Source organism: Macaca mulatta, chromosome 6 (genome assembly GCF_049350105.2).
Source record: "Macaca mulatta isolate MMU2019108-1 chromosome 6, T2T-MMU8v2.0, whole genome shotgun sequence".
NCBI classification, from domain to species: Eukaryota; Metazoa; Chordata; class Mammalia; order Primates; family Cercopithecidae; genus Macaca; species Macaca mulatta.
Genome location: NC_133411.1, coordinates 174,030,416 through 174,102,504, shown reverse-complemented (window position 1 = coordinate 174,102,504; position 72,089 = coordinate 174,030,416). Strand labels below are relative to the sequence as shown.

The window sequence follows — 72,089 nt, the reverse complement described above, 5'->3', positions numbered from 1 at the left end:
GTATAGTCTAACATAGAGTAAATGTGTACTTTATATTTATGATGATTGTTATCATGTATAGAATGAATGCATTCTTCCCATAGATCTCTCCAACTATTCAAATGTATTTCATGATGCAGGTCCTCTTATCCAACAAATATTTAATATAAACACACTCTGTACCTATCACAGTACAAAGCACAGTGGGAAATAAGACATTTCCCAGGGAGCTCAGAGATAAATTAGATTATAATAACTACTTTGGTAAAAATAGGCATAGTGTGATATAGAACATAAATAAGAGGCACCTAATTAGGCCTTTTGAGAAAAAAAATTCCTGGATAAAGTCCTGCAGTATGACCAGAAGATGGTCTAGTTAAGGGTGGAGAGGAAGGAGAAGAAGAAAAGGCTTGCAGCAGGCAGGGAAACAGCAATGAAAAAAAAAAAAAAAAAAAAAAAAACACTAGTGAAAACACATTATGTACTGAGAAACTGAATATATAATTTAGTGACCCAATAAACATGTAAATTGACAAGCTGTGATAAAAAATGCAAATCCTTTTGTGATATGTAGTATGTAGTATGTAATGGTGACCACCATCAATTTCTTCCATCTCTGAATGTGTATGGAACTCTACCATTAAAAGCGAAATTGATTTCCCCCTTCTTGAATCTCTGCATACCCTCAGACTTTCCTTGAGGAATAGAGTATGGTAAAAGTGGCATCGTGCCGATTAAGCATAAGCACATCTGGCAGCTTCCACTTTCACTCTGGGGAAGTCAACTGACCTATAAACTGAACTCTCGAGACCACTATACTGTGACAAAAGCCTGTGGAAAGGCCTTGTGGAATATTACACACAGTGGGGTCTTCTCATACTTTGTAGCCCAGTCGGGCTGCTGACAAATGAGTGACCACCAAAGATACCACATGGAACAGGAGAACCATCCCACTGAGCCCTGCCCAACTTCCTGAACAACAGAATCATGTGAAGAAATAAATCATCATGAAATTTTAGGAAAGCTTTCGGGTGGTTTGTTCCACAGCTGTATGTAAGTAAAACAGAAATTGCTATCCACAAGTGAAGTGCTGTTGGGACAACAGGCAAAACCTATGAAACTAACTTTGAGGATTAGGTGTGAGGAGATTGTTAGTGAAGGCTAGAAGTGCAGTGTGCTATTGGAGGATTCAGGGTAAAAAACACCTGTGTTATGTACAGTGAAGACTTTGATGACACTATTGCTTGAAATAATGTGTAATATAGAAAATTATGGATATAGATAATTGAATGAATCATTTGGCTGCTTTTAGCTGACAATAATAAGATTTTGAAAGAGAAAGATGAACTAAGAGGGTAAATGTTCAGTTTTCAAGCAAATTTAGACAAATTATTTCCAACTCAGAACTTGCTAGGTTAGAAAATAAAACTCTTTTATTCTGAGGCTTTCCAAAGAGCAGAAGTTTCTAAAAGGTAGAGCCAGTCATCTGGTAAAGATCAAATAAAGGTTGTGGTTGTAAGATGCTTTGTTAGGACCTCGGAAAAATTTAAACTGGGTGTCATAGACTCCCTCAATTAGACAAATAAACAAAAGATGTCAAGAATCTTAAAGGAATTATGTCACAGCACCCTGACTTACAGCCCAAAGGAGAGAAGTACTTGTCACAAAGATGTATGTATATATGGTTTTTGCCTAATGGTTTGAACCACAGGAAGATTCATAGGAGATCCATATTTTCAAGAGAAATGTATTGTTAAAAGCACCAACAGCTTAGATTAAAAGAGAAAGAGGCAATTCAAAATAAAGAGAACACTAGGACCTCAGGATCCCATCCATTCAAAAGTAGGAATCAGGCTAAAAAAAAAATATTCAGCTGCCAACACAATTCATTATTTATTTTAATAAAAGACGGAAGGCTCAGAAGGCAAACAAATAGCCTATTGCTATAGAGCTATTCCCAGGGAGAAAACAGCTGCGCCCTAATCAAGGAAATTTCCCAAGCCTCAGAGCAAAGTGAACAGAAATGTGTGCAGCTGATTTCTTGACTGCTATGGATCAGCAACTGCTGTGTGCTCACATTATCTGTTTGAACAGCAGTTTCTATCATGGTTATCTTTTCCCTCTACCACCATTATATGTTGGGTACATAAGAGGGCAGACAACTTATGTGTCAATGCATAAGCCTCTGTGCCCAAGGTTCTGCACCAGAGGAGCTACACCTCAGGAACTGCTACAAGAAGGCTCATGCACGTGTGGACTTTAGACAGCTTTAAGATTATGCCTTAATAGGGTGAGAATTTTGAAAGTGGCAGTGAAGTTATTTTGTATGTAGGAAGGATATAAATTATTGTGGCCAGATACATTTAAATATGTACACTATCAATATTGTTCTTGTTTATATGTGATATGCTCTGACCATCAAGAGATGGAGACTATATTTTTATTTCTTGAATGCAGTAGAAGCAACCCTATTTAAGTCCCAGTCTTAGACTTTAAGAAGCCCAGCAGCTTGCACTATTTTTTTTTTTTTTTTCTGAGATGGAGTCTCTGTCACCAGGCTGGAGTGCAGTGGTGTGATCTAGGCTCACCGCTACCTCCGCCTCCTGGGTTCAAGCGATTCTCCTGCCTCAGCCTCCGAAGTAGCTAGGACTACAGGTGCTTGCCACTATGCCCGGCTATTTTTTATTTTTTTTTATTTTTATTTTTTATTTTTAGTAGAGACAGGGTTTCACTGTGTCAGCCAGCATGGTCTCGATCTCCTGACCTCATGATCTGTCCACCTCAGCCTTCCAAAGTGCTGGGATTACAGGCATGAGCCACTGTGCATGGCCAGCTTCCACTTTTGTTCTGCAGATGTAATAACCCTGAACTTAAAACTCTGAAAAATTCCAAGTTAGCCATGTGAGGAAGTCACTAAAGAGAGAAGAGAGAAATCTTGACATGCAGTTGAGACCTTTGTGGCTCCCCCAGCCTAGCTCAGCTGCTAGCTAAAAACAGTTGAGTGAGTGACCCCACCAACAGCTTGTGAAGCAGAACTGCCCGTCACAGCCATGATGGACTTCTGACCTAGAAAATTGTTATGGATAATAAAATTGCACTGTTTTCAAGTACTATGTTTTAAGGAATTGTTATTTACCCACAGATAACTAAAATTAATTTTAAAGATGTGAAGATTATTCAGAGTAGCTTTGCGTTTTTATGGATTTTCTCTCCTTAAGGATATAACCAAAATTACAAAAAGCTTTCATTTTAAAAAAGGCACCCTTTACACTGGTCTAAAATTGGAAATGGCCCAAATCTTAACAGAAGAATGGATAAAGAAATTGTGGTATATCTGTACAATATGATACTACATAGCAATGTAACAACTGGTGCTACACTCAGGAACATGAATGAATCTCACAGACACAGCCATGAGTGAAGGAAGCTGTATAGAGAGCACTATATTTTGATCATTTTATTCAATCATGTTAGAAAGTAGAATAATGACTTCCCCTAGAATGGAGAGTATTTACTGGGAAGAGTCATTAGGGAAACTTTTAGGATGTGGAAATATTGTATTTCTTCCTATGAATTGTATGATTAATGTTTGTGAACTATCCCAGTATATTAAAACTGATTTAGAAAAAATTGTTTTAAACATCAAAACACTAACAAACAAAAACACAAAAAAGCATTCCTACACTTGCAAATTACTATGAGGCAACTTGAGATCACAGAGTTTAGGTGATTTGCCCAAACTCTATACTGCTAGAAGGTAATGAAAGTGGTTCTAGTGCCTTTTCTCTCATTCTCAAATATTTTTAAAAAGTCTAGTAGGGCCTATAATATGCAAATTTTCTTTTATTTTACTGTACTCTCTTGAAAGAGAGACCTTAGATCAGATTGTGAAGTCCCTAAAATTTAAGAGTCTCCAATAAATACTGAGGAAACATGTGGACATTAGTAAGTCACAGAAGCTTTAGAGAAGGCAGCTCCAGAATGTCATAAGAATCCATGAGCGAGCTCAGAGAGTGGATTTTGTCAGAACTAGTTCTCGTATGGACCACACCTTTTAGAGAAGCTTTGCTTCTGTTGCATAGGACAATGCCAATGGCAAAAGTCAGAAAATCACCTTGAATATTACCATGTTAGCAGACCTTTTTTATGACCTGACATTTTAGCAGGACCATCTAAATGTTGTGCATATTAGAGAAAGCATATCCATGATCTGAACTGATTTTAGTTCACAAGAGGTTCCATTTGTTTTTATTGAGGTTAATGGATCTGTGAATACAGATCCATTAACCCCAGAATTTTTAAATGTTAAATCAGCAGCTTTAAATAAATGTTAACATGAGACACCAATTACTGATACTGTAATACCAAATAGAGGGCAAGATTTGGAGCATTGCCTAGGAAGAATATGTTAAAAATTCTGAACTTCTTTATTAGCAAGATAAAAAATGATGTAAAGATATTAATATTTTGTTGGGTCAAAGCCAATAAAAATAAATTATTTTCCATTTAAAAAATACATTTAGCAAATAGCTGCATAGTCTCTATAAGATTTTATGTTTCTAAACTTTCAAAGGATTATGGTTATTGTTATTAATGTTACCATTACTACCCTTGCAATGCCATTGCTACATTAAGGAATTGATTTACTCAGGTCTTATGGCTGTAATTACCACATGCACTCTTGAAACAGTGCATTGTAAGGATATATGTAACGCCTTGCTAGGATAGTGATTCTGCACAGTGCTGCATGGAGGCTGGCATTGAGATTTATTTTGCTCTATTTTAAATTATTTTGTATAAATATTAGTGGAACTAATAGTTAACCTTTGCTTTTTGTGATGAAAATTTCATTATAGTTAAGGGAACTTAATTCAATTCAATATGCACTTGCTGGATACTTCTTAAGAACCTAGCCCTATTCTCAAGTAACACGCCTGGTCTCTGGGGGAATTCCCAGCATTTGGAATCAAGCCATCTTGGTTCACATTCCAGCTTTGTGTAATTGCTGAAAGGTTGTTTAATTTTTTGATGCCCCAATTTCTCCATTCATTAAATTGGCATAATACTACTTATTGCATGGAGTTTTATTGAGATAGTGAAAATATAACTGTTAAGACTATATGTACCACATAAGTAATGCTTTGTAAGTGATAGGTATTATTTAAGCAACATGCCTGCTTTAGAAAATACCATAAAATTTGAGTACCAGACAAGAATGAAAAACGATAGGAAGCAACTTTATAATATTTATTTCTAGGGTATTAGGATAGTCAATGTCCTGTCTTCTACAACAATACTTTATTTGTCAAGACATTTGAATTTTCCCAATATCATTGTATACTAAGACAATTACATTGTGTAAAAGAGAATGTGCCATATAGTTTTAAAATGATGGTGAATCAATGGTTCTAGGACTGCATAAATCCTAGTTATCAGGTAATCTTTATGGTCTAATAAATGGTCTATTTTGTAAATGGTGCATGTGTGTTCAAAAAGAACATATTCTTTGAATTGTGATTATAGATGTCTTTCAGTCTCTGCACACACACATATACTTATCATATTTCAAATCTTAAATATCTACTTATGTATCTACTCTTACACTAATACATAATAAAATATTTAAATTGTATTATTCAGATACCTAATATATCTATTTTATCTATTAGTTTTGTGAGTAACATGTTAAAATCTTGAACTACAATTATAGGTTTATGTATATTTCTCTTCAGTTCTGACATTTGAAGATTTACATATTTTGAGGCAATATTGCTGGGTGCATACAAGTTCATACTGATGATAGCTTATAATTCTTTCAGCCTTTTAATCAGAATATATCCTTCATTGGCCATTTGAATTACTTTTCTTAAATCATATTGTGTCATGTTAGAGTGTTACTGTTTTCCATGGCTATGTACTTGGCCTATCTTTGTCCACTTTTTCTGTATCCTTCTGTTTTAAATGTCTCTGCAGATATGTGGTTAGGAAATATATATATATATATTTTATATGTGTGTGTGTATGTCTGTGTGTGTGTGTATATATATATATATATATAATCTGAGAAACCAAATCTTTTATTTGTGGAGATTAATCTATTTGTATGTACAGTATTTCTGCTGATTTCAAACTAATCTCTTTACCCTTAACTATTGCTTTCTGGAGAAATTCCTCAATTTGATCCTTTGACATACCAATTCATTTCTTAGCTGTATCCCTACAGCTAGATAGGTCAAGAATTGTATTTTTCATTATAATTATTATATTTCTCAGATTCTTTGTATGGTGCATTTTTCTTGTTTCATATTATCTATCTTTATCCTTTTTATATATTCATCATGTTCTTTTAAATTCTCAGTCATCCATTTTAATAATTATGCCTTTTATATTGTTCGCTTTGATATCTTCTCTCACCTCTTTGTACTTTTTAGGTGCCTGGTTATTTTGGTCTGGAAAGTCATGTTTCCCTGTGCCCATGGGCTATTCTCTCTGTGTCATATCTGGAAAGGGTAAGGCTCCAAACTGTATTTATTTTGGTAAACTTTTAAAACTGGGAGGAGATGTGCTCCAGAGTGGAGAGACCTAGGCCCCTCACAGCACATCTTGAAGCCTTCATTTGCGGCCTCTCTACCTGGCAACCCTTCTTCTTAGAGTTTTGTTTTCATGCACTAATGAAGAAGTGCTTTGAGAGAAGACAGTCTCATTAGTTTTAATTTTGATGGGTCCTATTTACTTTATACCAGCACATCTGAAAAGGGAGGAATAGACTAAAAAGAAAATAAGTTATATAGTAATTGTGATTCCTAAACCTTAGTCAAATCTTTATTCCATGAATCTCCTAAAGAAAATCTGCTACAATATGTCTTCTAAAAAAAGATCTTAGAGTTCATCTACCATCCATCAACAGCATTTGTGACCACACACAGCTAGATTTACTTGATTACATTATGGTTTGCATAAACATATTGAATCATGCAAATTCAATTTTGATTTTACCACGAAAAATATTTGTTACTTTTTATGTGGAAACCGAGTTACAAAACAGTTAGATGATATTAAAAAGTATCATGAACTATGCCGGAGGTTCCTTCGTGATTTTACACACTTGACTGGTGAACCCCAGATACACAAAAACATCAAGTCACTATATGTATGAGATGTGGGAAGGAATGTTTATATACTCATTCATTCATTCATTCATTCATTCAATCATTCCCAAAACATGTATTATTTTCTTGCTCTGTGCCAGTCTCTGTTCTAGAAATTGAAGACACTATGAAGAGCATAATAAGATCCCTGCTCTCAGAACACACCTGTTCTTGTAAAGGAGAAAAAGAGAAACAAGAGTAAAACAATGTGGCAAGCACTTTAATAAGAAAGCACACACAGTAACACACACAGACACAGTTTCTATGACTCACTGAGGAGTCACAGAAATGACAAACAGCAGCTTACAAAAAGGATAAAATGTGAAGGGCATAACTCAAAAAATAAACATAAGGATGTTTTCTCAGCAATGTTATTAATAAACATAACTACTAGAACCTGGAAATTAGTGACAATGGGAAAGGGTGTTGAATTGATAGGGGATGGAAGATGGTATTGTAAAGTCAAGTCCCAAACTGGACAAATACTAATCCCCCAAGTTGTGCTTGAATCAGAGTATAGTTACACTAGATTCTGGACAGCATTGGAAAGTTGTAAAAGGCACCTATAAACATGCAACTCAAATAGATTTTAATTTTTCCACATTATCCTGACAGTCTATGGAAGTGAAGCTACATATTCAAATATGAATAGGCAAATTTAGCTGAAGAAGTTAAATTATACAAAATATGAGAGAAGGTCAGGCGTGGTGGCTCACGTCTGTAATCCTAGCACTTTGGGAAGCCAAGGCAGGTGGATCACCTGAGGTCAGGAGTTCGAGACCAACCTGACCCACATGGTGAAACCCTGTCTCTACTAAAAATACAAAAATTAGCCGGTGTGGTGGTACAAGCCTGTAATCCCAGCTACTTGGGAGGCTGAGGCAGGAGAATCGCTTGAACCCAGGAGACAGAGGTTGCAGTGAGCAGAGATTGCACAACTGCACTCCAGCCTGGGAAACAGAGTGAGACTGCATCTCAAGAAAAAAAAAAAAAAAAAGTGAAAGAAAAAAAATGATCAATACTTTCTCCTTATTCAAGAAAATGGCCAATACTTTTTCTTTATTTGGGAGAAATAAGGAGACCTTTTCTGTTTTAAGAAGCAAATTGTCCTACACTGAAACTACAAATAAACTAGTTACCTAATTAACTACCATGCAGCAAGGAAAAGAAACGACTCACCACAGAAGTCACACCTTTCCTTATGCATGTAAAAGCTGTAAGGGGAAAGAGGATTGGGCAGAGGAAACCATGCAGAAATGTAGAATTTCAAGGACAAATGATAAGTATCAGGAAAAATACTGTATAACAAACTTGCTTTCTGTAGCTGCAAACTTTGATATTGAACTAGAGAGCCAACAGTTTTTATGAGGAACTTCTTTCATAGTTCTAGTCTGATTTCTCTGTGAGATAAGTCCTTGGAAAAATGTGTCCAGAGCAAAAAGATGGGGAAATACAATTGTGCAGTAAGTTACAGAAATCTTGGTTATCAGTGGTTTCAGCATTTATTGTCTGCTTAACTAGAAGCCTGATGGTGGGCTTAACTAGAAGCCTGATTTCTGCAGTAAGTTACAGAAATCTTGGTTATCAGTGGTTTCAGCATTTATTGTCTCCTTAACTAGAAGTCATGGGTTGGTTGAGCAGCTTTACAATGTCAGAGTACAGGATTAGCAGCTCTGAAATTCTGTTTTTGCTTTTGTTGTTTCCTATGGTAGAAAGATGGCTGTCCCAACTCCAGATGAATATTCTCAGAGCCATGTTCAAAGGTAGGAAGCACAAGAGTAGCCAGGACAATGCAAGTATACGTATTTCATCAAGAAGGACACTAGTTTTTGCCTGATTTCTGGCTGACTTAATCTGAACAGGTACTCCTGACCATGCTCAAACTGAAGGAAAGGCTGGTAAAATGAGTATCTTGCATATACAAGTTCATAGATGAAAAGTGGGTAAGAGGAAAAGACAGACAGAGAGAGATTGGGGATTGTATTTGGGAACCAGTTAAAAGCATGTATCACAGAAGAGGGTGAGAAGTATGATAACTCTTGTCATTCATTGATCAATACGGATATGATTTAGTGATTTTTTTTTTTTTTTAAGACAAGGTCTTGCTCTGTCACCCAGACTGAAGTGCAGTAGCGAGATCATGGCTTCCTGCAGCCTCAACCTCCCAGGCTCAGGTGATTCTCTTACCTCAGCCTCCTGAGTAGCTGGGACTACAGACGCATGCTGCTATATCCAGCTAATTTTTATTTATTTATTTATTTTGTAGAGACAGGGTTTCACTATGTTGCCCAGGCTGGTCTTGAAACCCTGGACTCAAGGGATCCATCTGCCTCGGTCTCACAAAGCGCTGGGGTTACAGGCATGAGCCACCACGCCTGGCCTATAAAAAAAACCTTGTTTTCCTTTGATGTATTTATTAAACACTTACCATGGGCTAGGCATTCTGTTAGAAGCAAAGAGTATAATCATGAGGAAAAACAGCCATAATGCTTTTGGACCTGAGGCAAACATGGTTCACTGAAGGAACTGAAAGCAGGGCAAGGAAATGGAATTATAGGAGGCAATTCCATCTCAATATATTGGAAACATATGACATCATCTGCCCTTAACTGACTTATAGTATGCCTCTATCCTCTTTCCTACCATTCTCCAATCAATCCCTTGAAACTGCCAAGCCTGTTCCTTCCTTGGAGAATAATGAATTAACTGCTCTCCCTGTCTGGAACTTGACTCCTTTGCAAGGCTAGCTTCCTTTGGTTGTCAGTTCTCATCTCAAGGAGTAGCTACTGGAAGCCGTGTTTGCTGGCCCCAAATCTAAGCTGATCCTTCCTGCTTTAGTCATCCTCTCTATTAAGTAACCAGTGCTATTTCCTTTATGACATCTATCACTATGGGAAATTATCTTATTTTTTTTTTTTTAGTATTTTGTTCATGTATTGTTTGCCTTCCTTTTTATGCTGTAAGTTTTGTCTTTAAGAGCAAGGATTTTGTCTTACTTATTGCAGTAACTATAAAGCTCACAGTGTGGGCTAAAAAGATGAGATGGATCAAGAACCTAGGCCATATTTAAGAATTTGGGTCTTCATTCTAAGATAAATAGGAAGTGTTTGAATTGTTTTATAGTGATATGATTGGATTTATACAATTACCCTGTTTTGCAGTAATTATTAATTTAAACATCTTATTCCTACACAGACACCACATATCTCAGTACAGGTGTGTGCATATTATTAACTAGGTTTCTAGTAACCTTGACTAAAATAATAATAATAATAATGATGCCTGAGCTGAGCTTGAAGTCCTACTGGTTATATTATATTGCGATATTATTTCAACACCTAAAATGGCAGCACAACAGAATCATTTTTCAGTTTTTCTGAGAATTCAGAGTGAAATTTTAATAAAAGAAATCTGTGTAGCAACCAATAACCTATTCAAATTATAGTCTTATTTTACATCAAAATATTTATAGAATGACAAAAGTTACCATCAGTATGTCATCTTCAAATATACAAGATAAATATAATTTTTAAACGACTTAGAATTAAGCTCTGCATAAATTCAAGATCTTGGTATGACAAAATAGCTCCAATTCGGAGTGACAGAGGGTCATTTATTTAAATAGATAGTAATTAATTTAGAGGGAGACCCTGAGTAACTTATCATGTTTGCTTCTAGGTAGCCCGAGACCATTTTAACCTTTAATTTTATCTTAAAATTTCAGAAAATTAAGTCACTGAGCTAATAACATGTTCTGCCCACTTTTATTCCCCACACCTTTCATTTAGAGTCCACTGTTAAAACTCAGTGAAATTCATATCTATCTATATTGAGAAGCACTACACAACCATAATCAAAAACATGAAGTCATAAAGTTAAAACCATTTAATCCTATTAAAGCCTCATTAAATCAAGGCAGTATTTATAGGATGGGACTTCATTCCCTTGTACACTAGCAAATCCGCAACCCGAGTCAATGTTCACAAATTAATTAGCAACCGCACTAAGGGCAGGTGTTTGACTGACATTTCCCTTGATCTCTTCCCTCAAGGTTACACGCTGTACAGTCATGCAATTCCTTGCTATTAATCCTTAACCCCACCAGAATGTTTGTTTACTTTGCTGAATAAGAACAAGAGCATGAGCTACAAAACAAATATGTAGAATGCAGAGGGGTGCTTTTTTGAGATAATATTTCTTGTATTAAAAGATAATACGAAGAAGGGAAGCTTTGCATGGCCATGTCTGCTATCTGTGTTTAGAAAAAAAAAAAAAAATCCTCATTTTGGAGGACAGAGATAACTTTTCGAATAGTTTTCACACACATCAGCTAAAGCTTCAAGTAAAAAAATGATAGAATTTTAAGGCTTGAGAGACTTGAAATATTATTTGGCCCAAAGCCTTCATTTTTCAGTTGGAGAAACTGAGCCATAGGAAATTTTTTATATCGCCTGAGGTACCTAGCCCATAAAGTCAGGCCAAGTCTAAAACTCCTAATTCAACTAGACTAGATTGTGTTTATATTCTTTTTTTTTTTTTTTTTTTTTCTAGCTATTGCTATTCTTCTAAAATAAACCAAGAACTTGACACATGACATTTGTTATTTATGACTTTCTTGGCAGTGATGATAAAAACATATTTAGGTCTTGAATGGCATGTGAATAATATCCTCTTCAAAATACTGACAGTGGTCAAGACATAACTTCAAGTTCAGGTTGATGGGCTTTTAACTATCATGTCATCCAAAGCAGCTGAATGAGTCAGATACTTTTATAAGCTTCTATAGGTCATGCATAAGCATTTAGTTTTAATTTTTCTTGGCTGAGTTAGCTTTCATTTCTCTGTTCAAACAATGGTTCCTTAATATAGCCGAATAGTTTTGTTGACAATTGAGGTCAGAGACCAAAGTTATATTATCCTATCAAGTACAGTACTCAAAATGGCCATGAAACATGCTGCAGTCGAACTAGGACTTCTAGAACCGCAAATGATATATTGGTTAACTGGATATTCCCTTTATTCTGCAGACACTTTGCACAAACATGGACATGAAGCAAGGATTCAAATTTTAGTTAGTTTTTTTTTTTTTTTTCTGTGTGTTTAAAGTGTATCCTACTCGATCTGCTTCAAGTATTTAACTTACATAAATTTACATGCATATAAAAATAACGAATTAATCTTAAAAATCATTTACTCTTCTAGGTACATTTGGAGATTAAACACAAATAATAAGAAAGGTATATACATGAAAAAAATTACAAAATTATTTAAGGAGGCAAGCAAAAAGACTATCTTTAGCAAATTTTTCATTCTATTCATGTTATTTTCAATGTTAAAGCAAAGCAGAAAACAGCAAAAATTGAGGGTCTGTTAACTACGAACTCTAACATCAGAAGAAATTGGCAGTAAAGTATTTTAAACTTTTTTTACATTTAAAAATTTATTTTTAAAAACAATGATAAAAATGTACAGTTTATTTGAAAATTAGTTATTTTGGACATTTAGTACTGATCAATGTGCCACTGTAATGACATGACAAGCCTAAGTATTATTTTTTCTATAATCAAACTCCCTAATCCTAGAAATCAAGCATGTTATTCAAAAACTTAAAAAAAAAAATTCAGATAAAAGAGAACGGACATGGGACCTTCAAAAAATATATTGATTGATCCATTTTTCTACCTAGAACAAAGATCAAACTTACTAAATTGTAATAATGTGCCAGGAAACAAGAACGGAACTCTGAACAAATTTTAAAGGAACTCAACAAGTCAATCAAAACCTATACTTTAATTAGACTTAGAGTTCCCTCGGATTAAGAGACAGAGAGTCAAGGTTCATATTACAGAGCAAGTTAAATCAGTCACAAATTCAATGGCGTGGGTAACAAATCCAACAGGAACTTTAGAAATACAGAACAAAGATGAACTACACGGGATTTGGAACAGGATTAGACTGGCATCTAGGTTCCACTATTTACTAACTCTGTGTTCTTTCAGGGTTTTAAATCTCAATTCTTAGTTTTCTTCCCTGTAAAACGCAAACAACCAAAATGCTTGCCCTCAAAGGTCAACAGGAGAGTTGAACAAGCAAAGCATAACAAGAGCCCATGCTTAAGTAGGCACTTAATTAAGGTTAGATTTGATGTCAGTGAAGAGGACTGTGATGATCACATGAACAATCTACGTGCAAGAGCGCAGAGAAGCAATCCTTGAACAAAACTAGAATTTGAAGAAGTAGCAAAGCTAGAGAGATTTGGAATAGGAGTTAATATATGAGAATATTAAAAGACATTTATGTAATAATTCCACATTTGCAGAAATTTGTCAATCCAACAAGGATACCTATATTCTAAGTTTCCTCTGAAAACTCAGAGAAAGAAAAGAGAAAACAGTACTGAAAATCAATTATGACAACAGAGCAATTTATTTTCTAATGCAATTTATTTGATGTTAAAAATAAATAAGAACATTCAGAATAAAATATTAGCAGAAATTAAAATTAGCAGAAGGATTGTCTATGTCCATTTGTTCTTTTGCTTATTGTCCTTTCTTATGGTGATTACATTTATTTTAGATTTTTTAATTCCCTTTAGACATTATGTAATTTCAGGAAAGTGATATCTGAAATTCAAACAAAGGTGAAATTGCTAAAGTTAGTTGGATGAGATGTTTTCCATAAAGCAACACTTTTCCAGGTTCAAAAGCCAATCCATTCATAATGGGAAATATGGATCTTATATTAACAAATTATAATAAGCATGTAGACGATTTTACAAGTCAATATTATCAAAAACAAACAAGATAGCTCCAGTAAAGAATGCATCTCGGGCACTGAAACTTATTAGTTTGATAATGATAGGGAAAGTGTATCATTAGATTAATTGAGCAATTAGAAAAACTCACAGCTGCACTTTTTGACAACAGGAGAAAATATTCACTTCCTTATTAGGAAGATATTTGAAAGAATATTTAAATGCCTGAAAATAATATCTACCCTCTTAGAAACTAATCTTGTATGGCCTAATAAACAACAACAAAAAAAGAAATAACTACTTCCTTTGAAAGTAGCAAGATTTTTGATTTGTGTTTTGCCTGATGGAGACACATGGTTACAATTCTAGCACCTCATTAGTGGTTCAATTACAAAAGCCAGTAATAAATATCTTACAACTGAACTATAGATATGGATATAAAAGTAGAAATATACAATACATTTTTGTGCATGCTTTTGAATAAAAAAATACAAAATCAAAACTACAAAAACAGACCCTTGATTACCATCTACAACAGCTTAGTTTCTTAGAATATAAGGCTGTTTTTAATCAGCTTTAACAATAAATATCAGATAAATAAATGTTTCTGTAAATTTCATTTTTTGGAAGTTTATGATTGCCTCATTAACAGAGAATTGTTGAATGTGTTGTCAAAGGGTGCAGCTGTGAATTTTGCTAATTATCTAATTAATCTAATAATATATTTCCCCTATCATTTTCAATCTGAAACATTGCTGTACTAGACAGTCTCCAAAAGAAAAATCAGAGTTGTCTTTATGAATGAATAATGGAATTTCAGAATAAGCCCCATTTCTGGTATAATAAAGTCCACATCCATACTGGGGATCTGAAAATTTTAACATTTTTACCTCCAGAATGAACTGGAGGAAACTTTAATTTGCCAAAAATCTTATTCCTGGGCTATTGTATACATTTCTGTGTTTGTTATAGCTGCAAATCTTGTTTCCTCAGAAGAGATTAAAAAGTCTGATGAAATTGATGTAGTTCTTGGTAAGAAATGCAATGTCGTACCTGAAAGAAATGCATGCTTGAGAGTAAACACTACAGTTACTAGTAAATATTCCTTCAAATAACTTAAAAGTTATTGAGGTCTACCCACCAAAAACTCCCTGATGTATTTCTCCTTATCAAAACACCTTAATAATTGTTATATTAATATATTTTATTTGAGAACATCTTGGAGGAAGGAACAGCTTTCTTCCCTCCCTGAGGGCATGGTTTGGTTTCTTGATCTCTGCTTTACAAGAATGCAATATTAGAAGAGGCGTTTCATAAAGAGGGAAGTAAATAGAAAACAATGATTCTCTTTGTAAGGTTATACAGAAAGATGTTCCCCATGAGATTTCATGTTCTGTTTCTCAGACTCAGCCACATTAAATTTATAAACTTTTCATTCTTATTTATGAAAATAAAGTTTGTTAAGAAAATTTCTCATGAATATATATTGTGGGTAAAATGACTTTCTAGAGCAAACATGGTGTGTATTTGGTGATATTCAAGCTATGCCAAAGCCAGGTGGAATAAAAGGTCACCTGGTTTGTTTATATTCCCAGCTCTAGTCACCTTGTTTTCTCTTTCTCAGTTTTTCTTTCCACTAACTTCCCAAAACAGTGGTGCCCAAGTGTTACTGTGTATTGGGATCACCAGAGAATTCCTTGAAACAGCATGTTTATGAGCCCCACACTACAGGATTCAAATTCTCTGTAGATGGGGGGAAGAGAGTGGTGGCCAGGCTGCTAACATTTTAAAATAAGCATTTTAAGTGATACAAATGTAGATGTTCCTGTGAGTACACTCTGAAATCTCATTTCCAGAATCGCTGTCCAAAGCATATTTTCAAAAGTATTGGGAGAAACAGAAGAATTAAACAATAACAACAAGAACAACAACAACAACAAAAAACCAAGAGTGAAGAGAGGACACTGTAAATAAAGATCATGGAGCAATACTTAAGGTAAATGTGCAAAATAGAAACTGGCCTTTAAACCACACTGTCCAAATTAGAGATAAAACATCTCCTTTACATTTCTATGTTTCAAGGGAAAACAAAGAGCATGCAAACCACCTGTTTGACTTGCAGTGATAGAAGGAAAAAGTGATATACCCAGACAACACTCTGAACCTGTAATTCCCTCTTGCTAAGAGAATATGCAGAGGGCATTCTGACTTAGGCCTTGCCTTGCCAAGTTCCCCCATTCTCCTTCTTGGTTTACATAATCTCCTTACTCCTGGCTATACATGCCTCCTCCGGCAAATTGTGAAGGCAGCTTTCAGATCTTGTACAAAGCCTCCCAGATTTATTACCAGTTTTTCTGCAAGGAGTGATCCTCCTCTCCCAGCCAAATCCCTGCTGAGTTTTGTGGATATTCATGAAGGATAAATACAGCATGTGCAGGACAAAGAAAATTTGCTCTTCCAATCACCAGGCTGGATTGCTCAGTTACTGTTGACAGAAGGAGGCAGAATTGATACGCTCGTTTCATTACGCCAAACTCTCTCATGCCTCTATATGGACTTCACAGGCCTATTGCCATATATTAGCACTTTAATCAGAAAGCAGCTCTACTGGGGGAGTTGAACAAGAGAGCGCTTCCTTTTCCTTTGCATGTTTACATCCTTTTATCTATTTATTATCGAATTCTCCTTCCAAATTGACATGTAGAGAATATGCAGGAATCCAGATGGCTCTGGAAAAGTCACGGAGACAAAGATTCTGTTGCAAATGCTTACTGTCCCTCCCACACCCAAATGTGCAAAAAACGCTCTAATAGGCATTAAGCATGCATGTGAGGCCATATACCACCAAAAGGACAGACATTCAAAAAAGACAAGACTATTCCAATTCAGGTACATTTCAAACTTGATTTAGCAATAGAAATGAGGTATTGAAGAGCTCCATAAACAACCTAGCCCAATTCGTATTTTCCCCCAAACTTTACCAGCTTTCCTCTATTGGACTAATAAGTTTAATATGAACTTTTAAAAAACGTTCCTTCCATACATCCATCACATATCCATAGATATAACCTATAGAACACATAAATAGATTAAAAGTGTCAACATATTAAAATTTAATCCTATTTAAAGAAAGCATATTCGGCCGGGTGCGGGGGCTCATGTCTGCAATCCCAGCACTTTGGGAGGCCAAGGCAGGTGGATCGCAAGGTCAGGAGTTCAAGACCAGCCTGGTCAACATGGTGAAACCCCGTCTCTACTGAAAATACAAAATTTAGCCAGGCATGGTGGCAGGTGCCTGTAATCCCAGCTACTTGGGAGGCTGAGACAGGAGAATCACTTGAACCTGGGAAGCGGAGGTTGCAGTGAGCCGAACCATTGCACTCCAGCCTGGGCAACAAGACCGATACTCTGTCTCAAAAAGGAAGGAAGGAAGGAAGCGAGGGAGGGAGGGAGGGTGGGAGGGAGGAAGGGAGGAAGGAAGGAATATATATTCATTTTAGTGGGAATGCAAGGAACAGAATGATTTTAAGTTGTAATCAAATTTCCTTTTTAATCTCTTTCTGACAAATGATATTCCGCTTCTCCACCCTCTACTTTCTTGCCCACAGGTGGTTCCAAGCACCTAAATTCATAAGCTTTCCAATTACTGATGTTCTCATTTCCACATTATTAGTCCCTATAAAATTTGTATCTTAGTAATCTCAATTATTTTCATTTGAGTAAGAGTTAGCAGATCGTTTAGAAAGAATAGCTATTGTTTCTTACTATTTTCCTTCAGAGTTTTCTAAAAAGTTACAGAAAGAATAACTTTTACTAATTTAAGCCCTGAGAACAGTTTGCTTCATGTCAGGATGTTTTCTAAAGCAAGTAATGCAATGCATTTTGTACCTTATGTTTTCCTAGTCACAAAGTTATCAAAATCATTTTGAGATTAAATTTTTTTTTTCCAAATTGTGTTAATAGATACGCATTTTGCTTTGACTTGAATGTGGGTACTCAGAGGTATTCCCAAGTCATGTTCAACATTTTATGAGCTGAAGATGAAAAATAGTTATCTGGGCCCTGCTCCTGGTGTATACCGTTTTGGCCCCGGGCGAATAGAAATTATAGCTCCCATGTAGCAATTCAAATATCTTCAGATGAAACTAAAAGAATGCTTAACTGAAAGCATCCTACGATGTAGGGATATTTTCATATATAACAGACACACAAGGATGGGACATCCTGGGATTAATTCGGGGCCTCAATAATGTCAGATACCGGCTTGGTTTCACTGAAATTCTTTTGGCTTTTCTCTCACAGTTGAAAACTACTGCAGCAATTCCAAACATGAAATTCTCATATAATCCCCAAATCAGAAAAAAGAAAGTAGGGAGAAATGTTTTCCTGTGCAACTTTCTCTTTTTATCATGGAGGGAAAGTTTTCTAAGAAACTGTTAAGTAGGCTTCTTTTGTATCTATTAGCCCAACACAGAGTTGGATGCTCTTGTCTAATCCTAATCACTGGCAGAATGGAGTGGGAGTAACTGTGATTAGATGAAAAGAAAAGAAAAAAACAAAAAAACATCCTCAGCAGCTTGGGAGGGGTCAGTATTCCTGAGCTCACTGACATCTAACTGCTACCGGACTAAAATTTTAAAAAATGTTAGCAATGAAGAAACAAAACTTCCTTGTTTCTGTTAACTAGGTAATCAACAAGATCTACCACAAGCTAACACCTCTGGTTTTTGTAGTCGTTTTCTAATGTTTTAAACGAGCACGGAATTGTGGGAGACTTCTAGTGTCATGGGTAAGACAATCCTTCATTGGCTGCGGCTGTCCCTCTTATTGAAGGATTTTTAGCACCCATGCCTTCACACAAAACCTCCTGCCAGTGTCATCACCTCTCTCAGCCACTGCTACAGCCCAAAGCACCACACCCTTCCAAATGCTCCCCGGTGGCTGCACTGCCCTCAGTTAAAAATGGTTACCATTCTCTCCACAAAAACACAAAACGCTGATGAGCTGATGAATGTGTTGATTCATAGCTCATTCAAGCTCGACTGAATCTTTCTACAATGTATAGCATATATCCAAACATCCTAAATATGGACAGTTATTATTTATCAACTAAACATAAATACATAAACAATTTTTAAAGAAACACTGGTATTTGATCTTTTCTTACTTGAATTCCGGGTATGTTTTGAAGAAAGGAGAACTGAGATGGCAATAAATAAATCCTTAAGATAGAATATCACAGAGTGTTTGAAATCAAGGTGCAGCAATTCCCCCATTATGTTGTATTTTATATCATGCTTCCCTATATTCTCACTGTTATGAGTGGTTTATTTATTTATTTATTTTTTTGAGATGGAGTCTCAATCTGTCGCCCAGGCTGGAGTGCAGTGGCACCATCTCAGCTCACTGCAACCTCCACCTCCCGGGTTCACGCCATTCTCCTGCCTCAGCCTCCTGAGTAGCTGGGACTAGAGGCACCTGCCACCACGCCCAGCTAATTTTTTGTATTTTTAGTAGACGTGGGGTTTCACCGTGTTAGCCAGGATGGTCTCCATCTCCTGACCTCGTGATCCACCTGCCTAGGCCTCCCAAAGTACCGGGATTACAGGCATGAGCCACCGCGCCCTGCCTGTTACGAGTTCTTTGAGGTGTACTCTTTTCATTACACAGAGATTTTATACATATACACATGCACAAATATTTGGGAATGTCAAAGATTTTAAATTCCAAGATTGACTCTTTAAAGCTATACATATTCATCCGAAATTTTTTTTAACACTGCTTCATCTTCTATAAAATAGGGATAATTATACCAAATTTAAGGTGTTGCCCTCAGGATTAGAAAAGATTGTATACATGAAACACAAAACACAGTACCTAAAACATACTAAATATTTATAAATAATTCCATCCCATATTTAAATATTGAAAATTAGCATAATAAATGAGCCCATACTTTGAATATTGCACCAGAAAATATTATTCATACTCCTGCTGCTCATGGAAAAAACTCACCTTGGGGTAAATGTGTATAATACATCACTTTCTAGAAAAAGGATTGGAAAACTGCAAACTTCAGATGAAATCTCATTTGCTGCCTGTTGTAAATAAAGTTTTACTGGAACACAGTCGTGCACATTCATTTACTGTTGTCTATGGCTGCTTTCAGAATACAGTGGCAGAGCTGAATAGTTGCAATGGTGATTATAAAAGTCTGCAAAGCTGAAAATATTTACTATCTGGGCCTTTATAGCAAAAGTTTATGAATTCCCTTCTAGAAAATAAAACATTTTATCAGAATGTATATGTCTGAAATAATAAAGATAAGGGAGGGAGGGAGGGAGGAAGGAAAGAAGGAAGGAGGAAGGAGGGAAGGAGGGAGGGAGGGAGGGAGGGAGGGAAGGAGGGAGGGAGGAATGAAAGAAGGAAGGGGAAAGAAACAAAAAAAGGAAGAAAAGAATGAAAGAAGGAAGGAAGAAAGGAAAAAGGAACGCAAGGAGAGAGAAAGGAAAAGAAGGGAGAGAGAGGAAAAAAATAAATTATTTGTTAACCTCTGCAGAACCTAGAAATTTATCTGGCAACTAAATAGACTCCACTGTTTTATTTAATGCTGTTCCTCCTCAATCTGCTTCCTTATCTAAGTAGTGTTCTTCTTTCATTTTTTTCTTAATTCACCTCAACTATACCTGTTCTACTCAAACTTCTTGGTAATAATTTGTTTCTTTAAATAGTCTTTGGATTTTATAGCATGGAATAGCTCAGCAGTAGCAGCTGTTTTCATTTCAGCCCTTTTCTTTCCAATATTAAAAGGTAAACATCCTATAGATATTTCCAGTGTTATAAGAGCCACCAGCAAGCACTGTCAAATACCATCTCTGAGAAATTAATTTGGATTAATACATTCACAAAATACATTTAATTCTGTGCTATTGAAAGCCAAGGTTTTTAAATTTGCACACACACACCCATGCACACACATATGGCAAAAATATTATTCACGACTAAAATATTTTTATTATTTAGTTGGAAATACAGTGGCTTGAAGAGGAGACAACTGCTCCAGCTTATTTTCCAAATTGCATTCAGTGATAGATAACTCCCCCCCCCTTTTTTTTTTGACCTGCCAATATTTAGATATAATGAGTGGTAGCCAATTAGGCAGTTTTTCCTTATTAATTTCAAACTCTGTCTGTGGCTTCATATTTTGTGATCAGGAAATATGACCTACTTTAGCAGGATATAAGTACATCCTATATGTATAAACTCTGCAGGGACACCTATAGAGGCCAAAAGCTCTGTGGTCTGGTCTCAGATATGACCATGCAGCTTTATTTGCAAATAATTGACTATATACCAGCAACAGAAATAAAGAGAAAACCACTTGTTTTGTATAAATCCTACCTACCGATGAGCTAACATTAGTTTTCCAAGCATTTTCTACCTCAGAACACAGAAGGATAAGAGCCAAGTAGAGTTCATTTAAAAGATTGTCATAAGCAGCAGTGTTTGAGATTTAGCATCCAGCTACCTCTACTTCGAATTCCTCTGGGTTCTCATTTCCATTAAATCTAACTTTTCTGAAGATTAGTTTAGATTAAATCCTAGAAATGACATTTGAGACACCTGTCCAAGACTGTACTTAATAAATGATCCAATCCCTCCCTTTGGCACTACTAGAATTCATCTTGTCTTATGCAGTAAACAACAAACACACCAAATGAATTCATCATGTGGTTGCTTAGTTCTGAAAACAGAGTCACACAGATTCAATGCACCAAAGTTACTATTTGAATAGAGTACTTTAAGCTAATGATTGAGTTACCTCTTGCCATCAAGTACCCCTTTACTGGCAGGTATTAGAATCCACAATAATGACAGGGTTTGAGCTAGAGACCCCATAGAGCAGAAACTCTTCATCACACATGCCCATGTGAAACTTGGCCTGGCTTCCAGACCTGCCTTGCCTGTGCCCATGTGGAATTCAGTAGGATAGGAAACACCTGCAGTTCTGCCCACTCACCCCTTGCTGGGGAAAGTGCAAAGGGCTGCTGTGTCTTGCATGGCGGGAGTTAGAAGCAATGAACTTGAAGAACCAGTGGTAAAAGAAAACAGCAATGACAAACAACAACAACAAAAAAGATATTGCTGGTTTGCTGCTGATTCATTCTAATGAGGCACTCAATAATATTATTTCTCTTTTCTGCATTTCTCTTTCACTTATTAATCTCATGGTAAGTGTCTAAAATGAACATGACTCTCTTTAGCGTGGATTGAGAATCAAACATATTTGGGATACATATTTGGGTAGAAGATCTGTCTTTTTTCTGTTCCTATCAAGGTGACCTGGGGTAAGTCCTTTAAACCCCTTGGGTCTCATTTTCCTCATCTATAAAAAGAAAGGCCCAGATTAGATCTCTAGAGTCTGCTTTTAGAGTTAATTCTCTACCAGCCTCTTTTTCTTGTTTCATATAGAACAGTGTGCTATTCTTTTTGCTTTCCAAACTACTACCCACAACCTAAAAAGACCTTTCCTACCTAATCCCTCCTATCCCTCAAGCAAGCTCATTTCCTGCTTACTCCTCCTCAATCGACTCTAGCCAGCCACAGTGGACTTAGTGCTAGTGCCTTTCTCTTTTCCTCTACCTAGAATGCACTTCCCCCAATTTCTCTGAAGATGTATTTCCTGACCGGCCAGTCATCATCTAGGATTTTCCAAAGGCAGACTGAGAGACTAGGATTTAAGTATAAATAGTTCACTTGGGAGGTCAAGGAAAACACTGGCAGGGGAAGGAGGAAGTGACACAGGCAAGGAACAGAGCCAATAGAAACTGCACAATTACACCAGCCGCCACCACTGTGGGCCAGTGGAGCTCCAGAAAATAGTCTAACCCATGCTTTGGAGTTATCCTGTTCTGAGAGTGATGACGCTGGGGATATTTGTAAAGTCATGAAAGCTTACCTGAAAGGTGACAACTCTTCTGGGGGGGTGTTCATTCCCCTTTACTTCAGCTCTGTCATTTTAGAGACCAGAGCCACCATCTTCTTGGCACCAGAGAAAGCTCACAAAGACAACGTAGGTACTGGCAGGTGGAGGTTGTTCTGAGTCAAACCCCAGGGTATATGCAGGGTGCCGACAGTGTCTACTCTCTAGAACAGCACCTTCCCCTCAGCCATTCTCTCTGCTTCCAGTTTTCTTTCTCCTCGTATCGCTCACCAATACCAAAGGTGATACTATATATCCTTCACTTAATTTAACAGGCAATATACCATAGTACTTGAAAGCATTAACTCCAAAGTCAGGCTGCCTAGTTTTCAACCCTAGCCTATCATGCTATCAGTTGCATGTCACTGTTTTCCAATTTACTGAAAAATAATAGGAACTTCTGCAATGGGTTGCTATAAGGTTCAAATTAGTGCTTTTCAATAAAACCTAGGAACAGTGCCTGGCACATAGTATGTACTTAATAAATATTAGCTCTTATTGTAGTTATGTGCATATTGCCTGTCTTCCCATTAGCATGAGAGTTGCATGTAGGATCAAACATTTTTGTCCTGCTCATCGTTTGTTGCCCAGGGTCCAGCAAAGCAATGTAATAGTTGCTCAATAAATATTTACTAAATGAACAATGAAGAAAAGATATGGTTTCTGAAATACTACCTCTAACCTTACTCCCCCACAAAAAACCCACCTTCAAATAGTCAATTTCAGTTTTTCTCTTTGCTGTCTAAAGATCAGTACAAAAGTCTATTTTTCTAGGAATCCTGCTCTGACTTCCTCCTTTCCCTCTAAATTGCCTAGTTACCCCTCCTGCAGGCTTCCTTCATCATGCCTTTATCACACTCTATTGTGATTGTTTGCTTCCTTGTGATTTCCTGGAGAGTGAAGAATGTATTGTATTTGGGGTTTTGTCCCTAAGCACACAGCCAAGTACCAGGTGCTCAACAAATATTTATAGAATGAATTAATAAATTTGCCCGGCTAATCATTTTAATACCTGGCAGCTAATCCTTCAAATCCTTCCTAGATCACCCTCTGGTGTGTAAAGGGTAGACAACTTGGGATCTTAAAAGAGAAGATGCCAGGGCTGAACGCGGTGGATCACGTCTGTAATTCCAGCACTTCGGGAGGCTGAGGCGGGCGGATCACCTGAGGTCAGGAGTTCGATACCAGCCTGACCAATGTGGAGGAACCTCATCTCTACTAAAAATACAAAAAAATTAGCCGGGCGTGGTGACGCATGCCTGTAACCTCAGCTACTCGGGAGGCTGAGGCAGAAGAATCTCCTGAACCCGGGAGGCGGAGGTTGTGGTGAACCAAGATTGTGCCATTGCACTCCAGCCTGGGCAAAAAGAGTGAAACTCAGTCTCAAAAAAAAAAAAAAAAAAAAAAGGGAAGATTCCAGTCTCACCTCCAGAAAATCAGATAGCCATGAAAGGTTGAACGTTTTGTGTGTCATGGGTGCTGTGGAAGAACCAGTGATGCCAGAATAGATGGTCATACAAAACTTCGTCTTTTGAAATATATTGTAGAGAAAATTAAAAAATATATGTCTTTCAGTGGAGGATGAGAAACTCCACTGCTCTCATTCATGAGGTCCCTCATTTCACAAAGATAATAAAAATTTGTGTTCCCCTAGGCTTACCTAATGACTAACCAGAGGCCACAACTGATATGCTGAAAGATACTGAAACAAAAGCATCTTGGTTCTACATATTGTCCATTTTTCTGTTTAAAAAGAATCCATTTTTTTGTTGTTGTTGTCTTTTCAATTTATTTAAGCATCCAGAAATGACCTTAAATTGATCGTCTATATTCTGCCAAGTCAAAACCAAGTACCATATTCCTATACATGTTAGACATATGTTACCTGCATCTGGAGAAGGTGTAGGCTAAATTCAGAGTAAAAAGTCTGAAATTTGAGAATACCCAAAGGACATGACAGTGACCCAGTCTGGACAAAAAAGATAAAACATGAGACAAATACTTTTCAAATCTTTTTGTATCCATGATTCAATTGAAAATAAATTCTCTCTCAAAAATCAGAAACTTCAGTTGTTAATTTGTTTTACACATGATTTTTAAAAATTTGTAATATGAAAAGCAAGAACATTGGTGTCAATCTTAAAAAAGAAACATAAAGCAAGTGGTTCTGAAACAAGGAGGCTCCAATGCTCTGGTTTCATTCCCTTTAGGCAAACTGATAATCCCCAATTTACTATGAAATGCTTCTTCTAGCTCCTTTGTTTCTAATTGGGCTCCTTTGTGTGTTCAGGTCCTGGAGGGTTAGAGAAATTGTCTGATCTCCTCACTGACTACTCCTTACTTCACCTCCAGTTTCCCACACCAATCTTCCTTTTCCTTTTTTGTTGTAATACTTCTTCATTTGTTCCATATTCTCAGCCTCATTATAAATTCTTCCGGTATTTCTGTATATAATACCAATCAACCCTGACACATTTTTGCCTTATTTTTTTCTTCCAACTATTATGCCCTAGAGAAAGATGTAAAGATGTCCACATCTTACTGTCGTCTAGATAATCAGTACTTACACTGTTTTGTTTGTTTGTTTCTTTCTTTCCCTCTGTCCCTCTCTCTCTCTCTCTCTCTCTCTCTCTCTCTCTCTCTCTCTCTCTCTCTCTCTCATTACAACAGCATGGTCACATTTTCTAGAATCAATATTCAATTCAATCTCTTGGCTAGAACATGAGGACAGATAAAATAAAGAGAATTTGTCTTTGTATTTGAGTTCCTTTTTAAGCCACATACATCCAAAATGTCACCTCAGTATTTCCCAAAGCCCAGCACTTTGAATTACTGTTGTTTCACTTCTGTTATCAAAAGATTTTAAAATAACGAGTTCTATAGTAAAGGAAGGCTTATTCGTTCACTGCATGGCACCGTTTACTAATGAGGTGAATATTCAGTATAGCTTTAAATATGCTTGTGATTCAAAGGACTATTTGCTTCTAGTTAACATTCTATAAAATAATTATTAATATGATAGAAACTTCAGCAAAATTTGGATGAGTATAAATAAGGGGTTTTTTGCTTGTTTTTTTAAATAAAAGTTGCCTGTCTATGGTCCATCAACTTATTTTTCTGATACATCTCACATAGTGGCTCTTACTATAATGAAACTCTCTTCAATGATTTTATTTATAAAACAATAGCCACAGAGATACATGGCATTTCATGGTTCAGTGACTGTCATCTAACCAAGTCATATAAGATTGAATCATCCAGGGTTAAATAAAACACCTGCCTCCAAATATATATTACCTGAGGTTTCTCTGATTTCAATCACATAGTCAGCAGGCTGACCTCAGAGATGGGAGGATAGATGAAGAATGAGAAGGATTTGAGACATTGACTCTGTAGGTCACTTAACCGTGTCAGCAAAATATTATATATATTTTTACAGTTTAGAATGGACCTTCCCAAACCAATAATATCTGAAATCACCAATTCAGTATCTCTCAAGACCTTGTAAGAAAACCAAAAATTGACCTTGATATATGTTATGAGATTAAAAACTAAAAATGAAACCCAAACAAAAAATTCCATATATAGATCCAAAGAAGACAGATATCAATACAGATTTTTTTAAAGGGGGTTTTAAATACAATTCTCCTGAGATGGACATGTCTGGATGCTTGATTTATTCTTTAAGCAAGAAGCTCAATACCTTAAGTATTGACTCTGGGTACTTAAAAAAAAAAAAAAAAAAAAAAAGAAAAAGCTATCCATGACAGGTGTCTACTATTTAGTTGCATTCAGAGGCAAGCCAAAGAGATACAATTGCTTCCAGTGACAATGTATCCAATTTTAGCTTCAGTCTTTGGTCCTTTTCTCTCTGATGTCCACTCTAGCTCTACTCCCTCTGGTGGCCCACTGGCTTACCTACCAGGCACGTCAGACTCTGAACAAATCCCACTGATCTCTGTATAGTGTCCTGCTGTTCCCTATGCCTGTTCTTTACAGGCATATCCTGTAAAGAACCTCCCTATCCCTGAGACTCCTTTAAGAAGGGATCTGTTTTCTCTCTCATTCCATGATTCCTACATCGGAATTAGTTGCTCTTAAGTACCTGGCTCATATATCTTGATTTCCAAACTGAACTTACCCACAGCATATTGTATACAATAGATAATTATTATATATTTCAACACAGTAGGTATTAAACTAAAAGCCAGTTAAAATTAAGGAGTAAATCTGTGAGCAAATATCATCAATACATTCTTATGTCTGCATGTAATTAATTGTGGAGAGAAAGCTAGTCAAACCTGAAAGAAAAATGTTCAAATATTAGCACCTCGGATAAACTTATGAAATAAAATCTGTGATGCTTTCGTATTTATTTCTATTTAGAACCATAGATATCACACGTGATTCCCATTCTGATTAACATAAACATGAAAACATTCACTAAGCCAAATGACTTAAGAAGCATACTTCTTCCTTCCCAGAAAAGAAAACAAAAAGGTCAAAACAAGGAGTGAGTCCATGTGGGCACTGATGGACTGAGACTGACATCAAGGAAATCGAATTCTGTAACCTTGTGACCTCCAAAACTACGTTGGAAAACCAGAACTGGTGATCCTATTAGTGAGTCAACTCTCCTCTCTTTAAGTGTCAAAAGGGAAGTCTCCATACAGTAAAAGACCCCAAGACACGATGAACCTCCAGAACTCCTCAGTAGTTCAATTTGTATTCAAAAATGTCAGTGTAAATAATAAAAATGCTCTAGCAAATGTAAAACCAAAACAAGAGAGAATAAAAATAGTATATAAGATAATTAAAATTCTGCTTGGTCATATATTTCATTTTACCTTGATTTATAGCTATCTTTATTTCTTAACCAAGTTGCAGCAAACATAACAACATATCTTGTACACCAAAAAGTTACACATTCTAAAAAAGATTCTTTTATTTAAAATACATTTAAATCTAAATTTGGAATTTCTACTGATCTTAAAGTCTGCTTTTTTTTTAAAGTATAATTCATTGGCCTCAAAATATTACCACCTAACATATGTAGAGTTAAAAGAAGAAATAAATCTTATATATTTGTTCCATAAATATGAGGCTGAAATATTGCCCCATAATGAGATTATATTCTCAAATTATATTATGACCTTTAAAAAATTTCATACTAGCAGTTAAAGTACAATCCCACTGCTTATGATTTATTCTATCCAGAGACAATTCTGAAAATGGTGCTGTTAACATGGCACAGGCATTATTTGCAATAATCCTGGAGCCTGCTCATCTACAGAGTTGTTGCTGACCAAAAATAATCCACCTCTATCTCTCTTAGATAGATTATACACAAATACACAGATACATATAGATAGATGTATAAACATACATACACGTACATGTGCACAACCACACACACACAGAATCTCTCTTCATACAGTTTTCAGACATTGCCTTTCATTTCAAATTCTTGAGGGATGAAACCTCAATGACACACTCATGTAGTGAAAACTGGGGTAGGGCCTGCTAGACCTGAATCCCAATTGCAGCATTTATCTGTTTGAACAAATTATAAATTCTCTAAATCTTTTTCTCATGCATAATAATGCCTACCTTGCAGGATTAATCTAAAAACAGAGAAACCTTATTTTCAGTGAAAATACAGAATACAGTGTGTAGTACAGAATAGAAGGTCAGTAAATATTGTCATACCTAGTTTGATCTCACTAACTAGACAATATTCTTTTATTTTTTCCTAGTTCTTTATCTTCCTTTATTATCTGGCCCTTCTCTACTATCTTCCATCTTTTCTTAATCCGTACCCTTTCCCTAACATGTCAAATAATGAGACTAAGAATAATTCTTATTTAATTTTTGATAGCTTGTTTTACTCACAAAACTTTGAATAGTAAAAGTTGATGAGTTTAACATGTTATACTTCCTGGAAAAAAAAAAAAAAAAGTGTTCTCTTGAATTTTCCAATGATATCCCCCCCTTTTTTTTTTTTTTGGAGCTTGAGTTTTACTAGATTTTTTTGTGCACAGAAATAATTGAACTTCACAATTTTAGGCTACGGTATTTCTGGCAGCACCAGCAAACCTGGCATTGTTGAACTTCTTACAGGGGGGCCAAAAGCTGCAGTCTGTTCTCCCTCAGCACTCCTCTATCTTTGAGTAAACCCCACTGCTTTCTGGATCACCTGCCCCTCCATACGCCTCCTGTTTATTTATCTTTCCATTTATTCATTCTATCAACAAACATTTTTGAAAAGACTTTTATGTGCCAAGTACAGTGCTAAACAGATGAGAAATAACAGGCATAGTCTTGAAGTTAGCTAAAGGAGCGAATAGACTCATGGAGAGAAAGCCAACTGTTCCATTTTATTGCAGAGTTGTTAAGGGATATAATGGGGTAATTAAGTGACACCACAGGGACTTTTAGGGGATGCCCAACTTAGTGTTGTGGGGTTGAGGGGAGATTTCCTTAAAAAGTAACACTTAGGGTTGAGAGCTGTCAGCAGAAGTAGGAGGAAGCCAGGCAACTAGGGATAATTTCTTCTAACTTATTCTATCTCCTCCCATGCTCGAATTATTCTGGTCTTGGCTGAGAGACTTCTCTTCCTAATGTTCTGCAATCATCCTGGCTGACTTCAACATCCATGCAGAAGGCCCAGCCAACACCCAAACTTTTATTTCACCATTTCCTCAACATCAGTGACCTTTGCCTGTTTTCTCTATCAAAACATGGATATGCCAATGGCAAACCTTTTTCAGCCAAAACATATTAGGATTTATGTAATTGATTTATCTGAATATTAAGCTATGTTTATTTTCCTTCTCTGCCCCTCAAAATTAACTTTTCTGATTTTTCTTATACGATGACATTTCATCATCTCAGAATCCCTGCTTTTGGGGGGAGAGGATCTCTTACTTCTTTGTCCAGTCCTTAAATGTTGCTTATCCTTAGAAATGTATCATGCTTCTTCCACCTCACCCTACATATTTTCCAGGGAATGAATCAATAGTGCTCTACATGCTGACATCTTCCAAATATTTATTTATAGCTGAGATTCCTCCCTTGAATTATCAACCTCTAATTATATAAATTGCTTTGGTATTTCTCTTGCATATATCACTGGTGTCTTAGAGACAATTTGTCTAACTTGAACTCATAATCTTCTTCCCTTCCCAACTTTTTATACCTTATTTTTACATCCTCAGTTGTTCCTTTCTTTGAATGATATCACTATTGACCTTGTGGTTCAATTTGGAAATGTATAAACTTTTCTTCCACCACTCATATGGAATCAATCATCAAGTTCTCCTGGGAATGCCTATTAATATATCTAGAGGCCAGCTACTTCTCAGCAGTCCTGGTACTCCTCTTTTAGTTTGGGTAACCACCTCGTGTTGTTAGTTTTTTGTCATTCTATTTGTAATAGGTCCATTTTTGTTCCCATTTATTCTTTGCCTTTCTTGTAAGATTATTACAGTTCCCCGCAACATTAACCTCAGCCTTGGCAATTTGGCTATCTTTGGTTACTGTAAAGAGAATTGGTATGTATGGTTTTAAATAAGAAACTTGCTATCCTATGACTTAGCCATGGTGTGACCTTTTTATTGTAAGGTAAAACACAGCTACAGAAAACACAGACACAGATGTAGAAAACAAAATATAAGTATGTGACTAAGAAAAAAAGTGTTTGTAAATAAATGCAGATCAAGAAATAGAATTAGACTAGGGACCTGAGGCCATAAGAAGGTGGCTGTGTGCAAGCCAGGAACAAAGATCTCACCAGAAACCAATTATGCTGGCACCTTAATCGTGGACTTTGAGCCTCCAGAACTGTGAGAAAATAAATTTCTGTTGTTGAAGCCACCCAGACTGAGACATTCAGTTATGGCAGCCCAAGCAGATTGACACACATGGGCATGTAACCAAAGCAGACTGTATTCGAGTATAGGGACATTGAGGGAGACACAATAACTCTATTTTTCTGGGCCAACCAGCTTTAAGAATCAAACTCTGGAGCTGCTAGAAGCCACTATTCCTGGCACGCAGAAAAAACTGCTAATGTATAATAAATATATCAAAGCTGAGGGATGGTGATGAGCGGGTGAGGAAGTGGAGGAGGAGCAGACAGAGACAGAATCTGATGCATTGTTTGAAATTCCAAAAGCACTCATGTCAGAAGCCACAATGCTCACTGAGTTTCTCAGTTATGTGAGGCAATAAATCCTTTTCTGTTATCTGCTTCCTTCTTTAATCTAATGATTCTTTCTTCTTATACATAATGATCCTGTTTTAACCAGGTCTTCCTCATACACCCTCAGTAAGAACATGAGTGAAGGCAGAAAATGAGCTCACAAGAGCAAGAGCAGTAGGAAGCTATTTGGGAAGGGTGGGTAAGCAGGTTTCACATCATGCCCTTACATGGTACTTAGAGTTACTGAAACAAGGGGAGAGAATGGTAAGTGTGTAAAAAGAAAGCAAAGATTCGACTAGGATCAGATTTTATGTCTATAAAAGATCATTTTTGGTAGTTCTCCAAATACATATCAGTATTATTTATTTAAATTACTTGAAACCCACTTCTTTGGGCATTGTTATTAAAGAGAAAAAGCTCCTTTGTCAGCATTCTTAACACCATTAATAACCTTCCATACCCTGTTACACTCTCTCTTGGTTAAGGCCACTAAATAATTGCTTTATTTGCATATTTGTACCATGTCCACCTCATTATGGATATTCAATGCATCCTTATTAATAGCATCAGTATCAGATAAGAGAGAAAAATCATATAATTTACCAATGACAAAACAAATTTACCAAGACCTGTGGTAATTTCCTTCTAATTCCTAAGTCAAAGCACTGACTTTGAGACAGTGCATATGGTTTTTAGACCTCTATAAGAGACAAGAAATTATGAAATTCACAGGCAAATTATGGCTACTGCACTAGCTACCATTCAATCTGTGTTGACCACATACTCCTCATGATTTTAAGAGCTTTAAGTATTTTAACTCATTTAATTCTTACAACATTGCTGTGAGTTCTGTAATACTATTGCTATTTACCGAAGAGGAAACTGAGGCACAAAAAGCCCAAGCTCTTGCACAAGGATCAGAAGAGGGTATAACCAGAATTGGTTTCTCAGCATCCTGACAATCAATTATTTTACCTACTACACAGGGAAGCCTTTCAAATATAATCCAGTGTATCCACTTCGTTTTACAACTAAAGAAATGAAGGCTGGGTGAGGATCAAGGCCTAACAAAGATTATGTGTTTAGGTAATGACTGAACTATGACAGAAACTCCCAATCTCCAGATTTCCAATTCTGAACTCTTACTTCTCTGTCTATAATAAAGTTCTCCAAACCAAAAATATATAGTAACTTCAACCATCTAGGGACCTAACATTTCTTACCATTTCAAAGTGGCTTTGTAACGTTTAACTTGGCTAGTCTGTACTTTATTTTCTGGAATTCCCTTTCTTGTATGTTTCTGTTTCGGGTGGACCACAAAGACATTCTTCTGTCACTCACATATGTTGCTGCTGATCTTTCAACTGACCTCATTGGCATGAGGCTACAGCTGGGCCTGAGACTACTCTATATTTTTTTAAATTGTCCTTTAGTTTTTTGGATTCTTGGGCCAAGTGTGTGTGTTTAACTTCATGAGGAAAAACTTCAACTACTTTAGATCGCCCATGCCAAAAATTTCAGAGTCAGTGAGAACGTATACAGGTTTCAATGTAAATTCTCACTGGGCTACAGCCTATGCTTGTAGCTTCCAGCTTCTTCTAAATCTCCTTAACTTTGTGTCCATTACTGGCTTCCCAGCCACTCCAGTTATTATATAATGGGCTCATAAATAAAGTGGCCATCATGGCAGGAATCAAGGTTATCTACGGCATCAACAACATGAATTTTCTCTCACCCAGGCCAATATAGCTACAGCCACTGCTGAATGCCCCTTTTGCCAAAATCAGAAACAAATACCGTTCCTGCAATATGGCCCCATTTCCTGAAGGATCAGCCAGCTACCTGTTGCCAGGTTGATTATATTGGGCCACTTCTGTCATTGTAGGCACAGCACTTTGTTTTCACTGGTTGAGCTATTAATCTGGATATAGATTTGCCTTCTTACTAGCAGTGCATCTTCAAACTGTCCACAGATTTACAGGATATCTTATTCGCCGTATTCCACATAGCATCATTTCTGACCAAGAAACTCATTTCACAGCAAATAAAGTGCAGCAATACACCCAAACTCACGGAATTTACTGGTCTAATCATATTCTCTATTGCGCTGAAGCAGCTAGCTTGATGGACTGATGAAATGGCCCTTTGAAGTCTTATTCATGACAGCATCTGGGTGGCAACATAATGCAGGCCTAGAAAAATGTCCTCCAGGATAAAATATGTGCATTAAATCAGCATATGGTATATGATGTCGTTTCTCTAACAACTAGGATTTACATATCTAGGAACCAAGGGGTAGAAATAAGAATGGCTCCTCTCAACATTATCCCTAGCAATCCAATAACTAGATTTTTGTCTTCCATCCTTACCACTTCAGTTTCTGCTGGTCTAGACATCTGGGTTCCAAAAGAAGAATGCTTCTCCCAGGAGACATGACAATGATTCCATTGAACAGGAAATTGAGACTGCCACCTGGCCACTTTGGGCTCCTCATGCCTCTGAATCAACAGGCAAAGAAGAGAGTTATGGATCCTAACCACCCAGGAGAAAGCCACTACAGAGACAGAGTAAGAGGAGCATTTCTATGATACAGGAGATCCTCTAGAATGTTTGTTAGTATTCCCAAGTCCTGTGATTAAAGCAGGGAGAAAAGTGTAGCAGCCCAATTCAGGATGTTTCACTAAGGGCCCAGATACTTCAGAAAGCGAGAATTGTGTCTCTGCACCTCATTGACCAGTTGAGAGGCTAGCTGAGTGCAAAGAAAATACGAAATGAGTAAGGGAAGAAGGTAGCCATAAACGCCAGTTACGGCCACATGACCAATTATAGGAACAGTACTAGAATAGTGTGAGTACTTATTTCTTATTTTGATATGACTACGTTTGTGTTAACCAAGTATCTCCCTTGTCTTCCTCTCTCATCTGATCAAATATAAGATACATTAATAGTAATTAAATTTATATCATAGTCTTGAAATTACAAGATATCCAACTTGAAGCTTGAATTAGGAGAATAATAAATATCATCCAAAGACAAAACAAACAAACAAACAAACAAACATGACGTTGTGTTCTACTAAAAGGAAAAAAGAAGCCTGTTTTCAGATGTACTTAGAAGAGATATATCATGTTAGGTGGAAGTCTGACTTTGTCGTGAACTTTTTTGTAGACTAAGTATGATTTAAGATGTTTATGAGGGCCAAATTGATAAGGAGTGGATTGTGCTGGCTCTGCAAGCTGTGTCAGCTTGGCTGTACTGGGCTACATTTCCCAGAATAACCTTCCCTGTATATCTCCACTTAGGGTGGGCCAAGAGAGATTCTTGCAGGCGATTTAGTGTGTGGAAGTAAAGCAACAACTATTTCATATCTTGCGCATATTTTTGTCGGTCTGGTTAAATTATTGGTGTGAGGCACGAGGTGGACCTACAACTAGTGCACCTTCCCTTGGATATTTCTTCAGCTTGTCTGACTCTGGGGCCAGGTGTTCGTGTTTAACTCCATGGTGAGGAGAATCATCTTCTGATGGACCCCTATACCATCCAGGTCAGAGGCAACAAGAAATGGCATGCATTTCAGTTTATCGTTCTGTGGCTCCAGCTTGTACATGTGAATTCTAGATTTTTTTAAATTTTCCCCACTTTACAATCATCTTCCCTTTCCAACTGCCTTCCTTGTGGACTTCAAGCTCCAGCATCCAAGCAAAGACAAGAACCTTGCAGAAACTACTTAACTAACTCCCACAATTGCATAAGGTAAGATCCATGTAACAATTGTATAGATCTGTCTATTGATCTCCTAATGGTTTTGCTTCTCTGATTAAATTCTGGATACAAATGGACTATAATTAAATTGCATTCAGTTAAATTGCTTTAATGAAATACTTGTATAAAATTGCTAGTATTAAAGGAAAGAAAAATATTTGTTATTTGACCACCATGATTATATTCTACTTCCTCAACATGGCCTCAGTGTGTCAACATAGATCTACTTATTTAAAAAGCATTGTTAAAATGACCAATGACTTAATTTTACTTAAGACACTTTAGTAAACACATCTAAACACATACACATATGTAAACATACCTCTAATGATATTGCCACTATTTTAGCTGCAGATGTTTCATAATAAAATCTCCTTTTCTGTGTTCAAGGCAATTATATAAAATAAACATTATTTTTAAATTATTTTTTATATTATTATTTATGTTATTTATATTATTATATTATATTATTTATATTTTATATTATTTTTTATTTATTTTTTGAGACGGAGTCTCACTGTTGCCAGGCTGGAGTGCAGTGGTGCGATCTCGGCTTACTGCAATCTCCGCCTCCTAGGTTCAAGTGATTCTCCTGCCTCAGCCTCCCAAGTAGTGGGGACTACAGGTACGCATCATCATGCTCAGCTAATTTTTTTTATTTTTACTAGAGACAGGGTTTCACCATGTTGGTCAGGATGGTTTCAATCTCTTGACCTTATGATCTGCCTGCCTCGGCCTCCCAAAGTGCTGGGATTACAGGCATTAGCCACCGCGCCTGGCCAATAAACATTATTATTAAGTCCATTTTAGAGAGTGAGGAAACTGAGGCTTAGAATTAATTCTCTTTCAAAATCACATAGCAAGTAAATGGTAGGATACGTTGATTACAGGATATTTAATTCCATATGCTACCCATTTGTGTTCAAAATCCTACACTGGTATTCAGAGTAAATGAGTTTTGCTGTGAGAATTAAAAATGACATTGCATAAAGCCTTGAGTTTATAGGTCTTCAACATGTATGTCTGGAAAATTTTAGTTGTTGAAATTATGATTATCATTATTAATATTTATAGCTGACAGTTCTTGGCATGATTGTTATATAATTAGCTTTATGTATCTTGTCATGTCTATCCAGTAAGACCAAAAACCCAGCTCTCCAAGGGGCAGCAATTGTGCAGCAGATTACTTATTTAGATTTAGATTTGCTGGGCTCAGCCATTTGCCAATCATACGTTTTTGATAAAATTAAGTGTTAAAAGCTTTAGTTCCCTCACCTGTAATCTGGGTGTATTCGTAATGGTTACCTTATATGCTATTGTTTAAATTTCATTTTAAGAGCAATGGGAAGCCACTAAAGTGTTTTTAAAAGGAGAATTCTCGTTTACTCTTTTTAAAGACTGCTATTTTATGTAAAGAATGGATGATGAAGGCAAAAGTGGAGATGAAAAAAGTAATTAGCAGGATACAACATATTCAAGGGAGAAGTAGTCTTATCTTCGACTCAGATGATGTCCCTGGAGTGCCAGTTTAGTGATAGAGTACACAGGATTTAGTCTTAAATGAAGAGTAAGACAGAGAAGTGAAGACAGATCTCCAGGTTTCTGAATTGAATAGTGAGGTCAATGAAGTTGCTATAAATTGAGGAAGTAAAGACTAGAAAAGGCGCACCTTTTGGCAGTGGTGATGGCGGTGGTAAGAGTGGTCCACAAAAATAAACGTTCTCACTTATTGGGGTAGGAAGTTCATTTCTCTGCTTTATTTTTTATGAGCATCTATATTTTTCAAGTTGAGAGTCTAGCAGAATAGGTTGGTAAATAAAATATTATGGGAGGACCATTTTAATAGATGGTCATCTATTTACAGAAAGATTCCTTTTTACTAGTTATCTATCTTTTAAAAACCTTACTGATATTGCTCTCTAATTTATTATTAATTTCTTTCAGGATCTAAATGAAAATATTTCTGCAGCGAACCAGTTCTATTGTTTTAAATATCACCCTTATTAAAGAGAGCTTTGACAGTTTTCTATGTGAAGACATGATTCACACTCTTTGTTTTAATTTTACTTTTCTTTGGCCTCCATTTGAGTTGCTGCCTAAATTCTAGGCTATGGTATCTACTGCTCTCTCCTAAGGAGTTTCTCACCACCAGCCGCTACTGCAAAACCTGCCAGATTCCCTAAAACATGCAAATGCTTGGGTTACTCCTAGACTTGTAAATGCAATGACTCTGTTGCCTCCAGAAAAATGTCTGAATTCCTTCATCTATTTCAGAAACAGTAAGCAGTATAATATGAAAAGAATATATAGAAATCAGCAGAAAAACTAGACTGAAAATTAAGTCCATAGACCCTTTTGCCTATTCTCTGAGCCAAAAATCAGAAAATATACATGACTTGAGAAATATAACATTAAGCAAGAGGTCATAAGGATAAATCGTGAAAAATCGTAGTATCTTAAAAAATCCGGATATAAGTTTATTTTAGCTGTTAGCATGTGTTTGATCATGGCATTTAGCTCTTAAATAATTATTGGTTTATGGTTTCCTTGATGGGACTGTGAGCATCTTGATGCCAAGGACTATGATATTTAATTTTATGTACACTATATCTGGATATAATAGATGCTCATGAAGCATTTGTTGACAGGATGAAGCACAGATTGATACCTGATAGCATTAGAAGTTTTATATATTCAATTACTACTGCTGACATGTCAGTAGCATGGAACAGCTTGTAATTGTCAAGATGATGTTATTATTTGCCATTTGCTAAATGGAGCACTAGCTTGGCTTAGAATCTCTTGCACTGTTTTCTGTAGGGTGATGGGAACATGTGGAGTTTGTCAGCTAGCACGGATAAATTTGTTATTGGATGTAACACTTCCTGGGTCATTCAGGTGTAGGTTAAAAAGAAAAATGACCATAATGCTGGTGAGAGGTATTTTCATTTGGCAGCCCTTATATTGAACTCAGTGTACTGAAAGCAAAGGCTGCAGGCAATAGCCTTGAGTCCAAGCTTCCAGGGAAACCTTTACCCCACCGCTCCTTGCTCCTGACCTAACATCCATCTTAAGAGGTGAAGCAGGGGTTCATGTCCCTGGCTCCTTCAAACTTGGAGTTACAGCCCAACTCCCAAGCCGGCTGTCAATTACTGCCAATTTACAGGGCTAAGAGAAAATGTTTTATGGCCTCTTAGAAGCAGAGGAAGAAGAAAAAGAGAAAAAATGAAGTGAATATGAGTTTGGGAGATGCTATTAATATACATGTTGTGCTTTGCCTTTAGTTAATTTTCTAAAGCTCTCTGACTTATAGAAATCTGCTATCACATGAATAGCTAAAGGAAAAATATTCAAGGGCATTTGGTGCTCACATTCCAGTTTGCAGGTAAACTGCAACATCCCTCAAAATGAAAGCTGCACACAAATGCATCTCAAAGTCTAGTGACTGTTAGAATCGTCTAGAGGGTTTGATAAAGCACAGATGATTGCTTGACGCCATCCCAGAGTTTCTGACTCAGTAGGTCTGGTATAGGGTGTGACAATTTGCATTTCAAACAAGTTCCCAGGTGAGGCTGATGTTATTGATCAGGGGACCACAATTTGGGAACCATTGCCAAAAACATTACTGTAAAGTTAATTTTTAAAATAATTTTGTACATCAGTTGACATAAACACTGCAAATGTACTTTCACCTTAAAAAAAAAAAAAAAAAAAAAGCAAGAAACCAAAAACTATGTAAAAAATGTGTTGCATCCAGTACATAGAAGGTGTATTACAGGAACTGAATCCATAGGGCAAAACTGCCTTTTCAGTGCCCACACATATTCTAGAAGAAAATGAGGAAGAATAAGATGATAAGCATGCCTGACATTAAAGAAAAGCTTACTCGTGCCTAATGCAATGGAGAATTTGTTTAAGAACAATTCAGGAGCATGGCAGTCTGACCCCTTCAGTGAGTCAAGTTCACGAAGTCCTTAGCTGTTGGCTAAATACGTGCAAATAAAGTACAGTAGATGGTAACAGAGGCAGAGGTCATGTAAAATGGTGACACACATTCTACCATTCTCAGAGTTAAAGGACAAAGTTTTTGCCCTAACCTTTCCATAAGTTTCTTATTAGTTCTTTCCTACATATCCATCTTCCCACTTGGAGAAGCTAAACCCGTTCTTCTATAGCTACAAGTTATTTGGATAAATAACCTGATTTTAAAACGTGATATACTTGAAGGAGAATATACTCTAGTTTATACCAATTGCTCTCAACTGGGGAATTTTTGACCCCCAAGAACATCTTGGCAATGTCTGATGACATTTTTGATTGTCACAGCTGGGGAGATACTACTGGCATTTAATGAGTAGAGGCCAGGGATGCCACTTAGCATCCTACAGTGTGCAGGACAGTCCTACAACAAAGATTTATCCAGCTCAAAATGCCAATAGTGCCAAACCTGAGAAACCCTGGTTTACACTCAGGAACTAGATGGACTGACAAAAATCGTCTCTTCACACCTTTCTTTCTGTGTTGTCTCCAGTGTGAAAGAAATGTTATTAGACTACAGCATAGGACCAGAGAATCCCTCCAGAAATGTGTTCCCACACTGTTCCAACCTGGTGGTTGCTGACCAGGCATCTTGCAGCCTTACTCATGAAATGAATACACTAGAATATTAAAATAAATCCCCATTTACAACAGAGTATACTTTACCTATTTCTTTTGTTTTATTCTTTTTCATAGGTATTGTTATCAAATACAAAAGGCTCCAAATGGCTTTTATTATGCCCCGTTAGTGGTGATACTGATGGCTGTCCTACCGATGGTGCTGCTACAAATGACAGTCAAACATCCACAAAAGCAACCTTTCCAATTTTACTCAAGCTATTTGAGTTTACTTGTCTTTTGTAATAAAATTGGCATATTAAAAAATTATAAACACAAATTGCTCAAAGGAAAGCATTTTGAATAGACTTCTCAACAGAGGGTTTCTTTCTTTCTTTTTTTTTTTTTGCATGCTTCAGTGATAGTTATTCTTTTTATCAGTCAAAGTAAAAGTAAATCAATATTTATGTCATCCAAGAAATCTGACTAATGCTAGGAATTACTGAATAGGCAATTACATTTCAAATGCAAAATTCAACAAAATAGTGGTATAATGCAGGAAGCAAATGAAGTAGCAATACAGTAAAACCAAGTGCATTTCAAAGAGCTCATTGATTTGAAGCTTTTCCACAATCCGTTTTCAAAACCTTCTTTTGATATTCATAAATTCAAATTAAATAATAGAATTAATGAAAGAAATAAAAAAGTCTTAAAGATAGGATCTTTCAACATAATATTCTTGAGTAGTTTATGACTATAAACAGAGTGGCAGCTTTATCTATGTTAACAGTGAGTTTCAAGGAACAAGATTGAAAAGTATGTTCATGAGGAAATATGTCAAGTTCATTAAATACTTAACATATCATAAAGAGTTTTATATACAAGCATGTGTATTTCTCCCTTACTTCAACTTCTAATATACATTTATTAACCTAAATATCTCCTCTATGGTGGAACTGCAAAAAATAATATGATTCAATAAAGTCATTTTTATTTGAATTTATTTACTTGGTGATTATAATAGTCAAATTAATATGATGAATTACTTCTGTAACATTTATCACAGGCCTTAGAATCCATATGTAACAGAAAAACTCTGCTGAGTCATACTACTCCTTATAATTTCACTTTTAAATTTGTATATTTCTAGATTTGCATCTAAATCAGTATTTAGTCTACACATTGATGCTTCTAAGATTCCAAGTCACTTTTTATTGTCTAGAAGAAAACATATGATAAAATATACTCTACTTACGCATACATTCCACCAATAACTTTTTTCAATGTTTTGTTTCATTATTTGACAGGAGCTCTTCCTGGCATGTAAGTTACTGTATCAGTCAGTTTTCATGCTGCTGATGAAGACATACCCGAGACTGGGCAATTTACAAAAGAAAGAGTTTTAATTGGACTTACAGCTCCACGTGGCTGGGGAAGCCTCACAATCATGGCAGAAGGCAAGGAGGAGCAAGTCACGTTTTACACGAATGGCAGCAGGGAAAGAGAGAACTTGTGCAGGGAAACTCCTCTTTTTACAACCATCAGATCTCATGAGACTTATTCACTACCATGAGAACAGCACAGGAAAGACCTGCCCCCATGATTCAATTACCTCCCACCGGGTCCCTCCCACAACACGTAGGAATTCAAGATGAGATTTGGGTGGGGACACAACTAAACCATATCAGTTACCAACTTCATGGTTTGTCCATGGCTCTCCTAGTTTTAGCACTGAAAGTTCTGTATTTCAGGAAACTGCTCAATCCTGGGCAAACTGAGGCACTTGATTAAGAGACACTTGATTCTTGCTTTATAAGGTTGTTCATGAATTTCACTTCCAAAAAGCAAAGTGAGTTTTCCTGATGGAAAAGTACATGGATTTTGGAGTAAGTCTCAACAGGGTTTGATATGGTTTGGCTGTGTCCCCACTCAAATTTCATCTTGAATTCTAACTCCCACAATTCCCATGTGTCATGGGAAGAACCCAGTGGGAGTTAATTGAATCATGAGGCCAGGTCTTTCCCATGCTGTTCTCATGACATCAAATGAGTCTCACTAGATATGATGGTATTATAAGGGTGAGTTTCCCCACCCAATCTCTCTCTCTTTGCCTGCAGCCATCCACGTAAGATGTGACTTGCTCTTGCTTGCCTTCTGCCATGATTGTGAGACTTCCCCAGCCATGTGGAACTATAATTCATTAAAATTATTTCTTTTTTAAATTGCCCAGTCTCAGGTTTGTCTTTATCAGTAGCATGAAAACGGACTAATACAGGGTTCAAATCTCTGAGCTCTTCCATTTCTTAGTTCTGTGACCTTAGACAATTAAATGTCTCTCAGCTCTATGTTTTATATGTCCAAAGAGATAATCAAGCTCATCTTTCAAGGTTGTGAAAGGAATGAGGCACATCCCCCATATATCTCCCAACTTCCTGAGGCCAGCACAAACACATTCCTCCATATTTCTTTCAAACTTCAGAAAAACATCACCTGGGAGATCTCCGATAAGGAATGCTAAATGTAGAATGTTAACCAATTGTAATGCTGTAACCGAGAGAATTACCTTGTTCCCTATAACTTTACATATCCTGTTTACATCGGGCTATAAAAAGCAAGCACTCGCATTGTTCGAGGCCCTCCTGTATGCTGTGGAATGGAGGGACCAAGTTCAAACTTGTAGTAAAGATCCTTGCCGCTTGGCTTTGACTCTGGACTCTGGTGGTCTTCTTTGGGGAACAAACGGTCTGGGCATAACAGTTGTTATAAGGATTGTTACATATGTAAGTAAAAAGCTACTATTGAACATGTATGTTACTCAACATATAAAAGTATTGCTATCAAAACTCAAAATATCAAAACAGCATAAAGCCTTTCAAAGATCTGATGTGGCAAAATGATACAAATATTGAATACATCGGGACTTCCAAAAAGAGAAACATAGGAAGAAAATTATATAACATTTCATCTAGTCATGTCAGTGGTTTTATAATTCAATGGGCAGAACAGTAGAGAAAAAAGTCATATATATGTAAGTTTACAAAATAAAAGCAATTCCAAATACATTGATCCAAATAATCCTGAAGCTGAGTTCTGTGAAACCTTGGGACACAATTTTCTTTAAACCTTTGCTTCTAAATATCAAGAATGTGACACAGGAATTACAGCCAACTCAAAGTCATGGATTCTGAGCTTGTAGTCTCAGGTTATTTATTCGGTTCAATATCCTCTGTATTTATTTATGTTTCCTCTGGCCTTCAAACCTTCAGTTTCCTGTAAGGAAATTGTCACAACCAGGTTTTTGTATTCTATGCAGAGAGTTCATGTCCCACTGATTCTAGGTTTATTTTCTTTCTAAATCTCCTAACCTTTCTCCTCCTCAACACATCTAAAATCACCATGAATTTGCAGGAAAATACAGAGGCACAATAAAATGGCAGAATTGGTAATGGAACAGTTGAGCATTCATTACAAAGTCAGATGAGTTCTTTGTCATTTAAGAAGACAGGAGAAGGACTGACATTAAAATACAGTTCATTAAAAGTGAGTTTTAGCCTGGCCATTTACAGTGCCAAAACATCTGGAGAGTATTTTAATTTACGGAGGAGTGCTTTCAAAACCATTTGAACTCCTAACTAAACACAAGGGAATTGGTAAATAAAAGGCTTTGGCTTTTGTACTGAAGTGACGTATCTATTCATTTTTCAGAACTCTGCCATATATCAGCCTGAGTATCCTTCAACACAAACTCGGTTATGCTCTTTTGAAGTGTTATTTTCTTCTTGTCCTTCCATTTTTACTCTAACATTTTGCTGGAATAGAAGCTAACGATTAAGCAAGCTAGAGTAAATTCCGCCCCCCCCACCCAGATTGTTCACCCTCATCTAAATAAAAAGGGTGAGAAACAGAGCTCAGTAGGGCACATGATGCACAGGTAAAAGTGAATCCAATGCCAACCATAGCAGCAGCAGCACTGTCCCTTCTTGTCCCTTCTTGTCCTTGCAAAGCTCAAGTATCTCTGGAGCCATCACCACCAGCATTTACATTGCCCTTTCCCACATTTGAGTGGGAGCTATTTATTTGCATAATGATTTATAACATCTTTGGTCTTTATTTTTTTTATTCATCTTAATGTATTTTTGGAGAGTGAAGTGGCAGCTCCTTACAAAGGGAAGTGAGTCTTACAGTCATCTTTGGGGAGTGTGTGAGTCAATGGTCAGATAAATGCTGGTTCATAAGAAAAAAAATATCACTTAGGATCGAAGCGTAAGGACCAAAGGCTGTTTTAATGCCAATTGACTAGAAATAAATAAACTTCTGATTTGTGTAATCTCTCTCTTGTTGCCAGGAAAAAACAAAACACCACAATCAGATCTTGCTAAGACATTTAGTCTCCAATTTCAAATTTTATTTAAATCATGAGGACTTTCCTGCTTTACCCATCCAGAAAAAGCAGTCCTTTCTGTTTCCTCTCACTGTGTTACTCAAACGTCTATTGACTAATTTCTATCTGCCGTGGATTCAAGCATATGCCTCCTTTCCCAAGTCCAGATAGTTTACATATTTTTAAATGGCAGAGACTTTGACTATGCCTCCACTATATTTTCCAAATGCCAAGCCCAGCGCCTTATCCAGAACAGGTGTTCAACGAATGCATAAGATTAAGCATTCATTAAGATATAGATGAGATTAGTATATAGATGATTGTCAGAGTTAGTCAAGTCTCATTCTTGTTTCATATTTTATGTAGAGTGCAATTTACATTACGATAGAAGAATAGTTTTAGTTGTACATGTCCCTCCCAACTTTTTTGTTTACAAAATATTGGAATTCATCAGAATAAGGGAGGAGACCGCCCCTCATATTGTCTTATGCCCAATTTCTGCCTCCAAAGAAAGAAAAAGTAAAAACTAAAAGGCAGAAATGAAATCCACAAGCAGACAGCCCGGCACCACACCCTGGGCCTGGTAGTTAAAGATCCACTCCTGACCTAATGGGTTATGTTATCTATAGATTACAGACATTGTATAGAAAAGCACTGTGAAAATCTCTATCCTGTTTTGTTCCGATCTAATTACTGCTGCATGCAGCCCCGAGTCACGTACCCCATGCTTGTTCAATCAATCACGACTCTCTCACGTGCACCCGCTTAGAGTTGTGAGCCCTTAAGAGGGACAGGAATTGCCCACTCGGGGAGCTCGGCTCTTAAGACAGGAGTCTTGCCAATGCCCTGGCCGAATAAACCCCTTCCTTCTTTACCTTGGTGTCTGAGGAGTTTTGTCTGCGGCTTGTCCTGCTACAATAATGCACTGTCACTGATTCACTGTTCATTCATTCATTCATTTAACAAATACCTATTGCTATGCACTCATTCATATTCCAATCACTATATGCCTACTGTACCATGTCTTATAAAGGCAACAATGAGCAGACCCCAAATTTCGTACAGATCTGTCTGAAGCCTGACCTCTTTATATTTTATCCTTTTTATTCCCCATGACCCCTCTCTTATTCCTGAATTCCAAAATTAATACAAAAGAGCACATAATTTCATCCCCCAAATTCTTCAGAATGCATCAAAAATAACATAAAGGACATTTCTTTATATGCCACACATATATTAGGATACTGAACACAATTAACAGTAATTACTTAATACCATTTAATAAACAGTCCATATTTAACCTTCTCCAACTTTCTAGTTTGTTTTAATCAGGATACAAACAAGTGCCACAGTTTTTATTTGGTTGCTACGGCTCTTAGATATCCTTTAATCTAAAACAACCTTTCTCCCTACCCCCTTTTTATCCATGTCATTCACTTGTTTGAAGAGCCAGGCTAGCTGTCCTGAAGAATGTCCTGCATCCCAGATTTGGCTCATTGCTTGCTCATGATGTGGATAAACTTGTTTCTCCATTTATTTACTTTTGAACCCTCTCCAACCAGGCTTGCACACCCAAACACTCCATAGAAACTGCTTTTCTGAGGATTACCAATGACTCCATATAATTAAATATAATGATTAATTTTTGGCCCTCAAATTACTTGACATATTAGCAGCATTTGACTTCATCACTTTCTCTACCTTTAACCTTTTTTTTTTTTTTGTCTTTCCTAACCTTAAGCTGATTTCAGTATGTTAAATTCTACCTTGGGTCAAATTAGTTAGTTATATTTTGTAAGTGGCAACTGAAACCTATATTTATATATTTTTTACTACTCCTTTGCTTCTGCTTCAAATTCTTTCCTCTCTAGTCTCCTTTCAATGCTAAGAAAAACACATAATCTGTTTATAAAACGTTTATAACCATAGCAATCAAGATTACATTTTATTTGTATCTATATTCAGAGCTGGTATTCACCTGGTGCACACCTGATATGAACAGATGTTTTATTTATCTTTGCCATCAATTCTTACTGTCTACTGCATGTGCCATACCATTTGCAGTAGCACCCCCATGCCTCATACAAAGCCTCCTGAGCAGGCTGCCCAAGGGAAGACAAGATCATCTCAATTCCCATTGCCAGTGTGGCAGCAAATAATTGAGCATGATGGACTCCCTAAAATATCCGGAAAACTAGATTCCTTTTGTCTTGCTGTATTATTTTTGAGGTCCTTTGGTTATAGATTTTGGATATTTTTAGCTCTTGTTTGGGGGAGAATACTAGAGAAAAGAAACTGGGCCAAGGAAATAGAAAAAGTGACAAAGCTAAATGAACAGCCCTCATAAAATGCAGACTTGATATGTATTAAGAGAGCTATACATTTTTATATATAAAATCTGGATATGAAAGCCTGAATCATGGTAGAGTTGTCCACTTAAACTTCTGCTATAGTAAGGAACTCTTTTGTGCAGATTTAAAGACATAGAATTTAGTTTGGAAAATAAGCATTAGAAAAAGTCCGTATGAGTTAGAGAGTTTTATCTTTTAAGTAAATGAAGTGAAGTGTGGGTTAGAAATGGATTTTTCCTTCTATCTTTCCACTCTGCCATAGTGAGGATGTTTGCATTCTTTCTCACATTTGTCCCCTAGTTTCAAGATGTTGCTACAAATCCAGAGAGCATGGCCATGTTCACACAAGAATAAGGAAAAGGAGGCAGCTATGTCTGTACTAATTTACCAGGAAAGTCACCCCACTTCCTCCAATAGACTTTCTTCTGAGCCTAACCTCAACTGCGTCCCAAGATCACTGCTAGTTGCAAAGGAGAATGTCAAAGCAAGAAACAGAATTCTTGTGTTAGGTTATGTTAATCATTATCTATCATCCTCCATAAACCAAAGCAGGGTACTCTAAGCAAGGCAGATGGAGCAAATAGATCCCGAGTGGGCAAACAGTGGAATCTGCTACACAGCATATGTTAAAGGTGGCTGAATATTATCTGAGCATTTGGTTAACATAAACTTCCTTTGCTACAATCTCACATACATTCAGAAAAGAGTTAACATTGTACATTCTAGACAAGCTCAGACAGTATAAACAATACTTGATTAATGCTTTTTAAGGGCCAGGCTAGTGTTCATTTGCATGTCGGTATTATAAAATGTAAGAGCTTTTAAATTCAAAACCTGAGGCACTAGAGTGGGGCAAAAGACTTTGAACTTATTAAATGTTAAGTTGAATATTTTAGAAAATAATCATAGGAAACTCCATGGAATTACATATTGATATTTACTTAATATGATTTCACAGTGTGTATATATTATGAATAAATGTATATTTGCATAATATAATATTGTATTTGGGGCATCATAGATACTGAGTTATCTTTTGCATTCATATTTTATTTTTATCACAGGCAAGTTTTCATATTGCCCTATTATCATAGGAATACTTCCTACAGAGAAAATGTGTTTAAGTCATTATACTTAATGTATGGTAACTACCGCATCTTACATTACGCTTTGCTATATGATTTTTCTTATCTAGTAAGAAAACAAAGGATAAATTATGCCCACTTTATGTAATGTTTACTTTAAATTCTATATAGTGCAATGTATTTATTTCCTTAGATTGTGTTTTGTTCCTGTTATTCTCAAGCCTAGTAAATATTTGCACTCATACGCTGCCTGTAGCTTCCATGTGCTCAACAATGAATAGATAAAAGGATAAAATGATAGAGAAAGAACAAAATTTACCATCAACTTCCATGCAAATGCAATGCACAGAAGAGATTCTGATTTACATTTCTATTATGTGAAATTAGGATTTCATTTCTGGCTTTTCACTCTTTCAAGGAACCACTACTTATCAAGGTAGAGCCATGGGGTTTCTTAAGCAGCTGTGTGGCTTTGAAACCATAAGAAGTCCAGCTGTGATTGCAGATCCAAGTGTTTTAGAATGAGAGAAAAGTTTCTGAAGACCATTTCTAGTACCTATCCTTGAATTCAGCAATTGTGTGAAATATTGGAGATGATGACTCAGCTTATTGCATTCATGCCTTGCCGGCAAAACTGATCTCTTTGAAAAATCATATAGGCTATAAATGCCAGGTCTAATGATCATTTATAAATCAAACTTAAGAAGCTCTCTTTATTCATGGACATGAGATTAGACGTTGTTAGATTTATCATTTCCTTCTTCCGCCTATCAGGATAAACCTTGATACCGTGAGAAAGGAGGATGAGCTCTGTGAGCTTCTTGCTCTGATTCATATACATAAATCCTTGTGAGGCTAGATAAAGGGATGGTAGAACGACCTTGGACAAGTAAGTATCACCATCTGCCCTCCTCCAAGTACAAGCCATTTTTTCAGCAATGTTTCATTGGGGGAGGGTAAACAATACATCTGAAGTCAATTTGTCAAATGATCAATTCTCAGAAAGTATAAGCATTCAAGCTAAAGAAAAATAATCTATGTTTAAGGGAAAGCTCATCCATTTATATAAAATGTCCAGAAATGAGGAAGTGCTAGGTGTCTAACATTAAGTTCCATAAATTCCATAAATTCAGTATCTGGCAAGTTGATTTTCCCTGAATTGGCTTTTATTTTGTTTAATTAATTTATTTTCAGATGGAGTCTTGTTCTTTTGTCCAGACTGGAGTACAGTGGCATGATCTCGGCTCACTGTGCACTCCACCTCCTGGGTTCAAGTTATTCTCTTGCCTCAGACTCCTGAGTAGCTGGAATTACAGGCTTGTACCACCAGGCATGGCTAAATTTCGTATTTTTATCAGAGATGAGGTTGGCCAAGCTGGTCTCGAACTTCTGACCTCAAGTGATCTGCCTGCCTCAGCCTCCCAAAGTGATAGGATTACAGGCATGAGCCACTGCGTGCCACCTGAATTGTCTTTTAAAGAATTGCCGGCTGAATATGATGGCATCAAAAACCACTACACACTTTGAATTACACTATTATTTTGGTTTGCATACAAAGCACTTCTTACAATAGTGCACAGTTCTACAGTAGTGCACATGATATAATCAGATCAATAGCTGGCACTACATTAGAGGAGAAGGTAGGAGGTCAAATTGAATTGGGTGGGAGGAAAGAGACATTTGCTTTCAGGATTTATTTTCACAGGAGAATTATTGTGAATAATAGAAAAAGGCTGAGAAAAATGAAATGTCTGCATGGGACAAGGTTACATAATACGTAAAGCATAGATTTAGGCATTTATGTGACAATGAATATGTATCAACATGGAAAGATACTTACATTATTTTGTAGAATATGAGAGCAGAAACTTAATCATTTTTGCTCACCATTGAGTCTTGCACAGTGCCAGGTATAAGGGAAAAGAGATCAGACTACTAGAATAATACAAAATCACAATTTCTATAAAAAAGAGGCTTTTGAAAAATGTCCTAAGGTTTTAACAATGCTAAGTCTTTTAAAAATTGCTTATCTAGAATTCCTATGTTATGTCAATGAATGTGTTTTGATTTTAAAAGAAAAATAAAATTAGATGAATGGAATTCCATTGTTGTGAAATTGTTTTCAAACCTCGTATAGTTTAGTATCCTTGAATCTAGACTGCACATGTAACCCTTTTTGCCAGGCGGCTAATATATTCCATTGCAATATAAAATAGAGACCTATCATCTATCATGACCCACCAACCCCTGCTACTGATACCTAAGAAGCAGTATGGTGATTTTTGTTTTTTTGTTTTTTGTTTTGTTTTGTTTTGTTTTTGAGACGGAGTCTCACTCTGTCGCCCAGGTTGGAGTGCAGTGGCGCGATCTCGTCCCGTGCAAGTTCCGCCTCCCGGGTTCACGCCATTCTCCTGTCTCAGCCTGGACTGAGGCGCCTGGCACCACATCCGGCTGTAGTTCCGCCACCACGCCGACTGTAGCTGGGACTACAGGCGCCTGCCACCACACCTGGCTAATTTTTGTTGTTGTTGTTGTTTTCTGTATTTTTAGTAGAGACGGGGTTTCTCCATGTTAGCCAGGATGGTCTTGATCTCCTGACCTTCATGATCCACCCGCCTCAGCCTCCCAAAGTGCTGGGATTACAGGGGTGAGCCACCGCGCCGGCCAAGAAGCAGTATGTTTTATATAGCTTTCTGCTTAGGTGTATTGTGAAAGTGTGCATGCCAAGGTGATCTCAATTATATTCTGCTTTTATGCATATATATTGCTATGCAATGGACATATGGAAAGGCCACTAGAATGCCTATTGTACACTAGCTGAGTGGTGATTATCACAAGTTTAAAGAACAAAACAAAACCCAAAAGCTGTTCTCTATGAGTCCTTTTAGAGAGAAGGTGTAAATAAATATAAGCAGTTTTAGAAAATATTCCTGATTAAAGTTAACAGCCACTTACAAGCTATCTTTAGTATATAGTCTTTAGAGGTTTATTAATAGTTAAGAATGCTTTCTTATATTCAGGCTTTACCCAAATTCATACTTAGCTTCTAAATATGTCTGCAGGTTTTCTAGGTAATATTCAGTTTAATAGAAATGTTAATATGGAATGCTTTCTTTAGTTCCAAAGCATATTCTATCTTAACTTATTTTAATGAAATAGTAAAATATCTCCTCTCTTCCATCCCACTGCAATCCATTTCTCTGCACAAAGGGAGAATACTGTATGTTGTCACCTTTCCACTTACAGTGATTAGTACAGGAAAGAATTTTGCTTAAGATTCAAGTCTAGCTCAATGTATATGAATGCTTAGCTTCCTCACAAAGGTTCTGCAGCATTTTTGCAAGAATAATATAAGTAGAAGCAACAGATAGATGTCTCTATTAGACAATGTACCAAAAAATCTTCAGGTCTCAGAGAGTGAAAAAGCAAGAACCGATGATGCTTTGCATAATAACGCAAAAACTTACACCCATTGCCGATAGGAAATTAAGCTTGGAGTGACAAAGTGCACTCTCCATTTTCAGCCTAAAACAGTTATTTTAGACTACTAAAAATGAACTATGAAAAATAACCTGAGCATTTGGGGTCTTTATGAATGCCTCTGTGAGTGAAAGAACCAATTCTAGGGCAATACCAGTCCTTGAAGGAAGGAAGTGAAGAATTGCATGCTGAAGGATTGAAAGTAAAGGACCAAATTACTCTTCTCATTGGCACTATCTTTTCCCCTAGCTTGTTTCATTTTCTTCATGGTATTCATCACCACAGAAAATAATGTTCTTTGCTTATTTCTTGTTCATTATTTGTTCCTTCTCCCCACCAGAATGCAAGCTGCATGAGAACAGAAGTTATGTCTACTTTGATTACTGACACATCCCATCATTCTAAGGGTGCCTGGAACAGGGTAGTCAGTTGCTTAATAAACATTTATCATTCGAAGGCATGAATGACTGATATTATGAGAAATTGAGGAATGGACAGAGAGCTGAGGTTAAGAGAGCTGAGGTAAGCATCATTGCTCGCCTCTTGGAAATATGATGGTGTAGGATTGCCAGACTGTGACAATTAGCAGGAAGAGTAGAGCGGTTGGGAGGAGGAGATATAATGAAGCAGCTGTGGTTTTGGCAGTCTCAGATACAGATGAGAGAAACTACTCTAGAGGAAGATGACTTATGAAAAAGAGAAAATGGATTCTTGATTTACTCTGAGAAGGATGAGCTGCTCAACTTACCATAAATTCTCATGGGACCTAACTTTTAATTTCTGAGTTCTAAAGAAAGGTTAACCAATCTATATTTCCTGAACTGTGTCTAAGCTATGTTTTCATCGCATGGCAATTGTAGATTGCAAAGTACATCTGTATAATCCTAAGCATTTCTTGGCTTGCAGTCTGGAAAATGTCAGTGGCTTTTATCTCACGGGAAATGCTGTAAACATTTTAATTAGATGCCATTCTGTTTCTGGAGGAACGTGGCTCCTGTTACATCTCTCCTCCTGAGAGATACAGACAGAATGTCAAAAGTATAGGGCCATCCTATATTGCCCACCACAGTGAATATGTATGTATGCATATATATGTGTACAATGTATGTGTATGTTTGTGTGTGTGCCTTTGTGTGTGCACATTTCCTGATTTAGGCTAATAATTCAGATGTAATGAGGAGTTGAAAGATTGTCATGATTTGTTAGCAATTAGAAATCCAGGTGGTCCTCAAGTTCTAAACCTTAGATGGTAAAAAGATCCAGAAAGCAGTCTTTTTTCATTAAGCAGGCGTTCTGAATAATAGTTACTCACTAGAGACCATAAGACCAAATGAAGGATAAGGAATCATCTATTAATCACACACAGGCAGAGAGGCATCAAAGCGACATGGCCTGAGAAAGAACAATGTGAACCATTAAAAGTACTGAAAGATCTTTTCCTGTTTCAGATAACTCAGACATTGAGAAGTAGTGCATCATATTGTACTTTCACTATAAAAGAGACCAAAAATCAAATATTGGTTTACAACTGTAAGTAATATAATAACATTTAAGCACTTTAGGCTTCTTATGAAATTACCTCCAATCAACCCAGCACCAACAAATGTGAGTCTGATTAGCTTCCAGGAACATATAGGATGACTTCTGCCCATGGTAACATGGCACTACTGGCCCATCATGAGTATTTGTGAGAAATAGAGAAATATATCTGAGTGCTTTATGCATGCTCTTTTATTTTTTATTTTTATTTTTTTAACGTATACCAAATATATCCAAGATAGTTCACCATCAGCAGCACTCACGATAATGGAATAGAATGAATCCAACTGCCTGGTTGACATCTCCAATTGGATGTATAATTGGTGTATTAAATGTGGCACATCCAAAGGATCAAAAACCCCTCTATATTCAGTTCTAATTATTGCCTTTTCTCCATCTTTTTTGTATCAGTAAATGTTACTGTTGCCTGTCCAGTTGTTGAAGGTAAAAATGTCAGCATCATCCTTATTGCTTTGCTTTCCTCTTTCCCCATATGTAATCCATTGGCAAATTATTGTGCCCCACCTTGAAAATGTTTTTTCTCTATGCAACTGGTATTTAATGTTTAAACCACAAACATACATCTTAAATTCCTACGATTCATTCTCCATACAGCAGTACAAGTGATCTTTTTGTAATATACATATTATATCTATGTCCTGATTAAATTTCTTAGAAACTTCTTATTGTTATTAGAATGAAATCCATACACCCTCTATTTATTATCTTGCTCCTGTCTATAGTCCCCAGCTGTACTCCCTTCCTTCAACTTCCATCACTCACTCTTCTCTGGTCACCTTTTTAAATTCTGTTTTTTAGCCAAAATATGGAGGTTCCTGAACAGGGGTCTCTCTCGCTTAATGCAAGACTAAATACAGATATCTGAGGACTATAAAGACTAAATGTTAGTAGGCAGATTGGGAAAAAAAGACGGTAATTCAAGGTATCACTAAACTGGTGGTGAAATTGCCATTTTTCCCCTCTCCTGTATTTCCTGGCCTAGAAACAAAGGCAGCATAAAATTGCATGCTGGATGAAGGCAGAAAGAGCTCCAGGAGCTTCAAGAAATAGGAAACAGGACTTCTCAAACAAAGAGAGAGTGGGAGAAATCTTGGTGGCTATTTTTCTTCCTTTGTTTTTTTCCATTGTATCCTGCACTCTAGCCCTGAGAGAATTCTATAGCTGAAGCATTAATAATAGTAGTTCAACGGACACCTAAAACTAGGAAAGAGAACATTTCCTTCTTTCTTTTTTTTTTTTTTTTTTTTTAATTTTCTTATATTTATTTTATAGAGACCAGGTCTTTTTATGTTGCCCAGCCTGATCTTGAACTCCTTGGCTCAAGCAATCCTCTCACCTGTACTTCCAAAAGTGCTGGGATTGCAGGTGTTAGCCACCATGCCCAGCTATGTCTCTAATTCTTATTGGAAATAGTGATGCCTCCATTTCATAGGATTGAAAGGGGAATTAAAGGAAAAATGCAAATAAAGTGATCTCGTGGTTTGTATGTTTGTTCCCTTTGAAATTCACGTTTAAACTTAATCCCCAATGTGACAGTATTGATAGCACCCCATCTAACTTTTTTTTTTTTTTAACAGAAGAGTCATGATCCTAAGAACATAAGGGAGATCCCTGTTGCTTTGACTTCTTGCTGTCCCCCTGCTATTTAGCTCCAAATGCAAACTCAGTTATGAGAAGTACATAGAAAACAGGTAAACTAAAGCGCAGGCTTTTTGACCAGAGGATGTGGGAAAGAGGCTTCAGGAAATGGAGAAGTGTTATGGAGATTGCAAAAATGAGGGAGCTGAAGAAAGACTGAGAATGAGAGCGAATGAGATGAGAGAGAGAGAGATGAATACCACAAAGTTGTGTATGTACTTCTGGACTATACCCTGAGCTGAGCATGTAAACATCTGACCACAGATGGTATGATAAGTCTTGGAAAACTAAGCTATAACAAAGACCATCACCCAGGCCAAAAATTGCTACCTGGAAATGCACACACAGACTGATCCAAATAGCACTGAAAACACTTAAAGAAATGGTGCAGACATTGGCATCACAATCCAAAGAAGACAGATCAGAGTTTGTTCCATAAGCCTGAATATGTTGATTGCCTAATGTAAGAAGAAAATCAACCTTTATCTTATGATTTAAGACATAATCAGTGTCTCATAACATAGTATTCAAAATGCCCAGGATATAATTTAAAATTACCTGGCATATGAGAAACCAGTGTGATCTTCTCTTAATTCCTAAAGAAAAAGACAAAAAATATCACAACCAAAATGACAGGATTGTTGTATTTATCAGATAAAGATATTAAAGAGATATTATAACCATGCTCTAATAGGCAAATGAAAAGACTCACATAATGAATAGAAAAATAGAAAGCCTCAGCAAAGAGAATATGTGAAGATGAAAAATGGAAATTTTAGAACTGAACAATATGACAGTCGTAAGAGAAAATTCACCAGATAGACTAAACAGGAGAATGGAGATAATAGAGGAAAAGAGGCAGATGACTTGAATATACATCATGAGAAATTAACCATTTCAAAGAAGAGAGTAAAAGGAGACTTAAAAAAAATTATTAGAGCCTCTGAGTCCTGTGAAACAAAGTAAAAAAGCGTAACATTGGTGTCATCTGAACCACAGAAGGAAGAAAAGTATATGATATGAGAAAAAATATCTAAAGAAAAATAACAAGAAACTTCCTTAATTTGGTGAAAGATAAAATCTTAAAGATGCCTGAGGAGACTCAGGAAACTCTAACGAGAATAAGCTACAAAAATCTACACTCAAACATATCAGAATAAAACTTCTGCCATTAAAAAACAAAGAAAAAATTTTTTAATGTACCCAGAAACTCAATACAATGGAGAATTCTGATTTGAATACTGTATATTTTATATAAGGAAACATGGTAGTCAAGGTGGAGTGAAACAACACGTTTTAAGTGATGCAAAAAATAATTCAATATTCAGAAATTTTTATCCAGTAAAAATATTCTTGAGAAATGAAAATCAAAAAAAGTTATTCTTGATGAAACTAAATTAAGAGCATTTGCCATCAGTAAGAAACTTATAACATCAGGAATAAAGGAAGAGTAACAGATTTGGTAAAATATAAGAGACTATTCTTCTCTCCTTCAGTTCTTTAAAATATGCATGATGACTGAAAACATAAATTATAACAAAATATACAACATAAAAGAAGGAAAATAAAGGTACCTTTATTGTGATGATTTTCTGCTTACCCTTTAAAGTGATAAAATGTTGACTCTAAATAGAATGTAAAAAAGTAAGTACATGTGTCATAATCCCTATAGGGAAGCTACCAAAAATACTATACAAAGTGATATTTTCAAAAACGCAATGATAAATTAAAATAGAATACTGAAAAAGAAAAAAAAAAAATGTTTACCTAATCCAAAAGAAGGCAGCAAAGGGAAGACATAAAAATGAAAAAGAAAAATTAGAAAACCAGTAGTAAAATGGTATATCTAAATTTAAACATGTTGATAATTCTATTAAATTTGAATGTTTTGCACTCATCATTTGAAATACAGAGATTGTCAAGATTTCTTTTTTTTTAAGAAAAAACCCATATCTATCTCTCTATAACAATCCTACTTTACATATAATTAGAGTAAAAGTAAATGGATGGCAAAAATTGTGTACAACAACTAATCAAAAGAAAACTGTAGTAACTATATACTAACACCAGACAAAGTAGACTTCAGAACAAGAAATATTACCTGTGATATAAGATGGATATTATATAACAATAAAATCTTCAATTCACCAAGAAAATAGTTTCAGAATACATGAAGGAAAAACTGATAGAACCAAAGACTTGAAAAGATCCATTATGATGTCTTGAGACTTCAATGCTCTTTTTTATAGTAATTGATAGAAAAACTAAGAGGAAAATCATCAAAGATACAGAATAATTGAACAACACCATCAACCAAGTGTATGTAATTGACACTTACACAGCACCCAGCAGCAGCAGAGCACACATTCTTTACAGGTGTACATAGAATATTTCATAAAAAGAGACAATACTATTCATTGGGATTTAAAGAAAACACAAGAACTGAAATCAAAGAAAGTATAATGTTCTTTACCCACACTGGAATTAGACATCCCCAGATCATTCTCATTTCACGGCTTCAAAACTTATTGGTTCACCCGGGAAACTGGTGAACATGTGACTAGCTTTTAGCTAACCTTTAAGAGTCTCAGCTTAAATACCACCTTTTAGAAGAGGTTCTTTTTTTTTTTTTTTTTTTTTTTTTTTTGAGACGGAGTCTCGCTCAGTCGCCCAGGCTGGAGTGCAGTGGCGCGATCTAGGCTCAAAGCAAGCTCCACCTCCCGGGTTCACGCCATTCTCCTGCCTCAACCTCCCGAGTGGCTGGGACTATAGGCGCCCACCTCCACGCTCTGCTAATTTTTTTGTATTTTTAGTAGAAACGGGGTTTCACCGTGTTAGCCAGGATGGTCTAGATCTCCAGACCTCGTGATCAGCCTGCCTTGGCCTCCCAAAGTGCTGGGATTACAGGCCTGAGTCACCACGCCCGGCCCAGAAGAGGTTCTCTTTAACCACACCTCCCTAAATTGCCTCTATCATTTACTCTATTATTTTCTAAACCAAGTTTAGCCTACAGCTGCCTCTTTACATATTTTAAGTTCAACCTAAAGGTTTTCTTTGTATCACTATATAGTGAACTCTAACCTAAATGGAGGTGTAAACAAACTGTAACCTACTTTTGTGCCAATTACCAAGTTTTGGACAATAAAAGGGAGCCATCTGTTCAAACCATGTTCAAATAAGGCAAAAACACTAAGCTGAAGTGAGGCTGTTTCTGTTCCTCAATTCCATTTTCTGCATGTCACTTTCCTTTTCCTGTCCTTTGTGACTGCACAAAAGTCTCTTGTGAACCAACTCTGGCTGGGGAGGCTGTCTGAAATACAAATCCTTCTTTTCTCAGTTAAATTCTATTACATTTAATTTGCTAAAGATTTTCTTTTAACATTTCCTTCAAAGCACTTTTCATAAGCTACAATTAATCGGTTTATTTATTTATTGCTTTTGTATCTTTTCTTTCACTTAGTGGTATGTGAGCTCCAGGAAAAAAAGTGTCCAGCTCAGGGTCTCAGCTCTTCACATAGTTCCTAGCAAACTATATGCTCTTAATAAATAATTATTGAATAACTACATGATGATTAATTCAAATATATGACCTCTACCTTGGTAATAGGTCTACTCTATGACATAAATATTACACAAGATAAGGTAAAGAAAGCATATAGCATAGTGCTTCTAATAGAGTAGTGTATGATCTATGTTAGGAGTTGATATTGTTATTATTACTTAGCATCCAGAATGATGTAAATTATGTTTAAAAAGTCAGTTAGTACCTTTTTACATACACCATACATTAATCTATTGCCTAGTATCTGGTTTCAGCTAAATTCCATGTAGTACTTTTTTTCCAAAGATTGCTATACCATGAAAGAAGACAGACAGCAAATGGGAGAGGCAAACAAAATCACTGTCTTTCTACTGCATCAAGCCGTGTAGTTATGCTATTCATACGCTTTCAGTAATCACTTATTAGCAGTGCAAGCCTAGCAGATTCTGGTATTTCAGTGGTGTGGCATTATTACTACAAGTAAGCATGGTAGTACCAACTACTCTTCAAGCACACATCTTATAACTTTTTCCACCTAAGGAATGTAGATGTGAGTGCTCCTACAATGTGAAAGGACAAGTTTAAGGAAAAGATCGTGAACATTGTAGAAATTTGCACCAGTCAAATGTATCAAGATATCATTTAACTGAAAAATGAGTAAAATGGTTTTGTTATTGAAATTCAGTTTTAATTTTATAGTATAACTGAATTTCCTAAACCCTGTACTTAAATATCCTGGACTGCTTGGCTAATGCACACCCAATTATAACCATATGAGTTTTTTTTTCAAAGTTCTACGTGTAAGAAAGATTTTAAGAGAGGATTTTTATTGAGTAGAACATAAATCATATTCAGAGTTTCCATTCAGAATTTTTTTAGCGTTTGATACAGAAAATTTAAAAATCACCTATGCACATTCATGTTAAGATTCCTAACTCATAATCCACAATATGTTAAGTAATCCAGTATTTTTAAAAAGAGAGATGGGAAGGATTTAAACAAAAACGTTAAGGTTTATTATGAGGAATGATAGGTAAATTTTACTTTTTAAGTTTTTGAGTTGCACAATATTTTCTACAATGTATATACTTTTAAAAAAACATAAACAACATTCAAAATTATAATAAGAAACTGTGAGGGGCTTCTGTTTCCTATTAAGAGTAAAAATAAGATAAGCTCCTAGTTCTCTCTTCAAAGTAAACTTTGAGGAACTATGAAAGCAAGAAAGGAATGTAAGCACAGGAATTAACAACTAAAGCAATATAAAATTAAAAATATTAAAAACAAACAAATGTAAACAAATACAAGAAATCCCTACATAGAAAATTGGATCCTGAGCTAAAGGAGAGATTTAAGTCAATAATTCTTCAAGTGTGGTCTCCAGACCAGCAGTATCAACATCATGGGAGCATGTGTTAGAAATGCAAATTTTATAACCCAGAAACTCTGAGGGTGGGGCCCAGCAACCTGTTTGACAAGCCCTCCCAGTGATTCTGATGCACATTCAAGCTTAAAAATCCTTGTTTTAAGGAAGACTCTTTAATTCTCTTTTCAGTACTAGGATAAATCATCAACTGTTCTTTGCTAGAGAGATCTACAGTAATATCTACCTCAGGTGTTAACCTTTCCCAAGCAGGTTAAAAGCCCTGCTTATTTAAGGTATAGGATCCCATTGGGATGACCAGGAGCATCAACTTCTCCTCCTTTTCTTCACTCTATTTCCTCAGATATGGCGAATTGCAATCTAAGGAGATGGCCTTCCCCCAAAGCTTCTTATTTCTGAGAATTTAAAGGAAAATTCCTCACCAGATATATTGGTTGGTGGATTTAAAAAAAAGGTAGCAATAGAGAATGGTCAGCAGGGGTTCTGTGGTATGTGGGGTCTCTCTTTCCTTGTGTTGCATCATTGTCTCTCTTCCTAAGATTAATAGGCAAGCACAGCCAAACTAGTCTTCTAATATTCTAGTCTTCTAATCTTCCCTCATATTAACCATGTACCTAGTTGACATATCCTCCTCCAATCCTAACCTAAAAGAGAATGACATTACAAACAATGCTGACCAATTTTGGCTGACCAACAGAATTGAGTTGCTTCAGAAAATCCTGAGACAAAAGCAGCAGCATTACAGACCAATTTTGTAAATATCACAGCAATGGTACCCAGATTTCAGTGTTTAAAGCTCCCTTGGTGACTGCAATGTGAAGTTAAGGGCAAGAATTTTTGCTATAAAAGATGACAAACCAAATAATAAAATCCTACTGAAACAGAATTAGTGGAATAGAACAAATATTAGAAAATAAGCATAAAATAACAATATAAATTAGGAATTATAATACCAATGTGGAGGAAAAGTAGAAACTTATTAAAATACAAATCATAACTTTAGAATCTAGTAGTTGAATTAAAACCCCCATAGATAAGACATCATCACCCAAAATGTAGAGCTGATGAATAAATTAGACAGTTGAAAGATCATGTTAATAAAACTTAAAAAAAATACAGGAAATAAAAAAGAGATCAAAGATATAAAAGCAAGTTAAAGGGATATGGAGTTTACAAATAGAAATGCTGGCCGGGCATGGTGGCTCATGCCTGTAATCCCAGCACTTTGGGAGGCCGAGGTGGGTGGATCATGAGGTCAGGAGATGGAGATCATCCTAGTCAACATGGTGAAACCCTGCCTCTACTAAAAATACAAAAATTAGCTGGGTGTGGTGGTGCATGCCTGTAATCCCAGCTACTTGGGAGGCTGAGGCAGGAGAATTGCTTGAACCAGGGAGTTGGAGGTTGCAGTGAGCCGAGATCACACCACTGCACTCCAGTCTGGCGACAGGGCGAGAATCTGTGTCAAAAAAAAAAAAAAAATTGAAACACTGGGTAGAAGTCCAAGAAGAAGAAAGTAAGCCAGAGTACAAAAGAGCCAGAGAAAAAGAGGGAGGAGCAGGGCTAGGAGGAAAGAGATTGAGAGAGAGAGAAGGGTTTGAAAAAAATTCCTACTTGTTATGGACTAAGTGTTTCTGTCTCCCCAGAATTCATATGTTGAAGGCCGAAATCCCAGTGTAGCTGCGTTTGGAGATGGAGCCTTTAAGGAAGCAATCAAGGTAAAATGAGGTCTTAAGGCTAGGGCCCAAATCTGATAGGATTGGTATCCTTATAAGGAGAGAGACACCAGAAAACTGACTCTCTCTTTCTCTACGTGCACATGCACTCAGGAGAATCCATGGGAAGACACAGCCAGAAGGCAGCAGTCTATAAGCCAGGAAGAGAGTCCTTACCACACAGTGAGTTGACTGGTACCTTGATCTTGAACTTCTGGCCTCCAGAACTGTGAGAAAATATATTTCTGTTGTGAAAGCCACCCAGTCTGTGGTATTTGTTTTACAGCCTCAGCAGACTAACACACTAGTATAACGGAGAAATTACCGACCTCAGATATAAACCATTGATAAAGTGCTGATCATATATAATATGTAATTGTAACATTTAAGAACACCAAAGAAAAGAAGATAATTCTAAAAACTCTTGTACAGAAAGAGAAGACCACCTGATTGGCATAAAAATTTTTAATATTAGCATTGGATATGAAAAAAAGTGAGAAACATTTTTAATTATTAAAGAAAAAACACTTTGCAGACACAGATCGTCTAATAAATCAATAGAGGTAAGTATATGTGGAAATTTGCATAAAGGAAAACTACAAGAACAAGAATCTTTTTTTTTTATAACTTCTAAATCAAGAGATGATAAATCCAGCTAATAATAGAGCAGAAATGAAAAAAAAAAAGTATAATAAATGGAAATATAAAATGAGGAATAATTTTACTGGTTATAATTAATTTATGAGAAAAGGCATTACATTTACAAACAGTTAAAGTCTAAATAACAGAGAATACAATAAGTGTTTTGAATTCAACCAGGCTAAGATAATGGGTCATGACCACATGAAAAATTACGTGGAATAGTATTTTCCCTTACATGGTAATACAATATTAACCCAATCAAGTATTTTCTGCCTCTGTTCACTAAAGATCCAGTGAGACTAAGACATTTTATAACGTACAATTAGCAATTAGCTTATAGTAACAGTATGCTGTCACTTTCTGGAAAACTCTATTCAGCTACTGCATTATCTTAAGGCTATTCATGTTAGAATTTGTATAGGTTACGTGTTTTAAAAAGATGTATAATCATATATCCCTAGCCTGTTAAGCTACTTAGTGTCAAAAGCTAACATAAACCTTTATTCATTCATAAATCCAAGATATATTTAATGTTTCAGTCATGTACTAGGAATATAGGTGTGAATAAAACAGACAAGCTCCCTCATCTGATGGTGATGACAAATAAAATTTGATGTCAATTGTCTTTCATAATAACTAAGAATTACCATTTGATCTTAATGTGTTTATCAAAAACACACCTGTGTTTTCATTGATAAAGTACAGGGGGGTGTGTATATGTGTATATGCACTTGCGTGCTGGGGTGTTAATTTTGGTGCTATGAATTGAATAACTGGTTATACCGTATTTTCTTCTCACGTTGTCTACCAGCTTATGGCCAGATTTGTGGTCCAATTTTAGATGGAATCTTTTTCTTTATTACATGCAATTTATATACTAAAATCACCTACGTCTGCCTTATTTTTTCATTGTTCTCATTTATTTTAAACTTATTTCATCCATTGTATTAATCTTTACATGTAAACTAAAATCCAATTCAGGAGGAAGCATTATATAAACAATTAAAAAATTAAAAAACAAAAAAACAATGCTATTAAACACTAATCGTAAATTTAGGGTAAATTTTGGTCAAATATTTAGATGTACAAGTGAAACTATAAAAATATAAGAAGCATTTATGATGTTTAAATAATTTTAGAGTACAGGTATCCTTTCTACTATGTCTGAAATCCAAGCAATTAAAAACAAATGTAAACATTTACGCACAGAAGAATAAAGCAGATTCTATGTGAGGGAAAAACCCGCCACATGAGACTCAATAAACTTCGAAATTCAGAGGTTAAAATTTAACAAACTAATAAGAAAATGTGTAAAGGATATGAACAAACAGTATGTAAAAGATGAAATACAAATGGGTGTTAAGCATGAGAATAGACTGTTCAATCTCATTGCTGAGAAGAGATGGACATTTAGCACCACAATGAAATACTTTTTTTATTCCCCTATCAAATTGGTAGTTAAAATGTTGCTGATACACTGTGTTGAAAAGAGAGAATAAAAGCACCTACATATTGCTGGTGGGAGTGTCAAGTTATCCAGTCCCTCTGGAGGGTGACCTGGTGTTTAGTAGCAAAGAGAGATGCACAAAATTTTGGATCTAGCACTTTCACTCCAAGAATTTATTCTACAGATATTCTCACATGCATGCTAGTGTTGAATAGGCAAATACGTAGACTGAAATATTGCAAAAGGAATTGATAACATGGATTATGTTCTAGAGTGGAATATTGTGTCGCTGTTAAAAATAAGGACACAAAACTGTGTTCTAATACAAAAAGATATTATAAAATATTTTAAAAAGTAACAGTCATATGAATTGAGAGTATTTAATCTTTTATATGGTTGGGGGAAGGGGAGCAGGAGGAGGAGTTTCTGATAAATATTCATATCTGTTTGTGAATACATTGTCTCTGAGAGGAGATCCCTAAAGCTACAAGCAGGATTTGCCTCTGGGGAATGTAGCTGAGTGGCTAGGGTAAAGAAGGAGGTTTATTTTTGACTATATATATTTTCTATCTTTTAGATTGTATATCATTGGCATGTATCACCCATTCCCCTCTCTTGCCTCCAAAAAAAAATAAACAAAAAACAAAAGTGAGTATTACTCATAGGGCAAAAACAAGACGGCAGGAAGCTCAACCATGGCTATACAATCAGAATTACCATGGACCTTTTAAAAATAGGTATATCAGAGTTTTACCCTAGAACAATTAAATCAGAGTATCTGGGTGCAGGGTTAATTTTATAAATGTACACACACAAATATATGTATATATATGTATACATATATATGAATATAATATTCAATACATAAACGTGCTATTTATATATAATTAAATGATGTTTTATATATAAGATATATAAGATATGTAATACATATGACATATATATATATATATATATAAAACGCACACATACACACACACATATTTAAAACTACCCTGGTGAGTGTAATATGTAAGCTGAGTTGAAAACCATCAGAGTGGAATGATCAGCGAATCTTCTTGGAGAAGACAACACTCACTCTGAACTTGAAAGCTGGGTCATCCCTAGAAAGATGAATATCTACTGACTGAAGTTTAGATTGCACTTATACATCTTGAGGCATCCAGCTAAATGAAATAAAAGCAGATGGATACCAAATAGGCCTGCTAAAAGAAAAGAGAGATAAATAAATAAAAGCAGGATAAAACAGCTAGAAGAGGAGAGATAGGAGATTTACACGTGACTGATTATTCTTTGAGTAAAGAAGTACAAGACATTTGTGATATTTATTATAATCATTAATGTAGAATTATTTGATACTTTAGGTGGCATGATAGTTAAGATAAATATCGCATTACTTATTTAAAACTATTTATAAATTTCAATACATACACGAACACACTTCTAAGCACTATCGACTGCATGCTACATCAACGTACCTTTTGCAAAATGCTGCAGAAACTCTGACCACTGTCAAACAAAATCTCACTGATATGTTTTTTTCCCAGACTGGAAAATATGACACTTTTCCAGGCTGGGGCTACAGTTTTCAGCACACAGTAAAACCAAAGGTGATGGAAGGGTACTATACTTAGTCTTAAGGTTGCAGATATACACCAAGTGTTTGACATATTGTATTATAGAATATTTTTTACTGAATTTTAATGTTGTTCCTTTAGCAAGATTTTGAAAGTCAGTAAAATTCAAGCCTATGGATAGATGTTAAAAGTAAATTTTTTCCTCCTATCCTTAGGTACATATATGAAGCATTTTCAATTCTTATATTTAAAAGACTTCTGAAATCTGCCTGTGGCTATGCCCTGGAACACCCAGACAAATTTTTAGGTGAGAAATTCTATGAATCTGTTTACTGTAATTCCCTTCTGTGGGCAAGAAGTGGTATTGAAATCATGCCACTGTATAACTAATTTATGCCTCAATGATAAATTTGACTGTCTGAAAAAGTCAAGTTATTTAACTTCATTATGTATTTGAGGGAGAAAGTATTTTCCGAAATGCTCAGAGTAGAACTTGGCAGTATTACAGTCACATTTGGTCTTCAAAATATTCACCTATGACACTTGTAGGCAAAATGGTTATCACTCAAGAGAATACAGTAGAATGACAAGCTTTTAAAGTAATGCTTACTGTGTCAGGCTGGAAGGGACTTATCCTTCTCTAAAGAACTCATCTCCTCTAAAGAGAAGAGATGGCCTAAAAGGTCAAAGCAGTTTCTATGTGCCTTGAAGTGCAGGGGTACAAGTGGACAGACATACACTTCAAGGACGCTCTGAAACGTTAATGTCCCGTAATACTGATGCCACCTGCAGAAAGACAGTCCTGGGGCTGTGCTGGAGACAGAAATCAAGTGATACAAGGTAAGACTTCTTTTCAGTAAAAAAGTGAAGATATGGTTTGCAAGAATTAATATCTCCTACTGGTTCAGACTCATTCATTGCTATTGGAGCATGACTGGCTATAAATATTAATTGAATAAATTCAGTGAAGGCATCTGTCCATAATGAATGGGATCTGCCCTAAAGTGATCTAGAAGATAGAAGAGAAGCGCAGAGAACAGATTTCTCTGTGGCCTCTCCTAGAAGAACTTCGAGTGTCAGAACAGGTGCAAGGCAAAACCTTCCTCTGGAAAAAATAAAAATAAAAAAAAGTGTTCCTTGTCAAAATTTATTCTCTTCTGAAATAGCCAGAGGGAATATTACTTAACAATTTTATAAGCCCTGGATTGTAACAAACCTATGACTTTTAAAAACCATTGCTTGCCTTTGTAAAATCCTGTCATTGATTTTATTTTAAATTGTATTCTTTTATAATCACTACCATTTTAGAAAATGTGTTTAATCAAAAAGTCTACTTTAAGTGTCAGGACAAATTTTATAATCATGTTGTGCTCACCCCACCCCTCACTTCCCTGCGCGCATGCGCGCGCGCGCACACACACACACACACACACACACACACACACACACACAATTTTTAGCATGGTGATGCAAACTCTTCCAGTGTAAACTATCAGATAAAAGAGGTTGTCAGTATTCTGTAAGATAGCCTTTTGAGAATGTAGTCATTTTAGTTATCTTAGTTTTAGATAAATCTGCCATGAGATGATTCATTTTTCACAAAGTTATTTCTACCATGAATCTCCTGCTCCATCTGAAAAAAAAATATGAAAAAAAATCTATGGTCATGTGTTTCAACACCAAGAAATACACCTGTTTCTGTGTGAGGACAGGCATTACTATTCTTGTGGTCATCATCAGTCATAATCCATTCACCCGTAACACTTTCAAAAATAGTTTCTGCAAATCATCAGTTCATACTAATTCATGTGGTTTTCTGAAATATTTATTCCTGTTACTCCAATAACATGCTACATCGGTTATGTGTTTGTATTGATAAAAATAATAAAATAATAAGATTTTTGTATTTGCTCTCTTCCTGGGGAATTCATTTAGGAATGGGCAATCAGGGAAGCAATCACCACTAGATGTCGCTATAAACAGACCATTTTTGTCTGATACCGATTTAATTTCTTGCATTTCCAGATTTACCAGACTGGGGGAAATTCTTTCTGGCAGTATTGATTCCATCTAATCTCTGGTTTGTTTAGTCAAAGGTTACGAACTGCTAAATTTACATTCTTTCTTGTGTCCCTTTGCACATCTGCAAAACAGTTTTTATTGAGGAAAAAATCACAGCACGGGATTTTAAAATGGTCACCATTTTATTAATTAGGTGAGGGTGTCATGCTGAGTCAGTCAGTTTATTATTTCTTAAGAAAGATCTTGTAGTGAGTGTGTGTCTCATTAGAGAACTGGAGGACCAGACAGATTAATGCAGATGTGCTACAACGTTAATTAGAGAGTCAGATTGTTCACAGAATAGATAATTTGATAGTGACAATGGAAACAGCAATTAGCTGAGCGTCTTTTAGAAAGCATCTGAGGGGCTTGAGTTGAGAAGAAAGCCCACTATGACTTTAGATGTAAAATGGACACTAGAATGATAAGATCACCGAGTTACAGAGAGTTTAGAAGTTTTCTAGTTTGTTTAGGTTTTTCATACCTCTTTCCATTCAAAGCAGAATGTTTTCTATGAAACCCCTGAACAGTCATCTTTAAGAGCATATAATTTGTGTCTCAGTGGAAGTTTCAGCAATTAGACTGCAATTATATTTCTTTGTAAAAATCTGCTTAATGCATTTTGGCCGAGAAAGGGATATACTACAACCAAACTATCCAGCAAATTCTAAACCACATTTTAAAAAAAAATGTCACATTAAATCGACTTACACAAACCAAGGCTTAATTGGAAATATCAGCAATCAACTGCTAAAATGTCCTTAATAATAGACTGGTGGAGTAGGAATAACAGGAGCGACTGAGTATCAAACTTCCTTGTTAGTTGACATTTAAAAATTCACATTTTAAAAATGACATTTAGCAGACGAGATGATGATGCAAATGAAATCTATATTTAGGGAGGGGTGAAAAACAGCATCTAATTTGTAGTGATTATATATTCTGTTCTACCTGTGGAAATTCTGCTCAAGTTTCTCTAGTGTTCTTTAAAAGTATCCCTCTCTTCTTCTGTCCTCTCTCTGCTCTCTCCCTCCAATTCATTCTCCTTCCCCCGACCCCTCCCAGCTGTCTCCTCCCTTCCCTTTTCTCTCCTCCTCCTCCTCCTCTGCAATGAGAAGCTACGGACATGGAGAAAACATTTGTAGTCATTCCAATCAACACACAACCAGAAGACAACCAGCACCAGGCCAGGTGTGGTGGCTCACGCCTGTAATCCCAGCACTTTGGGAGGCTTAGGCAGGAGGATCACCTGAGGTCAGGAGTTCAAAACCAGCCTGGCTAACATGTCGAAACCCTGTGTCTACTAAAAATACAAAAAAAAAAAAAAAAAAAAAAAAATTAGCTGGGCATGGTGGTAAATGCCTGTAATCCTAGCTACTCGGGAGACTGAGGCAGGAGAATCTCTTGAACCCAGGAGGCAGGGGTTGCAGTGAGCAGAGATCATGCCACTGCACTTCAGCCTGGGTGACAGAGTGAGACTCCATCTCAATAAATAAATAAATAAATAAATAAAAAGATAACCAGCACCAATTGCCAGTCACCTGATGAACTACCTTAGATATAGGGACCAGTGAAATGTACTCAACCCAAACTCCATTTGAGTGAAAAAACAAAACCCAAGCTAGAACTACCCTAATAATCTCACCCAATTTACAGAAACATGAGAGATAATCAGTTGTTATTTTAATCTGCTAAATGTGAGTGTGTTTTGTTATGTAGTAGTAGAGAGCTGGAATATAGTCAATTTGTTTTTGAAGGGAAAAGGGGAAAGTTGTAAGAACATCCATAGACAGACAACTTGAAAGAAAGGCTCTGAGCTTCTGACTTAAGCCTATGGTTAGCAGGATATTCTTTTTCTCAGCCTTTCATGTGGGATTTTCTTTCTTTTGCATGTGAGCTCTGACTTATGTTTTCCCTCTTCATTTGTCATTATTATCAATTTTCCTTTCATGCAGTCATTTTTACATTTCACATTCATCCATTGTCATTGGTTTGCTCTTTCACTGCAATTTTGAATCGCATTAGACAGACTTAAGACCGATGAAGTGCTCAAGCATACACACACTTAAAAATTAACTTGAGGTCTGTTCTGTAAATGTGTATGTTGGAGAAGGTTGAGCAGCAAAGAACCTCAATTTGCCAAATGATGAATAGGAATATAGAACCCCACACCCCATCTCAGAGATACAAATTGACGTTTTTTTAAATAGTAATTTCTAAACCTGAGCGTACATCCAAATCACCTGGAGCTCTATTAACATACAGATTCTAGTCTGGTAGGATTGAATTTTGGCCTGAGATTCTGCATTTTGAATAAGCCTCCTATTAAGGCCAAACAAAAGTTAAGTGGCAGAATTCTAGGATTTTTCAGTTTTCTATTATATTTACCACCATTCTTTACTCCCCTTTGTTCTCCATCTCCATTCACATAATCACACAAGCTGGAGCAGGAAATATTACTTTATGTGCACTCCAGGAAAAGAAACATTGAGGAAAGAAATAACTTAATTTCCTAGCAAAGTTTTTGCTCCCTCTTTGCCCCACACACTTCTCTTTCCTAGGTACTTTCAATGACTTCCTTGCACCTGCAGTTTGCATTCTAAGATTTATTCTTATCACAATAAGAACCATTTAAAAATTCTGAAGCTGAACCAGAGAGTGACATTACACATTTATTTTCAAGATATACTGGGCTTAGCACTGGGAACAACCTCTGACAAATGTTGCTTTACGGTGGCAGTGTAGGGGGAGGGGTGTTATCTGGTTGTAGTTGCTTCTATTTGCATATGAATTTTTTCCCCCCAGTGTATTTTCCCATTCCGGTATTTTCCCATCCTCTCAGTCTCTTCCAGATGCACCCTGGATCAACCCGTCATCATTGCCTCTCTTTACTCCTAAAAAGTGCCACCTTACCAGGAGGCCTACATCTGTTCTTACTGATATTCAGTCCCTTCTTTGAAGTTTAGCTGCTGGTTCTCTTAAAATACAGATAAAGTTTTGTTATGTGACTTACAAAACCCTGAATAATCAGACTCTGGATCCTCATCTCTTTTTATACTTACTTTTATTCTTTATCTTCAGCCACTCTGGGTATTTTTAATGCTTCATAACTGATATATTCCCTCCAGCCACAGGGTCTTTGGCAGGCGGTTTTCTCTGCCTAGATCTGTCGTCCCTCCCTCCCTCCTTCATTTAACAAACTCCTACTTTTTCTTCCCATGTCAATTCAAAACTCTCTCTCTCAAGGAAGCATTCTCTGTACATAGTTAAGTGTGGTTTCTTATCCCCTCACTCTCCTTTCTAGCAATAGTATAGCTCTAATTGGATATTTATGTGCATAATTCTTTTCTTTTTTACTAGAGTGGAGATTCCAGGGATTGTCTGGTTTTATACACGATAGTCTCTCTAGCTCTGCGCTCAGTGGCTGGAACCAAAAATAGTGGCTCCGGAAATACCTGTTGAAGGAACAAACACATTTGAAGCCACCCATTCTAATGTGCCACTGTCACCTTATTTGCATTCATCCGATTCACTATTTTGTTTGACCTGGCTTCCTTTGACCCTTACTCCTGTGTTGCCAAGAAAGGCATAAATGAGGATCGGCCTCTCTATTTAGTGATATCTGGGTATGTGTTCTCGAAGAAAATTCTTCTTCTCTCTAATTTTAGTCTTTCCAAGATGCCACGTTCAGTTTCACTGGCTTGTTCTGTGACTCAGAGATCACAGAGTGCTCCTAGTCCCACTTACCTGGATCCAGGTCTCTAGCTCTCGCCCAAGTCTATTCTGAATTATCCTCCTATAGTTCTCATTCTAACCCAAGTTGCAACCTTACTTATAAGAACCTGCTGATGCCTCTCATCCTGGCACTGCAAATAATCACACCAATTTCAACATTGCCTGGGACTTAATATCAATGCTTTCTAAACAGAAAACAGAAAGGAGATTGTTATCTTCACGTTGGAAGATTTTCGTTTCCTTTGGTAGGAAATAAATGGACAATAAATCAACATTATTAAGAGGCCTTTAAAGGGGAAACAAATGTCAAGAAGCCTAAACGCTCCATGCAGCCTAATGGTGCCCCATTTCTTTCCTCATTTCTGATCCGAAGACTAGGAACAATTGGTCGGCAGGATGCTTCTAGCCTACAGTTTTTCTCTCGCTGTGTCTCTCTCGCTAGGCAAAGCCAGGGAAATATTCCTGATCAAGCACTTATAGTTCATATGAATTTCACCTGAAGCAAAGCAGTGGTGCCCACATTAGCCAGTTGAATTTAGGTGTAGCTGGGTAAAAGGTAGGGGAGATTTTTAGTGTTAACAATCCTTTCAAGTTAACACTTCATCGCAGCAGGACTGGATCTGGCCTTCACAAACACTATGCACCTAGCTGTATGTCTCTTTCTCATTTTGCACATTTCAGATCTGCCACCCATCTGACAACACGGTAGGCATCATATATTTAAGAACAGTACTTGCCGCTGGAAAAGCAATCACATTCAAGGTCAAGTTGAATTGTGAAAAGACTATTATGTGAAAAAGTTGTTTGTATTGTCCTGATAACTGCCAAAATTTTCCTGTTTTGAGACAGAATTATTTGGTTCATTTTTTAAAGCTTTAAATCGATCATCAAGTTGTTAAAAAGAAATAGATGTGCAAATTTTCAAAAGTGCACTTTTGATAAGAGATTTTCTCTGTGATGAATGCAGAAGGGGGTGCTCATTCATCACCTCTTGTTTGGCCTATAAATATTTAGATTCCATGTATATAAAATATAGATAATATATAATATATATAATATATACAATAGCAGAATATTTATAGCCCAAATTAGGGAGGGCAGTAATTCATACAGTAAGAAGTATTTTTAAATTCAAAGGTTATAACCTTGATTTCCCTTACTGTATCTTTTATCTCTGATTTCCTGATATTGGCAAACAAATATGGCTGTGCACATTCTACATACTTCCTTCAATCTGGAAAGGAAAAAGCATAACAAAATGATAAATACAACTGTATTGCAATGCATAGTTTTCAGTGTCACAATTTATAAATAAACTTAATCATAATGTCTTAAAGATTCACATAGCTAAACAATGAAAACTAAGAAAAATAAATTATGTCCTAAGAATATCTTATAAGTATATTCTTTTAGCCATAATGTATTAATATTATATGGCAACATAATATAAAGATAAGACTCAAAATGAACATAGACAAGCTCTTTTTTTTAAAAATGAATTACCAGGGGGATGTGCCATCCCAAATGAAAGCTACAAACATGGACTTCAAGTGACTCTGAAAAGAAGAATATCTTGTGTTGAGTTGAACAAAATGATGAAATTGAAAAAATACATATATACAGTTTGAAAAGTATAGAATAATACAAACAATAATTCAGAAGAAGGATATTAATTTAGACTCAGATAAATTAATTAGGTCCTAGTTTTATACCTCAACATTAGAATGCCCTCAGTTGTGATGATTAAAGAGGGTAAAGAAAACAAGTGAATAATGGTGAAGGTAATTAGAAGCATTTGCATGAGAGGTCAAAATGAAGAAAGATCGCTGAAACGCAGAGCAGGGAGCCATTGCTAGAGCTATCCTGAGGCATATGGCAATATCTAAGCTAGAGGCTTGAGCTGTGATGGCCACTCAAGGAAAGAGATAGGGCCTTGGTCTAGGTGGGGATGTGGTGTGGCCTTCAACAATAACAGCAAACAAATAAACAATAAAATGAAAATAACAAAAACAGAGGTAGGCAAGAAGTGTACTAACAGAAATTTTCTGCTTTGGCCTTGGCTCTAGG

General features: G+C 36.3%; 1 long non-coding RNA gene across 1 annotated transcript; it reads left to right on the top strand.

Annotated features, from left to right (window-relative positions):
- The first annotated feature begins 34,391 nt into the window (after nucleotides 1–34,391).
- On the top strand, nucleotides 34,392–62,094 carry LOC144329598 (uncharacterized). The gene is made up of 3 exons (XR_013394993.1): nucleotides 34,392–34,820; nucleotides 60,492–60,563; nucleotides 60,675–62,094. It is a non-coding gene; the product is annotated as an uncharacterized LOC144329598 (long non-coding RNA).
- The last annotated feature ends 9,995 nt before the right edge of the window (nucleotides 62,095–72,089 follow it).